Source organism: Lactuca sativa, chromosome 3, assembly GCF_002870075.4.
Source record: "Lactuca sativa cultivar Salinas chromosome 3, Lsat_Salinas_v11, whole genome shotgun sequence".
NCBI lineage: Eukaryota > Viridiplantae > Streptophyta > Magnoliopsida > Asterales > Asteraceae > Lactuca > Lactuca sativa.
In genome coordinates this window covers 227,790,244-227,862,332 of record NC_056625.2, presented here as the reverse complement: position 1 = coordinate 227,862,332, position 72,089 = coordinate 227,790,244, and the positions used below count along the sequence as shown (strand labels likewise).

At 37.2% G+C, this 72,089-nt stretch overlaps 1 protein-coding gene across 7 annotated transcripts; it reads right to left on the bottom strand.

The window, feature by feature from the left end:
- Positions 1–23,284: 23,284 nt before the first annotated feature.
- On the bottom strand, positions 23,285–35,993 carry LOC111894049 (uncharacterized). 7 transcript variants are annotated; one of them, XM_052769496.1, is made up of 23 exons: positions 35,611–35,993; positions 34,529–34,778; positions 34,266–34,462; positions 33,149–33,211; positions 31,768–31,973; positions 31,609–31,702; positions 31,047–31,121; positions 30,864–30,923; positions 30,648–30,752; positions 29,652–29,762; positions 28,258–28,299; positions 27,818–27,904; positions 27,562–27,734; positions 26,883–27,148; positions 26,615–26,730; positions 26,248–26,290; positions 26,081–26,175; positions 25,280–25,328; positions 25,138–25,208; positions 24,598–24,708; positions 24,407–24,504; positions 23,852–23,897; positions 23,285–23,597 (listed from the first exon to the last, which is right to left on the bottom strand). In XM_052769496.1, exons 3-23 carry the CDS (start codon positions 34,422–34,424, stop codon positions 23,553–23,555), a joined length of 2,115 nt encoding a protein of 704 aa, XP_052625456.1. In that variant the 5' UTR covers positions 34,425–34,462; positions 34,529–34,778; positions 35,611–35,993; the 3' UTR covers positions 23,285–23,552. The 7 variants fall into 7 exon arrangements, with proteins under 7 accessions (XP_052625456.1, XP_052625457.1, XP_052625452.1 ...); XM_052769497.1 differs by having other exon boundaries at positions 26,615–26,736; positions 27,583–27,734; positions 35,611–35,992; XM_052769492.1 differs by having other exon boundaries at positions 26,615–26,736; positions 35,611–35,991.
- Positions 35,994–72,089: the final 36,096 nt, after the last annotated feature.

Genomic DNA, 72,089 nt, shown 5'->3' with positions numbered 1-72,089 from the left:
CATAAAGATATACTAACTATAAAGCCAATTGGGATTAAAACACTCTAACCAAGAGTTTATACGTTAAATAATAAAATATTTAAGTAAGTATAGGTGCCTGCATTCATACTAAAATCAGTGTCACTAGGAAAGTACAAAAGAATTACGGTTGTTGGGCAACACAAGTGGGCTTAGAGACATATGGTCAAAACTGGGAAGATATAGCCTGATCACCTATATTATCCGAGGGTTGACTAGCATGTGCTTAAGTTTAATTGTGTGGTTGCAACAAGTCTAAAATCTTACCAACCCTACCACAATGAGAATAGTAGAACATAACATTAAACTTAAAATACTATAGGAGTATTTGGTGTTACTATAAGTACTTTATACTTGAGAACTAAAACGGGATCTTCATTACTAAGTTGATAGTTGCTAAGTGGATACACTAAGGCTATATGTAATTAGGATATTATAGACTTAGAATTTGTGAAAATTTTACTTCACCCCTATTCTGTGTGAATATGGAGTTAAGGTTACGTATTCGAAGGCCTATCCTGTTTCGATTACATATAACTTGTATGCACTTCACAAATAGCATTGTAACTGATGAAGATTTTCTAAATAATTATCTAGATAGTTCATCTAATAATTATTTTCTTACCCCAATTCTCGCATAGATAACATGGCTGGACTCCATCCCCACGGCAACCAGTATCTTCCGAACGAAGTCATAGCTGGTTGGTTTGGAGAAGAACCAGAGAATGATCATCCTATCCCTTTGAATGATTACCATGATGAAGACCTTTCGGACGATGCTAACTCCGAACCCGAGGTTGAGCACCTACCCCAGGCAGCTCCCGTTCCAATTCCTAACCCTTGTCCGGCTTTTCATGGCCCGACGCCTGAGTGGGTGGAATGCTTGGAAACATGGAGCCAAGGACAAGATCAGCCCATGCCATTTAATGATGACCGAAACTTCTACAACTTGAGAAATGGGGGCTCAGCAGACAGAATCTTGCCAATCTTGGTCCGCAGAGTGGCCCGAAATGAGATTCAAGGCAGGACAGCCCTACATCAGATTACCGAAGTTGTCGCCGATGTGAGAATGCATACCCTCCGCACCATTCGTCTAGAAGATGCTCACGAGAGATCTGAGAGAAACCATGAAACCCTGCTGCAAGCACTGACTGAATCACGAGCCGAAGTCATAGAGCTCCGAGTATGCCAGAGGGTGTACGAAAGACACCTACTTGACGTGGAACGTCAACTGGCTGAACTGAGAGTTCAACAGAGGGATGACCGTCGCCAGTAGTAGACGCTTTACTTTATTGTCCTTGTTAGAAGGAATCGTTTTTCTATCTTTGCCCGATGTGGCATTTTCTATGAAATTATCTTGTATTGTAAATACTTTTGGTTAGGTCTTTATGCTGTCAAGAACTATCTTCTCTGGATATGATGCAAGACCTTTTACAAGGTCATTTTCCCGAATCTTTACGTCGTGAATATCAAAGATATTGATAGTCGGCTAACTTCCGTGTCCTTCCTTATTCAAGTACTCTCATCATACTTTCATTGGAGTCTATCTGAAACCTGCTTTAGTCAAGTCATTGGACTATAGTAATTTAGCCCCAGAGACATTTTCAAGTCTCTTTTAGTGGTTGGATCCTGTTATTCACCAACCCACGATACCTCAGCTTGAACGACAAACGTCTTGAGACCATTCTACAAACTCACTTCCATTCCGTACTAGGACTGCATCATAGGGATGTAGGTCAAACCTTCGCGATCATACCTCCAATCCGTACTAGGACTGCATCTTAGGGATGTAGGTCAACCTTCCGAGAACATACTCTTACTCTTTGATTGAGCAATCGAAGTACATCTAGGGTCAACCAGATTCGCTCACAAAATCCTTATCTTTCGTGCTATCAGAATCATGTCGTCATCAAGAAACAATCAGCTTCACACGTACATCTCTTTCTTCGAGATCGCCTTTCTAGCGAAGCCGTCATATCAGAACACCAAAGTACTCATGCATGGAGTACCTCATTGTTCTTTTCTTTCCGAAGAAATCCCCGAAGTACCACTCGTGCAGTACGTCAAGTTCAATCCAAGGATTCATACGATTGACCTATCACTGAGGAATGTATACATAAGAGTGATATATAATCAAGGTTCTACAGGTTTAGAATTGATGATTCCACTTTAACTTCTTTTTCCTCGATGGGATGTGAGCTTAAAGAAGAATCAGTTATTCGACTACCTTTTCAATCTTAATTATATACGACTCGTATGCACGAGATTGTGATTGTGAAACAATGTACGAATTCTAATATGAACTTCAGGACGGAGAACTGCCCAAGCCTGAGAGTAATCGCATCGTCATGTGAACAAACTTAGAACCCAGTACGACTCTTGTAAACCGATCACCCTACAGCCTAAACACCTACGGAGATACAAGAACAGTAACAGGCAACTTAGCGAACCACACAGAAATAGAATTAGAAGACTAGGCTTCTCACCCTAGAGAGCTTCGGTCATATTCTTTCAGAGATCAACGGATTGCACTGTATTTACCTCGGCTATCGAGGGCTCCGTCCAAATTTTTCCGTTAGAAATTGTTGTCTCTGCCTTGCATAGATAAATTGGTTAAGCAAACACAAGCAAAAAATTACTTTCAGAAATGGACCTGAGATCCGAATATCACTAGTTCGAGTGTTAGGGAAGGATGTCCGGAAGACTATCTTCCGAACTCGATGCGGACACTTAGAGTCCGTAGTGATAACCTTCAGATAGGACCAATACACCCATAGTATTCACAAGCTAAATGAGTAGGGTACGTCTTTCTTACTTGGATCAGTTCGTCATTTCTCCATTTAATGACTTACTTATCTACCCTCGTAGTAAGAAGAAACCCCTAGAAACATTACCTTTAGAGGAACTTTCGCGAAGTTCTCTAGGCACAAGTTTTGAAATTGAAGATTCAGGTTCCTATGACACACTGTTAGTGATGTAGGAATTTTTTTAGTACTCTTTCAATTTGTCAAAACCGTTGAAAATTTGTCGACACCAGAGACGCCGGCAGTCACTCGCCAAATTCTAGGTCTTACAGACCTACTATCATAGTCCATCCAGAACCCCTCGCAAATCACAGAAAACCGTACGACCTTGACCCAGCAAGGAGTGGCCCTTGACTGGGAAGTTAAACAAGAAAAGGAAACCTTAGAGATTCTAAGTGAGAGACCAAGTTCTTTAGGAAAACTCACTCTGGGAATGGCTTAATACGCTTCGTAAAGCGTGGAAAGCTAAATCCAAGATAGATAGGACCTCCGAGATTCTTACTAGAATCAGTCCTGTATCTCGTAGACTAGATCTACTCCGCGAACTCAGTAACGTACATTTACTCTTCGCGTCTCGATCGTTAAACCGTACCTTTCCGTTAGGACTCTTGTAAGTCCACTCGTCAAGATCCTCGCCTTCGTATTAGAACCGTAGTGAACCTCGACCGAGAGGTCAAGCGGACGAAGCAACACCGTCGCCCGTTAGTGAAGGTTCGTTGGTATGCCAACCGAGGACCCAATTTCACTTAGGAGAGCGAGAACCAATCGATTAGGAAGTTCCCACCTCAGGACTTGATCATTCATACCTACTTCCTTGCCTAAATTCTAATTTCGGGACGAAATTCCCTTCAACAGGGGGATGATGTGACAACCCGAAACTTCTATTCTGAACAAACCATATCAAGCCAATAGAAGTTAGAACAGTTACAGTGAAATTCCAGACTTTAGGTATAAGTTTGTCAGTTTTTCAGGATTTACACTTAAGGAGATATCAGAAGAGTGGATGCACTAGGGTTTTGTGCAACACGGTTATTCCAAAACTCTAGGATATTAGAGTTCATTCCGGGAATTAAAATATTTTCTGCCAAAAATCCCAGGACTATATATAGAAATCTAAACCATATTCATTCATTAGTTACATTTCCAACTAGAGAAAAGTCAAATTATCTCTCACGGATCTTCGGGATTTTATCCCAAATCGTGAGTACTTCTATCTAGTTATATTATATAGCTTAGATTGTGTTTTATAACATCAAAATCGGATCAAAACCTCAAGATTTGGGAGTTTACCACCCAAGAACACTTGGAGAGTAAACTCCTTTTTAAGGGCCAAAAGAGTGCCCAATGTCCCTCAAAGCCTTGGAACTCAAACTAGAAGCCACCATTACATGTTTTAGACCACAAAACAATTAAGAATCATGGCTAGAAGTGAGTTCATGGCCAGGGAAGTTCTTGGGCCGTGAACTCCATTTTTATGTGCCAAAATGCCTTAAAAACCTTCCTTAAGCCAAGAGACTAATTTAGACATGTACCCTAAAGTGTTTATAGCCTAGAAAACATAAGGAATCACAAGGATAAAGGAGTTTACGGCCAAGACAAGTTCTTGGGCCGTAAACCCCTATAAATGGGACAAATGACACCCTAAATCCTTCCTTATGCCTAGAACCCAACATAGATCATATCCTTGAAGTTTTAGGAACCTCAAAACATCAAATGGTACTCCTTACCATGAGTTTATGGCCGTAAACTCATGGGGGAGTGGTCCCAGGGCCGTGAACATCAAGCAAGGCCATTTTAAGGCCTTAAACCCACCCAAACACTTGTTTAAGCCTTGAAGCACTTCACCACTTGAGTTGTAATAATGTTAGGCTTCATTTAGTGACCCTAAAGAGAGTTTACGGCCAGGAGTTTACACCCCTAGGCCGTAAAATCCAACACATATGGTCTTTTGACCATAAACTCCCATAAGAGGTCTTGCACTCCTTTGTTGCAACCCATTAGCCTCCTAGCACTTGACCAAAAGTGTTTTCCTCGCGTTAGGATGTTTTTACATGTTTAATTAGTGTTATAATCACTAATTGTTTATATACATATGTCTTCATATGTAATTAGGACCATTGTGTGTGTTTAAAATCTTCACTTGACACCTAGCAGTCCTACCTCTTCAGTTCATCCGTATCACCCACAACAGGTGAGTTCATACCCCTTAATCAATGTTTTAACTATTTTTAAATGTTTTATGGGGGATACAAGTAGAATCATGCTACTTATTATATCAAGCACATGTGATTAATAAGCAGCATTCAAATGATTTACTACTAATTAGCCGTTTTACCAAACAGTTTCCTTCAAATGATTTTCATAAACACTTTATATGGTTAAAACTCCTTATTAAACTGTACATTTTACTCTTTATGTTTCATTTCAAACTCATTTACAACTATGTTTCAAACAAATGTTTATTTATACTTAAACTATTTTATCAAACCCATGCTTTCAAACCGTTTTATAGCTTGACATCAAGTCGATCTTTTCTTAGATAATAATTATGTTGAAAGGTTTTACAAAACTTATTTTATGCTTTTATATTATAAATTGCATACCTCTATTTGTATAGTTATATAAGTAATGTTTAAAAGACTTAGGAAGGCTATCCACCTTGTTTCCTTTTCCTCGATTTGGATGTGGTCTGGTGGGATATCGGGTACCCGTCTGAAGGTCGTTTAAATATTAGTTATATATCATGTGTACATATATAGTCATAAAAGGTCTTTCCAGTTCATCCAATGCCCTTGAGTAGCAAGGGTATACATCCATGTTCAAACGTATCAGTTATATTACTAGTAAGCTACCATATGGGTAGTTTAGGAAGATACTAGAACTATTACTAGAACGCGATATCATACAATGAGTCAGTTTATTCATGAGTCAATACTTGCTAGATAGAGAGAATATACATTACAGCTAGTACACACAGTACATTACTATACAATTACACGATTACGTTTACATAGAGATTTTGTTATAAGCATGCCTATATATGTATAGTTATATAAGTAATGTTTAAAAGACTTAGGAAGGCTATCACCCTGTTTCCTTTTCCTCGATTTGGATGTGGTCTGGTGGGATATCGGGTACCCGTCCGAAGGTCGTTTAAACATTAGTTATATATCATGTATACATATATGGACATAATAGTTCCTTTCAGTCAGTTCAGTACCTTTGGGTAGCAAAGGCATACGTTCATATACTTTTACATGATTACGCTTACATGAGTACATATACATAAATACGTTGACAAAATTGTGATCCACTGTATCGGAGCATGCCTTAAATGTCATGGCCCGAGTTGTAGCCAGAGTCTCTTGGAGGGAGAGCGTGAGTTTGCGTATAGATCTATACTGGATTGACTATCCTACACCTTGCTGCTAGCTACAGCTGGACCTACAGGTCTGTGGGTGTCAAACGTCATTTCTTTTTACGACCATACATTTGTCGTTGTTACCAGTCGATAGTATGGTATAATTAATCACATGATACCTTAATATAAATCCGGTTTAAGGTAGTTAGTACAGCAGTAGTTCCTATAATACAACACTACAGTACTACATTAATTTTCCTTTTACATATATTTAGTGATCTTTTCACTTAAACATTAAATGTAAAAACTATATTTTGTTAATGATAGTTACACTTGGAAAATTACACACTTTTACAAGAAACGAACATTCATAGCAGTTAGGTTTTGGTAGAAGACTACATTCAGAGCAGTTAGGTCTTGGTAGAAGACACCCTTATATAATAGTAGGAATCATAGGGATTTCTAGGGTTTTTCAAACATTTACAGTTGATTTACAAAACATTGTTATACTTACAGTTCATATACATTTTAAATACTTACAGTTCATATACATTTTCAATACTTACAGTTCATATACATTTTCAATACTTACAATTCATATACATACAAATTAAGACACTAAAATACTTATGATCTCACCAGCTTCAAAGCTGATACTCGCTTTCAAAATTACTTGTATCCTCGGGTCATCATAGACAGGTACCGATGCAAGGTTTAGGGAAGATGGAGCTCGTTCAAGACTCATCTTTCATTTTGATTTATGTTTTAGTGTTTATCAAAATTTGACAGAACACACTTGTATAATAATTATATTATTAATGCAATGGATGATGTTGTTGCTTGTTTATTACTTTTTATTGTTGTGATACTGTACATGACGTCCTCCGCCCCAGAACGTTTCCGCCGTTCTTGGTTTTGGGGTGTGACATATACTCTCTCTTTTGTAACTGGCATGTCGAGAATTACAAACGAGATGTGAATAACCATGCAAACCCGTCTGACAGCCTCGAGGTCATTTATCTTCTCATGTTTATGTGCTACTTAACCACACATGCTCGATCAACAACAATATTTTTTGAATTATGCCGTTATTTCAACTTTATAGTCCTACACTAATGTGTCGGTTAACCACACACACTCCACTAATGACTCATAAAGAAACGGTGTGCATTTTCATGGATTAGCATACAATTTTACATTTTTCTTAAAGTAACTAGAGTGGAATCTTAAATGAAGGTTCTAGTACTTTATAGATTACATTTTCAATCTGATTGTGTCCTATCGAACTCGTTCAGTTAATGACTCTCCACCATACATGTAACATCCCCCTCTGGCACGTATCACAATATTGTCCGCTTTGGGCCACTCGGCACGAGGACTTCCCAGGGGGTCACCCATCCTGGTACTACTCCCGCCCGAGCACACTTAACTGCAGAGTTCTTATGGGATCTGCTGCCCTCACGGCTTTAAAACGCGTTGTGACAAGGAAGGTATCCACACCCCTTTATAAGGAAATGTTTCGTTCTCCTTCCAAGCCGATGTAGGATCAGGTGCAACCCACCTTCACCCCCCATTATAGGGTTCGACGTCCCTGTCGAACACATCGACTCGTGCCCTAGCTCTGATACCATTTGTAACATCCCCCTCTGGCACGTATCACAATATTGTCCGCTTTGGGCCACTCGGCACGAGGACTTCCCAGGGGGGTCACCCATCCTGGTACTACTCCCGCCCGAGCACACTTAACTGCAGAGTTCTTATGGGATTTGCTGCCCTCACGGCTTTAAAACACGTTGTGACAAGGAAGGTATCCACACCCCTTTATAAGGAAATGTTTCGTTCTCCTTCCAAGCCGATGTAGGATCAGGTGCAACCAACTTGTAACATCCAAAATTTCGAAACAATTAAAACTTTTCAAAATCACCCATTTTATTAACATTGTTACAAAAAGGTTTTCAATACATTATTAAACAGAGTAATTTCCCAGGTTCATATCATAAAACACCAACGCGTGGAACGGTACGATCACGCCTTTGCCTTGCCATAGACTCTTGAGAACCTGAAACATAAAACCACAACTGTAAGCCCGAAAGCTTAGTGAGATACCCCCAGAATACCAACCACATATACGCCTTTCCAGGCCCTGACCTTCCGGTCCATGTGTCTCGGGGGACTTCCGTCCCTGCTGGGTAAACCTTCCGGTCCTACCCACGCCGACCTTCCGGTCCATCACACAATATAATCGCCTTCCGGCCCATAACATATTGCCTTCCGGCCCATAACATATCGCCTTCCGGCCCATAAGCATAAAATGCATATATAACATAACAAATAATCATATAGCAGTTCATAGACAACAATCGATCAACAGATCACATATCATAGCATTACTCTTAAACAAGATATAGGTCTAGCCGGTCACTAGCATAACATTACCCCATGAATCAGTCAACATACTAAATGCATACATACGCCTTTCCAGGCCATGACCTTCCGGTCCACATAGTAATGCCTTCCGGCCTGTAACATATAATGACAACTACCCGGATTTCCATCCGGTAAAAAGGGTCGGCCTTGGTGCCATAAACCCTAGCGATATAGTGAGGATAACTCACCTCGAAACTGCCGACTGAACAGATAGCTCAAGCTGCTCCGATCACTGATACGATCTCCACCTCTGGACAGTCACCAATGCACTGAACTCAAACAATAAACAACAATTACCAAAATACCCCTGGAACCACTGGTCAATCCTTGGTCAAAGACAAGGTCAAAGTCAACCCCTGACTGACCCTACTCGCCGAGTCAACCCTATGACTCGTCGAGTCCCCATACTCAGAACTTCACTTAACCCGCGACCTAACTCGCCGAGTCACCCCAAGACTCGCCGAGTTCAACGACTCTGAGTCCACTCGCCCTTGACTCACCGATTCCTTAAGATTCCCTTTTTACACGTCGAGTATCCCCTTTTTACTCGACGAGTTCCTCCTGGAAGAATCGCGGGGCCACCCCGACTCAACTCGCCGAGTCTGAAGAACGACTCGACGAGTCCCAGTAAATCTTCAAGCTACTCGTCGAGTCTGTTCATCGGACTCGGCGAGTCCATGCCATGCAACCGCTCAAACTGCTTTCTAATGGCAGAACTGCTCCGACCATTCATAGGCCTGGCCTTCCTAGACTGGTCCATCACGTAAGGTCCTCATTTTGGTGCTCATGGTACACCCCAAGACTTATAATTTACATATTGACCTAAGGCATAAGGATTCCAATCCAAAACCTTCATCAATTCCCGAAATGTACAGGCATGGGACATTCTGGACCTCCAAAGGTCCCAATACAGAGTCACAATCGTTTGGGGGACTAGTGTAACATTCAATCTAATCACAAAAGGGTTCCATAAACCCTAATTCCATAAACACATCAACATAGCAGAGTATACTCGAATTCTTACCTGAATAATGTGCTCTCTGTGTCCCCAATCCTCAGAATGTGACCTCCTTGCTGTTCCCTTAGCCAAGCCTTTCTCTTTCTTGCACCACAACTCCTCCAAAATCAACAATGGCCTTTAGCCTTGCTCCAGATGCACACAATCGATTTAGGGTTCTTCTCAGAATGCTAAAATGAACAATGACGGCCAATAAGCCCCTTTTATACGTCCCAAACCTGAACGGTTAGGGTTTTCGCTAAACAGCGTAGACTCGCCGAGTCCATATCTGGACTCGTCGAGTCCAGTCGCGAACCCGCGACCAGGTCTGCGATCCTACTCGGCGAGTCTAGGCTCCAACTCGCCGAGTCCCCTCTTTAAAACACCCCAAAAACATAATTATTACAATACTTGGAATTCCGGGCTGTTACAACTCTCCCCCACTAGGACTAGACTTCGCCCTCGAAGTCTCACTCTGAAAATAGCTCCGGATGCTGCTCCCACATCTCACGCTCCGGCTCACAGGTCATTTCCGATCCCCTCCGGCGCTGCCACTGAACTAACACCAGAGGTATCTCCTTATTCCTCAGAACCTCGATCTTCCGTTCTTTGATGACCACTGGTCTCTCAGCATAATCCAGGCTCGCATCCACCTGAATGTCTTCTAATGGGACTACTGCCGACTCATCGGCTTTACACTTTCTCAATTGCGACACATGAAAAATGTCGTGGATTTGTCTCAAATCCGTGGGCAACTCCAAACGATAGGCTACCCGGCCTATCCTTGCAATCACCCGAAATGGCCCAATGTACCGGGGCCCCAACTTGCCTCTCTTCCTGAAGCGAATCACTCTTTTCCAAGGAGAGGCCTTCAGGAGTACGAGGTCGCCGACCTGAAACTCAAGCTCGGACCGGCGTCTGTCTGCATAACTTTTCCTGTCGGCTCTGGGCGGTCAATAACCTCTGTCTAACCTGCTAAATCTGCTCTGTCGACTGAAGCACGATCTCTATACTGCACATCACTCTCTGTAACCGAAATTTCCCAAGATGCAACTCTGCTCTAAATCTCAACGATCACTCGACCCATAAGGGTTAGGAAACCATGAACCACCGGATCCCCGATCCAAAGCCCACTTTGTCCATTCCGGACCGACTGAGAGATCCATTCTCACTCTCAGAGCAACTCTCACAAGTTCTCCTCTTGCCATCACATACACATGCTGAACTAGCCCCAACACCCGCCGGTTGGAAGACCCGATACACTAATGATATCCTCGAACATCTCCCAAGATGAACCACTACATCCACCCTACACTCTGATCAGAATCACACTGAGAATTTAAGATTCTCTCTCCTCCTGCATCCCTTCTGAGCCTCAACAGACATCCCAAACCGGATGGGTTCCTACTTCGCTGCCGCGAACACGATGCTCGAAGACATACTCGAAATACTCTAACCATAACTCTGCTCTGCAGCTTTCATTCTCGTGAACTTGCACTCCCCTTCGGAGTTACACACCTTTCTCTTTTCCTTCCAAGGGACCCTCTTGGCCATAATGCCACTCCAACCGGTGCCACGGTGCTTGCCCCAAGCGACACCACCCTTTTTGCGTAACCGCTATTCACATACTCTGGTTCTCATTGCAGGGGCTCTCAATCCCATGCACTCTCTCCACTCATCAAAATCACTGCCTCAGCTAAACAAGATCACTAACCCGGGGCCAGACCTTCCAATGCAATCACACTGCAACATACACAATCCGCAATCTCAAACTGATCCAGCAATACCAACAGAGTCTCCAGCATGACTGGACCGACTCTCATAACACATACTAGCCACTCGAGGCTATATCTCTGTGGGTCCGTACACCCAAACTCTGCGAACCCTCAGGTTCTAACTCTGGAAACCTTCCGGTTCCAGCTCTAGAAACACGCACAACATAATCCCGTGGGATTAATGCAGTACAACCCATCACGTACCTCAAACATACAAATACTCTGATCGCATAACCCCGGTTACTTACTCAAGCTTGATCCCGGCCTTCTCTCAGGCCTCCACAATTAAATGCCCTAGGTCTGTATCCCGCCCCGCATACCCGACACTCGCTCTCGTCGGCCTATACTCTGAGCTGACAAACACTGCTGAATCCCAACAGCTAAGCACCCTCACATACTCATCGATCTCCTGGAGAATTCTCCAATTCTCCCCCACTAAAGCACTGACTAACTGCCACCGATCGTCATTAACGACCTTTCAGAACAATCCTGCACAAAGAGAACATTTACACACTGACTGCTTCCCACAAGCATAAGCAACCCTCAGCAAAACACATCTCCTCCCTGATCAATCCACTCAAAAGAATCCGGTTTTTCAATTATCCACTCTACGACTGCAGATGCTACCCGACATTCAACCCAGTGCCGCATCTCCACTAACAACCCTCACGAACGATAACCAACGGAATTCCCAACAATAACCCGTAACCAAACCCACAACCTGCCAAAGGATGAATACCGCATCGAAAACCGCACAAGGCTACCGGCACCAAAACACCAAACTATAACCATACCAAACCATCAAGGAACAACGAATGCCAAAGCGAAAACCTGAAGCACCAATCCATAACCATGCCAAACCCGCGAAACAACGAATACCGCATCGAAATCCACACAAGATACCAGCACAAACAATACGCCACAATCAATGCAAGACAATCAAGACATCAAGAAAGCATCATACCCGCAGCTGCCTCCGGCACTGCTCTGTCTCCCTCTGCCGCAAGCCGGTAAGCACGACCCTGAGCCCTTGGGGCTCTGCTCCATCCTGTCCTCCTCCTGAACTCCTCAAGGTGGCCGGTGCTAGAGCCTGCATCGGTCCTGCAGAAAGCTGTGGACAGTTGACCCTCAAATGTCCAACCTGCCGACACTGATAACAAATCCTCAAATCCCGAATTGGCACTGACTGCCGACAATCCCGTGCACCGTGCCCCTCCTTTCCGCACTTGCGGCATGCACCACCGGACCAACAAGCTCCAGTGTAACCCCTCCCACACTTCCCACAAGTGTGGCCGCTCCGATCCCCCATTCTAACATCTACGGTCCTGGACCGTTTCGGCGCCGACTGCGACTGCATCGGGGCCTGCCTCAGCTCACGCAACTGCAACTCAACCTCTAACTCACGCCACATGGCGGCCTCCTGCAACTCCAACAAGGTCTCACACCTCTGCGCAGACACGAACTGTATGATATCCCTCTTGAGCATACTCAGATATCAGGACATCTGAGCCTGCTCCAAAGCGAACTCAGGGCAAAACATCGACCTCTCAATAAACATCCTGGTGATCTTAGTCACCGACTCCGAATCCTGCTTCAGCTCAAGGAACTCCCGAGAAAATCTCTCCCTCTCATCTCGCGGAACATAGCGAGTACTGAACATCTCTCTAACTGATCCCCTGAAACCGCAGCCCTCTGCGCGTCGGAATATGACCCCATGGTCAATCTCCACCAATAGGTCCAGAGCACACCTCGCCCTCTGATCAACAGGGCATAAACTCGTGGAGAAACACCCCTCCACGTCTGATAACCATCTCATAGCAGCAATCGGGTCCTGAACTCCATCGAATGTGGGAGGCTTCGTATAATAGAAGTCCCGATACTGAAAACCCCGACTAGCTCCTCTCTTTGCCGTTGCTACAGCCGCTGTAACTGCCACGGCAGCCATCTCTGCGAGAGCCGCATATCGCTCATCAAACTACTCAACCATGGCGGTCCTGATCGACCCAAACAATTTCGGCAACTCAGCCCGGAACAATGCAGCAACCCCATCGCGCAGGATCTTGCGAATCCTCGCATCCAACTCGCTTGTGCTCGTCTGATTGATAACCACCGACAGCACCGATCCACCCGGAACTCGCTCTCCAGCTCCCGATCCTGATCCGGATCCACTATCATCATGCCTCGAAATCTCCATACTGAAGGCACCCTACCAATCTCAGACACTTCCCACAATCTTGGGATCCAACTCTCACAACCCTACCCTAGAGACCATGGTTTCCCTGATACGCGTATGGGTCCTGTGCTTTCAGTAGTACGGGCCCATACTACCTTCCACACCTACCCATATTTGTATGAAGTACTACCACAATACCCTAGGGAACATGCATAACAACTATCAACCCTCACCACTAGAGGAACACTGGGAATATCCCATAAGGGACCCTAGGCTACAGGCATCACAAATCAGGCAACATTATCATGAATTCCTGAAGATCCCTAGCCTAACTCTAGCATGCTGTTCTATCAAGCTCAATAAAACAAATATCACGTATGGTATCTTGGGGTTACTTACTGGCTCCGGCTGATCGTACCTCCGCGTCCTCCTTTTACTAAATTTGAAAACCATTTTAATTTCTCTTTTTAAAATCCTCCTCGATTTGAGAGTGGAGTCACACGAATGTTTCCCCAATTCACTCAAACCTGGGCTCTGATACCAACTTGTAACATCCAAAATTTCGAAACAATTAAAACTTTTCAAAATCACCCATTTTATTAACATTGTTACAAAAAGGTTTTCAATACATTATTAAACAGAGTAATTTCCCAAGTTCATATCATAAAACACCAACGCGTGGAACGGTACGATCACGCCTTTGCCTTGCCACAGACTCTTGAGAACCTGAAACATAAAACCACAACTGTAAGCCCGAAAGCTTAGTGAGATACCCCCAGAATACCAACCACATATACGCCTTTCCAGGCCCTGACCTTCCGGTCCATGTGTCTCGGGGGACTTCCGTCCCTGCTGGGTAAACCTTCCGGTCCTACCCACGCCGACCTTCCGGTCCATCACACAATATAATCGCCTTCCGGCCCATAACATATTGCCTTCCGGCCCATAACATATTGCCTTCCGGCCCATAACATATCGCCTTCCGGCCCATAAGCATAAAATGCATATATAACATAACAAATAATCATATAGCAGTTCATAGACAACAATCGATCAACAGATCACATATCATAGCATTACTCTTAAACAAGATATAGGTCTAGCCGGTCACTAGCATAACATTACCCCATGAATCAGTCAACATACTAAATGCATACATACGCCTTTCCAGGCCATGACCTTCCGGTCCACATAGTAATGCCTTCCGGCCTGTAACATATAATGACAACTACCCGGATTTCCATCCGGTAAAAAGGGTCGGCCTTGGTGCCATAAACCCTAGCGATATAGTGAGGATAACTCACCTCGAAACTGCCGACTGAACAGATAGCTCAAGCTGCTCCGATCACTGATACGATCTCCACCTCTGGACAGTCACCAATGCACTGAACTCAAACAATAAACAACAATTACCAAAATACCCCTGGAACCACTGGTCAATCCTTGGTCAAAGACAAGGTCAAAGTCAACCCCTGACTGACCCTACTCGCCGAGTCGACCCTATGACTCGCCGAGTCCCCATACTCAGAACTTCACTTAACCCGCGACCTAACTCGCCGAGTCACCCCAAGACTCGCCGAGTTCAACGACTCTGAGTCCACTCGCCCTTGACTCACCGATTCCTTAAGATTCCCTTTTTACACGTCGAGTATCCCCTTTTTACTCGACGAGTTCCTCCTGGAAGAATCGCGGGGCCACCCCGACTCAACTCGCCGAGTCTGAAGAACGACTCGACGAGTCCCAGTAAATCTTCAAGCTACTCGCCGAGTCTGTTCATCGGACTCGGCGAGTCCATGCCATGCAACCGCTCAAACTGCTTTCTAATGGCAGAACTGCTCCGACCATTCATAGGCCTGGCCTTCCTAGACTGGTCCATCACGTAAGGTCCTCATTTTGGTGCTCATGGTACACCCCAAGACTTATAATTTACATATTGACCTAAGGCATAAGGATTCCAATCCAAAACCTTCATCAATTCCCGAAATGTACAGGCATGGGACATTCTGGACCTCCAAAGGTCCCAATACAGAGTCACAATCGTTTGGGGGACTAGTGTAACATTCAATCTAATCACAAAAGGGTTCCATAAACCCTAATTCCATAAACACATCAACATAGCAGAGTATACTCGAATTCTTACCTGAATAATGTGCTCTCTGTGTCCCCAATCCTCAGAATGTGACCTCCTTGCTGTTCCCTTAGCCAAGCCTTTCTCTTTCTTGCACCACAACTCCTCCAAAATCAACAATGGCCTTTAGCCTTGCTCCAGATGCACACAATCGATTTAGGGTTCTTCTCAGAATGCTAAAATGAACAATGACGGCCAATAAGCCCCTTTTATACGTCCCAAACCTGAACGGTTAGGGTTTTCGCTAAACAGCGTAGACTCGTCGAGTCCAGTCGCGAACCCGCGACCAGGTCTACGATCCTACTCGGCGAGTCTAGGCTCCAACTCGCCGAGTCCCCTCTTTAAAACACCCCAAAAACATAATTATTACAATACTTGGAATTCCGGGCTGTTACAATACAGTAGAGCGGTGGGTGGAAAAGACACTCATTCAACGTTCATTTTATAGACCATTTCCTTAGACCCTCTTTATAGTATGGCTTCGTAAATGAGGCTTAATAGCGATTCGACTGACTTTATCTTATACATATAGTAATTAACTTTTAATAAATATATATAAGATGTATTTTAAAACTTTTCAAAATACTAGGTTTAAATATTAATTATCTAAACTAAGCTTTTAATTAATTAATATTAAACCAATTATGATTTATCTTTATCCTTTAATTAAACAATTAATTAAGTTAATTAAATCATTTAGGAATTAAATGATTACCTTTAATCAAACTGTTAATTAATTAATTAAAATTTTATCCCTACCTTCTAATTTTCGAAACTAGGGTTAAGGGTAACCAATTTTTAATTATTCAAATTTTAAGACAATTAAAATAATAATTAAAAAAACTAGAAACCATAAGACAATTTTTGGAAACAATGAGAATGAGAAACCCTAGCAAAGTCGAAATTTTCATGGGTTGGGGTTTATTTTTGATAAACCCTAATCTTTTGATCCATTCAAGTTATGCGCAATCAGTAGAAAACAATGGCTCTGATACCACTAATGGGTTTTGTAGGTCACTAAAACATGTAAAGCGGAAAATTTGAACTCTTAAGTTCACATGCAACCTACTTTAGATCTATGTTTTCTCTAATTTATAGTAATAAACAATGAACATCAAGAACCCTAATAAACCCTAAATATTTTGAAAATACAAAAAGGATTACGGTTTACATAACTTAGATTTATTATAGCAAATATAAATCTTATTCCTTTTTTTGTTGGTCTTCTGAAAGCAAGCACCAAAATATGGTTGTCTCTAATAGCCCATATCGAAAACCTTAGAAACTAGAAGACAAAAGTGTATAAATACTTATTCCGGAATAGAGCATAATCTGAGATTAATTAAATCTTATCATTATTATTATGGGTTAGATTACTCAATTTCCCTTTTAATTTGGTATTTGTTTAGATAGATGTGTATAAATACTTCTTTTTGAAGTTATTTTTCTTTTAATTAGTTATCATAATGAAAAAATGTAGACAATGTCATTAAACCTTTTTGCATGATAAAAGGAATTCCTTTAATCACAATGTTTTTGCATTTTATAAACTTATAAAATATCACAGAAGTTCACAATCCATACTACTTTTGGAAGCAACTACCCCTCCTAATCAATACTTTGTAAGATTATTTTAATGTTTATTTAATCAATTTCCACTTATTTGGTATGTTAAAAAAATGATACCTAAACATTGAGATCTGAAATAGATACAAAAATTAAATACTTATTTAGTGGTACTCGTGATTTTTTGGAAAAAAAATATTTTAAATATTATTCTTAATTGATTGAGGATACTTTTCATCATCTTATGTGCAGCTTACAATGACAAATTTATAATGTGAACAGCTCAACATATATGATAAATACACCTCCCAAAATAGGTTTAAAAGCCCATTTTAAACTTAATTTTTTAAAGTATTTGTATTGTTATAAACTTGTGAAATGATATACTAACAACTTTATTTTGTTGGTTCTAAAAAGAAGAACAAATTACGCGATTGGTCATTCAGGTTTTGGTTTTTTCCCTAATGTAGTCCCTATGGTACTTTTCCCTCAAATAGTACCTACGGACGATAAGTTGAACGCGTTTAGTGCCCGAGTTGGATGTCCGTCCATTCCAACGTTAAGCTGTCCCACTTGCACATTAGGGTATTTATGTCATTTTACCCTAAAGGACCTTTTCTGAACATTTTATTAACGCCTATATTACTTCTTCTTGTTCTTCCTCCCAATTCAATCGATCACTACTACTGTTAGAGAAAGAAAGTTGCAGAAAATGCCAATATGTGTTTGTAGAAATCGTGATCTAACCATCGTCACTTCTTGGTCAAATCAACCCTGGAAGGCGATTTTGGTCTTGACTTCGTAATGAGAGCAGGTGTGGTTGGATTGGGTGGTTTGATGAGCCCATGTGCCCTAGATCGGTAGAAGTGATACCTAGGTTACTCAAGTCTATGAACAAGCTCCAAGAATCCCTTCAACAAACTATCATGCAAGCTAGAATGTATAAGTTAATCACTCTCTTCATTTGGGGTCTTTTTGCAATTCGTTACTTGAAGCATGGTTAAAGTTGCATCTGAATGTGGTGTCTGAAATGCAGGAAGTATTGTCGTGGTCGTAGGTTAATGTACTGGTGGTCGTATTTTGAGTATGAAGACAGGAAATTGTAGCATGGTTTATGGAGTGTTTGTGTATGTTTTAAGTTTGAATGCAGGAAATTATGGTGCGGTTAATGTTGTCTTAATGTTATAGTCTTTGTGTAATCAAATGGTTTAATTTCAGAACAAGTTTATTGTGTCATGACTTATGTGTGTTGTATTATTTCCATTTTTCCATACACTTTGAATATCCTAAATATTATTTGACAACAACACCAATTTAACAAAAATGCTATTATATATGACAACAGTAGTTCACATTGTTTCATAGTTTACCAATGTGTACAAAGATTCAAGGTCAACATGCATAGCCATACAAAAATAGGAGCCCAAAGTAAGTATTGTTTGTTACATAAACATAGGTGTTAACACAACCATAAAAGTAAGTTGCAAATTACATCAAAAGACCTAACACTTAACAACACCCCCATCCTCACTTCTTTCCTCCTGTGTCTCCAGTTCTTTTTGTCACTAGGGCCACCTTGACCTTTACAAGTTCGTGAATTATGCCCTTTGTTGTTGCACTTTTCACATGTGACAGTGGTCCGCTTCTTGGACAGTTTATGCCCCTGTGTAGCAAGTTCACCATATGCCCTCTTCCTTTTCTTCTTAGGCCTACCCACCTACAAATGTACATAAGATAAAATTGTTGTTCTTCATAAACTGCAGTTATATTGATATATAAAGACATACCTGAACAACATGTTTGGGGGAAGCAACTTGTTTGGGCATGGTGATTTGGGCCACATCAATCTACCATTTATAGATTTAATTTTTTGTTTGTACATTTCTGCCCATGTAAATAGCCAGCAGCATGGGTGGACCCAATGCTCCAACTCAGGAACATTATTTGCTCCTTGTTTAATCTTGTCCCATATTGCACTTATTGCATGTGAGCATAACATGCCTGTAATTTCCCATTGTCTACATGTGCATGTTTTTTCATCCAAATTCACAATAAACTGATCACCTCAATGAGTAGTGACTTGAGTTTTAACCCCATTAAAAATACACTTGTGCTTTTGTGCTTGTCTTTTTATTTGATCAAGAAGATTAGTGGCAATTGGTGTCAGATGACCATGAGATCTATCAATCACTCTTTGGACATTGCAAATTCTCTTCATCAAATACTCTCTAATATACTCCAAACAATAAATGATAGGTTTATCCCTACCTCCTTGTATTTTATCCATTCAAAACCTCATACAGGTTATTCAACAAGATGTTAGTATGTGCCCTACTTGTTTAGTGATATAATACAAAATGAGCACAGAATCTAACATTGACAAGTAAATGTAAACATCATTGTAAGATGAAGTGCTAACCTGAGAAATGAGATCTTGCCCAATGAGCTGGAGGAATCTGTATCAGCTAATGATGAGCTTCAGCATTGAATTTTTTTAGCTCTTCTAATGCTTTCTCAAAATGCCTTACAGTAGTAGCAGTTGCACACGCCCACACCAAATCTTTGAGCTCTTTATCCTTCCACTTTCTTTTCATATTATCATATATATGCCTCAGACAGAACCTATGCTCAACTTGAGGGTAAAGTTTGGCAATTGCAGGAATGATGCCCTAGTTAAATATTTCAATAGTTAGTTGACTAAATAACAACAATATAAAATTAACTTGAAGTATATGTACCTTCTGCCTATCAGAGATGAAAGTGGAGTTTGAATTAGCATAAAGTTCCAGATCATCGCCAAGTTGTTCCAAAAACCATGTCCATGAATATGTGGTTTCATTTTCAACAAGTGCATATGCAAGAGGATATATCCGATTAATTGGAATCTACCCCTACGGCAGTCAAAATTTGACCAGGAGAGGGACCTTTCATGAAAGTACCATCCAACCCTATGAAATCCCTTAGAATACCTTAAATCCTTCCTTCAATGCTCCTAAACAAATGTAAATTGTCCTAAACGTCCTTGTATTAGAATCTAAATTTGGCTCCGTCTGACAATCGATCTTGACATTAGTACCTGGGTTTCTTTCCATCAACTCTAGTCCATAGTCCCTCAAGATAGCATATTGTTTCTAAAAATCCCCAAAAACATGCATCTGAGCCAATGCCTTTGCCTGATGTACCTTCATTCTTGACATGTTCATCTCGAATTTTTGGGTTAGATCTTCTTGAATTGCATTGACTGGAATGGTTGGATTACTCTCAATTTGCTTCACAATATTTGTTGCAATGAATTTGTAGTTGCAAGATTTAATGGTTCTTGATTGCACACACCAATGTTCATTAATTAGGGTGTTCACCACCCAGTCATCTGTCTCTTTAGGTCTAGACACTAGTACAGCCCAAGGACATTTACCCTCTTTCATATTTACTGTTTTGTCCTTGAATCCAGTCCATGACTTTGTCCATGGCCCACCACTCATATATGGGACCACTCCTCTACACTTAGCCCTTATCCTTGTTTTGTCATTTTCTCAAAATGTAAATCCCTTTTGGTTTCTACTGCATGTTTGTTTATATAGTCTTTCACATCTTTCTTTGTTTTGAACTTTTGTCCCAATGTGAAAGCCTTTGGATGAACTACACCCTCAAAACAAGCTTTTGCTTTTCCTATGTTTCTCAACATCCTCTCTCTGTTGTTATCTTCACCTATAATAGGTGAATCAAACGATTTTGGGTCTATAACCTCCAAATCTTCACCTTCAGTAAAGTCAACACCACTACCACTTGCTTCTTTGGTCGTTTTTTGAACCCACTCAACATCCGCATCAACATGTATATGAAAATCTTTCATATCAACATCTGCATCATCTATAATATTTTCTAAATCCACAAAGAAGTCTTCATCCTCACTATCATCATTTGTCCTATTACCCTCACTCCTACTATCCTCACTCTAAGCACCCTCACTAACACTTTCCTTACTTCCACTGTATTCATCCTCAAAAAACTCAACATCATGTAGATTTTTTCCCATCATATTTTGCATCTATATCCCCCATTACCTCATAATCATCCACTGGATTAGCATCCCCTTTTGGTTGGTGATCATCCCATGTGTCAATAGCTCTTTTACCTTGTTTGTCCTCAAATTGTACCTCCTAAAGGGATCACTCTCCCGATCAATTGAGTGTTTTTTATTGATCACAGGTTCATAGGTTACAATCAACTTTGACAAATCAGTGGGCTCATTTAAATCCAACTTTTTACTACATGACCCAACTGATTTCCGTTTCATTCTAACCCTATTCATTTCAGGAGAATGATCCCCTTGAACTTCCTCAATACGAACCTTCAATGGGGACTTAAAGTAAGGGACTACTCTAGCCTTCTCGTGCTCAATGTACAAATTAATTTCCTTATGATTAGGCACATACCTTGCTAGCTGAATGACTTCCTGATCAGTGTCAAGGGGTAACAATCCACTATCCAAGTTTGTCTCTAGGATCATGAAATGGTAAAACATTATACCTCCATCATTGTACCCTAAAACTGTCATCGTATCATCTAACTCGTGGACTGAAAACACATCCATGTCCATAAAATCAAAGTGATCCACAAGCCCATCTATGTACGACCCTCCACATATTGTATTTGTGAACAAACCCCCATGATTTATCTTGAATGTGCAAAAGCTTGAAATAGAACCTGAGGTGAAAATTTAAGAGCAAAATGTTACTGACTGAGGAAAGCAAAATTACATGTGTACAATATTTCGTTAAACCTAGCATTACAAGGTCTGTGCTTACCATATTCTTTATGTAGCTCAAGTGGTTGGGTATAGCGTGGACGTAACGACCACAATGTGAGTACCATTTTCCTCGACACACCCTTGAATCAGTTCAACTATGTTGCCGGACGACGATAGGAACTCACAATTGAATAAGAGGGGATGCTCAAAAGGTTTTCTTTGGGAAAGAGATAAAGTGTCAAAGTCAATGTCTGAAACTAAACCTCGCCACCTTAATGGTTAAAGCTATTAAGTTGAATGTTCAGAAAATGTCCTTTAGGGTAAAATGACATAAATACCCTCATGTGCAAATCACATGGGGGCACGGACATCCAACTCGGGGATCAAACACGTGCAACTTATCGTCCGTAGATACTATTTGAGGGAAAAAAAAAGTACCGTAGGAATTATATTAGAGAAAAAACCAAAACCTAAAGGACCATTCGTGTAATTTGTTCTAAAAAGAATGATTTTTTAATATATAAAATAAAACATTCGTTATGTAGCAAACCAAATTATTTTAAGGCAAGTACATTGCGGTATTTGTCCATTAATCGGGTTTTATTGAATAAGGCGTTATGCAAATATAGGAATGTCATGTGCAAAACAGATCAAACATCATCACATGTTACTGTCACCCCACTTTGTAAATTAAAAAATCTTATCTGCATATCGAATTTTTTCAAATTCCAGATTTTAAAAACATTTTGCCTAAGAATATTGGTTGAAGTATTTGTTTGATTTGTTTGTCAACAGGGTCGAATAACAGCCGTTTTTGACGCACAGACTTTCCCATCCATTCACGAACCAGAACATTGTTGAAAGCTCACATCACTTGTTCCAAAACAATATGGGCATTTGCCTTAGGTTCATTGTTGGCTTCATTTTTGCAGCAAAATGCCATTTGTTCCAAAAAAAAAAGCGATTGGATAGACTTTGTAGCAAAAAACGAGTATACAACATGAATAATGAAATATGTTAAAATTCCTAGACAAATTGAGACGAGAACATGAATATAAAAGCCAAGAACACAAAATATGAAAGACGTAGAAAACAAAACTTACCAAGAACACAACACCAAGAGTATTCTATAGGTCTTGTACAAAAATAAATAAATAAAAGGTGGGGTTAATTGGTCAGGCAACCTGGTCGGGGTCACCAGGTGTGTCTTCTGTCTAGTTATAAAAAGTAATGACCCAAAACCCAAAAGCAGATAATGTAAAGAAAAGAAAAGACATACTATAAGTATATAAAATATAACCCTCCTCATTATTGCATCCCTGGCTTTGAATATGTGTTACTTGGTTGTGGCACGTGAACTGACAAATAAATACAAATTACATCACCCGAATAGACAGACACATTGTTGAAAAAAGCAGCACACATGAACATGAGATCTAAGTAAGAATGCAAAACCAAAACCAAAACCAAAAAGGATCCTACAACTACAACAAAGGGTAGTCGTTTTTGTTTTTGTATGTAACAAAAGACTCCTTTCTCCTCTTCTTGTCTTGTCAAAAAAATAAGCCCTTCTTTTTCACCTTTTTTTTCTCGGCAGCCTACAACAGTTTCAAAGACGTTAGAACCAATCTTTTTGGGACGAAAAATTACATTTGATTATTTGTATTATTATTATTATTATTTTTCCATTCTTGCCACCAACAAAATGAAATTTTATACTGAATGTAATTTTATATTATCAACTCATAAAAATAAATATTTAATGGTTCATGTTTGGTAATAAACTAACTAATAAGTAATAATGACCAAAGCTTTCTGAGATCATTTGCTAAAGGTTCAAGTGAAGCCTTACCCTATTGATAAAGTATCTCAGGGTGAGCACAATGACATCCCTTGAACTGCATAAACCGAGACAATTGATAAATAGAAACAATAACAATAAACATCCAAGATTCTTCCTTGAAACAAACAAAAAACAAAGTATTCGATCATGGCATGTTTGGAAGGAATTTAATTCCATGTTTGATGGAGACTACTCTAAATTTTACAACTTCCACTCCATTAAGTTCTATTCAGATAAATTAGTAACGCGTGTGATCATGTATTACTTCTTTATGAATGAATGATTGGTAGACAAGTGCAATCCTCCCTAAGCAGACAAACATAAATAGCAACGTACTTTCATGTATGTAATTTCATTTTTTTTTAATATCAACACATTGTAGTTTGAACAATCTAGCATTGTAAGTTGAGTTTTCTCTTATCAGGAAGGACATCAATCATTATTAATTATACTAAAAGAAAACGAAAAATCTACCCAACTATATTTGGAAAGCAGAGTGTTGTAAAAGGAAGATATGCTATAATTAACAAATCAAGGAAAGCATGTTGCTGTTTATAACACCACCTTATAGTATCTGATTCTTGCTCCACCCGAAGCCGGTGATCAATACCTCCCAAACCAATAATGGAAAACTCTACAGGATTTCCACACGGAATATAAACCTGAAAATGTCAATTAAATTTAAAAGATTTTTGTAAAAAAAAAAAAAAACTAATTGAATTATCATTTTTGGGGAGAAAAGCATATAATAGTACCCTTGTGTTGGGAGAAAACTTGTCATTGACGGGAGTAGTACCACCTTTTATGTTAATTCCATCTTTTCTGATGACTAATGTAACTGGCTCCCATATCTCAAGGAATCCTGTCTGCACATTAACAAATTAAGGGAAAAAATTACATTATTTCTAATATTAAAAAAGGGTAAATTCAAAAAATAGCAACCTACTTAATTATAGATAGCATTTCAGATTTGATTTTTTTTCCTACTATTAGTGTTTGGGCTGACATTTCTATAATTAGGTAGATTTTTCAAAGTACAATGTCATAGTAGGAAGGAAGAAATTAAAGTAGGATGCTAAAGTGATGAAAGTAGGTTGCCATTTCATGCATACAAGCCTATGTAGCAAAAAAGGTTGAACAGACAAAAAATTGAAGTATATTTTTCCCATCAAGAGCAGTTTGGATAAAAATATTTGAGGAAATGACAGCATTCTAGTCCTTTTTGCAGTAAGTTAAGTCAAAATAAGTAAGCCAACAACAAATTACAAACAGCACTATAGACTATAGAGGCATACCCATAAAGACAATCTGTGTTCAGCATGACCAGTCTGAAGAGCTTTTCTGATATTGTCATGCATATCAGGATCTGTAAGAATACGGAAAATCTCAATTTAGATTAGAAACCTTGTATCAAAAGATGAATTAGAAAAAGCTTACCACAGACGATTTTTCTGTGCTCATTAGCGAAAACCTTTACAAGTTCACCCTGAAAATGGAATTGAAACACAGTCATAACTCATAACTCATAAAAAGGTTATACATTCATTCCACTTTAAAGAAATAAGAATCATTATTATAATATAATATAATAGGGCTTGTTGTTGTTAACAACATGGGGCTAAAAGCAGCACGTACAAGTGTCTAGTCCTTTATGACAAAGGGGGCCATCAAACAGTCTGCCAATTGTTCCTTCCTAATCCTAACTTCATATTTGCTATTTGGATTGTATATATATTTAAGTAAGTTTTCTGTATCTGCATCCATATTTGCAATATAAAGCCATATACATGCCAATACCACTTAATATAATAAGGATGGATATCAATTGTATCGTAAGTCCAGTATGCCTTTTGGATTTAAAACAACTGAATGTCCATCACATACAACTACTACTATACAATAAAGGAGTAAATGTAAAAAATAGCAATGCACTTTCATTTATTTCTACTACCACACTATTAGTTTCCTGAAAAGGCATTGTACTTTGATAAATCTATACCCAATTGTAATTGTTTTCTTATCTCCCTAATTATGGCAGTGAATGTTGTTTCGTACACTGCTTTGCTTTTGTATGATAACATTTCTCAAAGTAAAATATGTTACATGTAATAAACAAATAAAAGCTAAAACAATCTGGGGGTATGATGCATGCGGATGTGAACATGGATATACCACAAATATCAAGAATGAAAAGCAATAATAATAATCAAGTGTTGGTTAAGAGAGAAAATACATTACCTTTCGTTTTCTGTTATCCATGGGCTGGACTTCAATGGCAAGGTATGTATCAACATCATCAGCGGTAACAAGATAATTTGGCTGCTTTGCACCTACTTGATAATTTTCCCCATCAAAATATATATTTTATAAAAAAAATAAATAAATTAGAGCACAAGGAGGAATACCTTCTATATAACTAACAGATCCATCTTCCATATGCCGCACCCACTGCCAAATAAATAAATAAGGCTATAAAGGCATGCTACAAGAAATGCATAACTCAACTTCTTCAAGTAAAACATGCAAGAAATATCAATCTGCTTTTATTTATTTGTGCAGAACAATAGCAATTGATTTGTTTATTATTATTAAAGCATGCTCCTTGATATCATTCTATTTCAAAATACACCAGAAACAAAGCAATTTTCACTGGGTAGATTTGTCAAAAGTATAAAAGCAAGAATGCCTGAAAAAGAAAAATAACGAGACTACAGAAAGAAGTAAATGAGAATACATTTGCATTTAATAATTGGAAATTGAAAGTAAGTTTACCTCAAAATTACAACTTGTAGTTCCATTGACGGAGTATCCACTAGCTTGAAGTTCTCGACCTGGAAAAGCTTCGCCTGAAATTTGGAGGGACTCCACTGCAGGTAATGGATCATCATCTGCAGCTGAACATCATAATATTAATAATTAATTATACTGAAAAAAACAAGGCTACATTTCCATTTCCTTGTGTTAAAATATTATACTTTTCAACAAGACTTTATACCAATTAAATGATTACAACAGGGCTGTGGCTGTGGCTGTGGCTTACCTTCAGAGTATGAAGAATCAGGTTTTTCAGGCACTGGAGTTAAATATGGAGAATATGAGTGGGGCTGGGGATCTTCAAGGGGGGTCTTGGAATTCCAATTGACAAATGCTTCTCCTCCTCCCTCTAAATCATCAACATCATTATTACTGCTAACAGGGTCGCTAAATGTAACTTGTTTGTTGCTGGTTTCCTCATTTTTACTACTTGTCGTTGTAGGATACGAATCACCACCTAATCTCCCTACACCATTATTATTATTATTGTTTCTGCACAAGTCAAACCAATTGGATTCCAATCAGAAACAATCATAATCTGCCATGGCTTTCGTTCAAACTCTTTATATACTTTTGTGAATACATTAAATTATTGAGGCTATTTTTTGTCTTTCAATTAAAAAAAAAAGAGATTTGACGGAATCGAGTTCCATCCATCCGGAAACCAGACACACCATGGGTATGGGTATGATCGAATGGAGCATGTAGCAACAAAAGTGAAGAAAGAGGAAGATCCTATAATTATAGAGGTCATGTTCACCCATCATAACTCTCACCAAGTTGTTAGTGCAAAACATTTGTCTGTCTATTATTGACTTGACTTGAGAGAGTTCTAGTTTGTAAACTTTATCAAATGGGAAATAATACTTTATAACTAATTGTGTAATCTGAGTTGTAATTGTAACCTGTTTAGAAGAGGTGAATACCTCCCTGAATCAGGCTCTGAAGTTTCTGGAACACCAACTGCAACTCCAACTCCAACTCCATCCCACCCTCTTGGAGTTGGATGGTCTGATGAAATTGGTATTTGTCCATCAGAGTAAGCTTGTTGTGTAACCAATTCAAGCCCATTTTTGTTCTATATAAACAATACTATAATTATAAGATTTTTATAACATAATCATGAGTCATGACCAAATTAAATTGATATTATGTACATACCCCCCCAAAGGAATACAATGGTGATTGTGCAAAACTTGAATCAGAACGCCAGGCTGCTAGCTGATATTGAGACTCTTTTAGCTTTGTCTGCAGCCAAACAAGTTTGCAAGTCAAGCATAATAGCTGTATAATTATAGACCATGTACTTTAATAGCAGCACAGTCCCATTAACATACATGATACAAATATGTATGTAAGCTGAAACTCGTGAAATCTTATTTTTTATCCATAATAGAAACAAACTTATACTTCTTTACACATAATAGCAGCGTACTTTACCAATAATAGCCCTCACATTGGTGGCAAAATGTAAGTACATTGCTATTATGGATAGGACATATAAGTGAGTTGCTACAATGAGTAAAAATAAAGTGCATCGATAAAAAAAAATGTAGGTAAACTGTTATTAAGTTTTAACCATATTAACAAGCACAGCATACCTCAATTCCTATGAGCTTCTCCTGCAAATGCCTAAATAGAACCTACCAACAGAAAAATTTCCAACAATCATATATCAAGGAAGAGAATGTTTAAACCAATAAAGATCATTAATCACACTCCTTGGATGTTAATTTAAAATATAAAAAAATAATAATAATAAAAAAATAAAAAACGCAGTTGGATATTACGTCAACAGATATCTGAAAATAATAGGGACAGTTGAAAATCTAGTTACTATCAATCTCTTAAATTAGATATCTCAACTCTTGCGGGTGTATGCTAGTGTTTCCATTTCTTCTATCATCATCTTCACTTTAATGTACTAAACCCTAAGACAGTGGTTGTATGATGAATGAACGCAATGATTCATTCCCTTGGAATGAAAAAAAAAGTTGTTTCCTTTGTCTAATGGAATGAATGTGAGTTCATTCTTGAGTAAATTACACGAATAGTCCCTATGGTTTAGAGTAATTTGCATGTTTGGTCCCTGACTTATTTTTTTAACTCGGAAGGTCCCTACTATTTGTTTTTGTTATGCACTTGGTCCCTGTCTCACCTAAAAAGACATTCACCTTACCTTACCTACCCCACCATTTTTCCGTATTTAAATAATACGTAGTATTTTTAGGTAAGACAGGGACCAAACGCGTAACAAAAACAAACAGTAGGGACCAAGCACGTAACAAAAACAAATAAGTTAGGGATTCGTGTAATTTACTCTTCATTCTTTAGCCAAGGGCTATTTTATTTTTCGTTCCATCATTGAATGGAATAAAAAAAACTCCAATACAACCCACTTACATTTATTTAACTTTTAATGACAAGTCCTTTTTAGAAATTTCTAAGATTTTAAATAAATTGAAACTGTATATTCTAGAAATAAGAAAAGATACAAATTTCAATAAATTCTATTGTAATCTCAGTTTGGTTTTAATGAGATTTTTAATCATCATATTATGTTTATTTTTTTATGTTTGTGTATAATTATTTTTTCATTTAATCAAATCATGAATTGAGTAGAGTTATAACTACACATCATATCTACATATAATATAAAAAAATCATATGAAAAGTTCATTTCATTACTCCAAGAGAGCAAACAAACATGATCATGCAAGGTAGTGACTCATTCCATTAACTTGCTTATTTCATTCCTCCATCCGTTCCATTCTGTCCATCCAAAAAGGCTGTAACCTCAGAATGTGACTTACAAACGCTGTTGATTGGTTGATAAAGGAACTTCGGTTGTGTTCCTATCATTTTCTATTTCTATTTATCTCCCATTCCAACTAAGGACCAATATTGTAGTTACTAAAAGACATAAATAAATATATATATATATATATATATATATATATATATATATATATATATATATATATAAACTTCAAACCTTAACATTACTAACGATGGACTGGGCATCAGCAACTGGTGGCTGAAGAGAATACTCCGCAAGAAGAGGCATCAAAGATGATATAAATGTTGTTCTTTCTTCTTGTGCATCCTGCAAACAACATAATGCAATCTTTTTAGATACATTCTATGTATAACTTTACAAAAATCCAACAGACAGATTTAAACATAATGCTGACATATAATGAGAATATATATATTTTGCATAGGACCAAAACACAATCTTATCTTATGCTTGAATAAATCATAAATAATAATCATTTCAAAAGAGACGCCGCTTCATTCATTGCAAATATACTTGGGAATGAAGTGCACAAGTAAAAATAAAAAAGGGTTAATGCAAGAAATAGCAACCTACTTCCATTGATTTGTTTATTACAGCATCCTAAGTTCATATCTTCCTATTACAACATTATACTTTGAAAAACTCATCCAAAAACAAAGGAATTTCCACACTGCGATTGGATAAGTTTCAAGAAGTATAATAGAAAAAAAAATGGAAAGTACAATAACTAGGGGTGTTTGGGATTTGCTTATTTAAGGTGCTTATTAGCTTATTGCTGTTCGACACCGCTAATAAGCAGTTTTTAGTGTTTGGCTAGATTATAATTAAAAGTGCTTATTGACTTGAATAAAGAGTTTTTGATAAGTTAGTGGGTTCTAAGTTATCTAAAATAGCTTATGACTTATTTAAACCATTTTACCATATTAAGCCTATTGTAACTATATAACTATATATACATATATTCGGCCCTTATCGGTCATTTTACATCTATAAGCAGAAATTGCCAAACATTAAAAAACAACTTATCAGCAGCACATTAGGTTTTGATAGCGGATAAGCATAAGTTGTTTTAAATAAGCAGAGTCCCATACACCCCACAGGTAAAACATTTCAAAATAAAAAAAAAATGTTAAGGTAGAATGTTGTAATAGAGAGAAAGTACAATGGTAGTTGTTGCAAGTAAAGTAATACCTGCAATGCATACGTTAGGCGTATATTTTCTTCAATAATGTCTTGTCTGTAAGAGAGAGCTTTAGATGCTGCATCAACCAGATCCTGCTGCTGCTGATCGAAAGCCTAACCATCATAAAATTTTATTTATTTACTACATACATACATACATACATACATGCTGAAATAACTCATCAGAGGAGAGGAGAGGACCATAAGTGAAAACACATTGCTCACCAGACGCATATAAGCAATTCGTTTCTCAAGAGCAAACTTCTCATTGTGTATTTGGGCTTCCTGTCAACCATTGCATAGCAGATCTATTACTATTACTATTACTCCATGTCATTAAAGTAAAACAAAAAAAAAAAAAAAAAAAGTCACTTCATTCATAACAACATACCACAATCAGCCCATTACCTTAATTGAATAGTCAACAAGATGCTTTCTCAACAGTAAAATCTCTTGCTCCTGATCTCGACTGTCAACAACAGCCTACATGCATAAATTATAAATATATATATCTATGTAATGTGATGTGAATACAGCATATACTTTTAACTCTATTTTATACTTTATTTAGTAAAGTATTTATATTATAATGAAAATTATTTTCAGAAACCAAAACTACAATTTAACTAAAATCTTGAAATTTAAAAAATAACAATAAAGTGAGTCATATTACAATTTTTCATTTCACTCCATAATGGCTAAAGACAAAACAAACATTTTCTTTTTTCCTCCAAGTTTTGCACCAACAGCTATTCTTTATGCCTTTCCATATAACAAAATATGAAGGTTATCACCGGTTAAAAACTAGTTGCATGTTATACAAAAGCGGTATTCACACAAATGCCATAACAAACATAAAGTCATAAACCATGGGTGTAAACATCATATCCAATTGAGGAAATGAATTTTTTGAATTGAAAGACATGCACTTCTGTAATTCAATGATACTACTAAAATATAAAATATATACCTGGTTTATGGAGCTGCCTGCATTCTTTAACTCAGAAATTGGCACCAGTCCAGACACATTGAACTGCGGATCATATTCTCCTTCCAGATGATACCTAACAGCATGTGTGTGTGTGTGAATTTGTTCTTTTCGATTTAGCTAAAGTACAATCCAAAATACCTCAAAGGAGAAAAGCCCCCATTTATGTTTTGAGTCTCCAACTGACTCTCCCCTGAAACTTGAATCATTGGATCTACAGCATTCCCCATGTAATCTTTTTTGAGGACTAGTGTGGATCCATCTGTTGGACTCATGGCTCTATTTTTTGTCGGAGGTGGATACCTATGATCACTCCAATCATCCTCAGCCTTTGTATCACTCGATTTCTGCCACAAAATTAAAAACTCACTCTCCAAAGTATGCAGTATGCCTTGCCAAATAACGACACAAAGAAATGCATTAAAAGTTGAATGGATTCTTTTTATAGTCCCATTATGATGTCTGTCTGGATTTAACTATAAGGTTTCTTCTGTCCTACTCCTAGACTGAATAAATGATCTTTTTAACCCTTACATTCCAACACAATTTTCACAGCATTCATCAACTTTAACTTGACAAGAGTTGAGAGGAAAAAAGAAGGCCAAATAGATAAAGAGCTAGCGTCTTAATACATTAATCCAGGTTCTTTGGCTTAAACCATGAAATTATTCTGTCCAGATTAAGTGAAAAGAAACAGCCCATCAAGTCCAAAAGGAACAGCCCTTTAGTGTAAGGAATCTAGTTGACTGAAATTTGAGCTATCAAATACTTTGTAATGACAAATGATGAGAAAAGAGGCATATTACAATTAAAACTTTGCCAAAAGGAGAATGGTGCATTAAATAGAGAACAATTGTTATATTTATTTATAATTAAAATGAAAATCAGATTACAAATAACAGCCTCCATGTAGGTTAATTGGTTTGTGTGACTCGCTTTCAGGCAATATGTGAAATCAACTTTGGAATCCCCATTCATCTAATATGACCCAAAAATCTTTGCACTGTTCAATTTCCAATTTTGCTGCTCAATCATTAAAGTAGATGGCTAGTATAAAAAAAATGATAGGCCCCTTTAATCCATCAATTCATCTGACTGCTGTCATCCTGGTTTCCTTCAAATTCGATAGGGCATACCCTCTAAACCACGGTGAATTATATTTATGATGCAAAAGAAGTCAATTAGTGACATTTAAATCCTATACGTACTACTAAAACTAAAACTATGGCTGGCATTTAAGCTACCACAACTCCTATTTGCAATTGTAATACATGATTGAAACAGATAGATTACGACATTTAAAACCTGAATACATAGTAAGTAACTATCTGCTGCATAAAGACTAAACTATTGATGCTCCCAATCTACTTAGAGATTAGAAGTACTCAACCAAGAGCAACGTCTGATGGATGATAAATAGTCAAGTGCTATGATATTAAGAAGGTGATTTAACTAAAGACTAGGGACAAGATTTTATGACAACTGGTAAAAATAATGAGAGAGAGAGAGAGAGAACAAATACATAGTTTTCAAGTTCCTGAATCTTCTTTTGTAGCTCAGACCTCAATCTATGATTCTCTTCCACCTGTCAATAGAGAAATTATACAGAAAACCAATATTAGATGTATAATAATATTACAAAAAACATAGTGTTAAAAGGTAATACTTAATGTAATCGACTTTCTTCTCTCTCGTCATTTTAATTCCTTAATCAATATGGATTCTTCTTTTATAATGTTTTCATTCATTCATTACAGAAAGATAAAACCATATATGCAGTATGCAAAAGAAGGTTCAGTCAATATCCCCAACCATTTACAAACTCGGATTAATGATCTTATTATCCCTTCTTTACTTTCAGATTGTATTGCTAGTATCTGCTTTCACAGTTTGTGTCTCCGTAAAGTACTTACATTTTACCCTTGCCTCACTTCACTTTCAGCTTTATTGCTTGTATCTGTTTTTTTATTTGGTCACCCTCACACTCACAATAAGTTTTTCCTTATGTCATCAATGCCCAATCAATAGTTAACATATTTATGATCCTTACAAGAAGAACAATATCATTTTGGTAGTGCATTTGGTAAGAATTGGAATCTCGAATTCCATTATGTGGCTTGTTTGGTTGCCAAAGCCAAACCAACCAAATTGAATGCCATTCTTCATTTTTTTTTCATTACAAGACCAATTCGTTCTTCCTTTAAACATAATTTACATTCTAATATCTTTGAGGGTCCTACAAACCAAGCAGAAAATGACAGATTGAATTCCGTTCACTTGACAGATTAAAGTTCCTTCATATTCCAATTCCTTTGACAGATTCCATTCCTTCCAAAATATTCTGTGGTCAAGAACTAAAACCAATAAGATAAAGAAAGTCACCACAATACGCGATAACCTTTCTCCTCTATTTTAGGTTTTTGTATGCTTATACGTTTGGGTTAGAGCTTAACCCAGATTGTGGAAGACAACAAGCCCTAAAATGACACAAAATCCTCTCATTTTTTAGGGAATGGCAAATAATTGCCAAAGATAAGAGAAAAACTACACTCCCAAAGTATTGGTCAACTAATTCAGATAAATGTAACCATGGATTCAATGCAATAAAGGTGTAGAGATATTGAATCAAAAAAAAATACCTGTTGTTTGATGGTGGCCTCAGCAGCTTCAACGGCTTTCATAACCTGAAACAATCCATCACTCTTGTTCATGCCATTAGTGTTGGTGTAGCCATTAACACTAGAGCCAATAGTCAAGGCAGACAACTGTTGTGTCAAATTGCCTCCTCCATTTTCCATCTTCAGTTTGGTAATTCTATTTCTAACTGATGACTGATCTGCAATGCAATAGCAAGTTCCATTATCTCAAGGTTTTATTTCATTAAAATAATGAAAAATATCACCTTATATACGTATAGAACGGATACGACTAAACAGCTGATGCTTCAAGGGAATAATAAAAAGGTGTCCGCCATTTCTTGAACCAAGAACCAAGCATGACCGTTTACCAACAAATTTTTACCCACAAAAACTGAAAACCGTAGTAGCCTGTAGCCACCCATTCATTAAACACCTCTGCTTTATCCGAGTTTTTATGGCAACTGCCTATCTGTCTATCTATACGGGAGAAAATCCTAGAAATGAAGGCTGCAGCTGGATGATTTGAAGCAGGGTCAAGTTACAAAAATTATAGTCATAAGGCATGTAAACAACATTAATTAATACAAATTAGCAAATAACTTGCAATCAGAATTAAAAAAAACTGCACTTTCCCTACAAGTAAAAAACCCCACTTTAGATACAAATAAGCAAACCTTACAGTATTCAGAGATTCAGATATTCAGAAATCGAATTAGCATTTAATAAAGTAGCAAACTGTACAGTTCCAGATCAGAATATTCCGGTTCAATCAGAATTTGGATTAGCATAAACATTACAATATTTGGTTTTCAGAATCAGAAATAAAAACTTCAGTCTATGAAATATGAGGTGGTGTGTCTTTCGTGTTTAAAGTGTGTATGTCTATGAAATTTAACCAAGCTCAGAAAACTAACGAGATTATGAGGGGGGTGGGGGTGTATTTCCTTCTGATGTATGTTTGGTGGGCTTTCACACTAGGTTTATAATTATACATAAATCTTTGGTGTTTCAAATTCTGGGATATATTGTCTAATACACTATTAAAGTTTGGTTGTTCCCAAAGTGCATTTGTTTTTCAAATAATCGATACAGACTAATTACTCAAGCAAAATGATGCTGGTTAATTCACATCTCTGCATTCAGTTAGTTCAAAGTTTGAGATCTTCTTGCCCTAATTTGATAATCTAATATAAACAAATGAGTAATTTGTTTCAAAAAATCTGATTCAAACCAACTAATAATCAGTGTAGAAAGTATACACAAATGAAGCTTGAACTGTTTCAGAGGAAAAAAGAATAAGATTCTGCATAACAGTATGTCCAGTACGAAATATTTAGAACGGTACCTAAAACTCGATTTCAAAGTATTGACCTGATTTGCCAAAGTTACCCTAGGTTTAGCGTCTGTCTTTGAACTCGATTTTCAGAAGTCTTGGACTCAATTTTGCAGGAAACGCGGTTTGCCAAAGTAACCCAACTTGGAAGTTCAAACTACTCGATGAATATTAGAGGCCGAAGGACATAGAAATCGGATGAAAGTTGTGAAATTTGGGGTTTTAACGGAACCAAATCACCAGATTCCCTTGACTTGGAACTTTGGATTGTAAATCCCTAAACCAAAAACTTGTTAATGATTCCATCCCTCGGATGAATCGCGTACTAAAACCCATGTTTTTAAGGGTAACGATATCTATGAAAATATAGAAACAAAGAAGGAACTAAAAAACATTTGTTTATTTTTATTCATTTGGTTTAACTTTAGATACTGTATATAAACTTAGATAAGTAGTCATGGCACAGACTTGGTTTGACTACGAAATCTCTCAGACTTACTTATAATTTTTTTAATATAACGTTTGGCTTGGCTTTTCAAACCCCAAAAGTCCTTTTTTGGAAAAGTTACAAAAAGTCAGGATTTCCTGACTTTTCCAAAAAGTTCATTTTCCTTATGTAAAAACTTCAAAAGTAGCTTCTAAAAGTAAGTTTGCCAAACATCTTTTGTTTTTTTTTCTTTTTCAAAAAGAACTTTTGGCTTTCAAAAGCTAAGCCAAACACCCCAAGTAGTCATTGTGGTTTCTACAAGTTATATGGTTGGTATGAAATAACTTTAAAAAGTCAAAACCGTAAAAAAAACGGACCATGTAGTATGTATTTTTTTTCGGGTTTTCGTTCAAACCTCGATTTTTATAGTTTCGTGGTCCTTTTAACCATGTTTGTTTGTGATTTGGTCTCTGTGTGTGTGTGTATGTATGTTTGATAAACACCCAAAAACATATTCATATATTCAAGAACGCTCAAGAACATCGTCCGTCACCACCACAGTCTACCATCATTACCTTTTGCCACCTCCATCTCCACCTAAACTTTTTCTAGTCACTTCATCTCCACCAAAAAATTATCCCAGAAACAAAAACTATACACAAAATCTAGGTTTGATCTTCCTATTTGATTAATACACACACGAAATCATATCTGATAAACACAAACACACACACACAAAATCAGATCAGATGAACACACACACAAATCAGATGAACACACACACGCAAAATCAGATCATCACTCAAGCAAAATCGCACCCCCTTATTCTCTTACAATAGATCGATTTCTCTTCTTTGTTCTTTTTTAAAATCCATGTCAAAACAACTGAACTCAAAATCGTTGATAGTTGTAGATGTAAGGTGTAGATGTGGGGTTAGGTTTTCTTACCTTAAACTCTTAAGAATAAGCCTTGAAATCAAATAGGAAATCGAATAGGTATGTTCTTGAGTAGGCATGTTGAAAATACTCAATACCCAATTATCCGACCCGACCCGTTTTGAATTCAGGTAAATCGGGTTTCGGGTTTGAAAATTCGGGTAATCGGGTAACCCGATATCTAAATAGGTCGGGTATTTGATAGGTTTAAAAAAAATTTGGGTATACCCGATTTTAAAAAAAAAAAAAAAAAAAAAAAAAAAAAAAACAAACAAACAAACAAACAAACTAATTAATACACTAGTTATAATAACTATTAAAATTGTATCATTATTTTACATAATTATTGTTTCTTATAGTTTAAATCAAATGTTATATGGCTTCATTATTTGAACGGTATATAGTAAATACAAAAGAAATTATTGAAAATGAAATGAAGTTTTGAACAGAATGTTACAACAAATATAATGAAAATGAATGAGATGTTAGATTCCCCTTCATTTTCTTTGTGCACTACGGATCTATTTCTTTTTTTTCAGCTATTCACACATTTCTTTTTTTGTCATTTCTTCTTTGTGAATTGAAATATAGCTATCTAATTTGGTTAATCCAAATTTGATCAAATACTGATCATGTACTCCCTAAACTGTTTTTTATCAAAATTTGAAATGGAATACAAAAATCACATAACATATTATAATGACTTGTATTGTTATCGTATATGTACTTGTTAATTGTATGGAATATTTTGTTACCAATTTTCTATTAAAGCAACCGAAATGCAAAAAAGAATTAAAAAAATCAATAAGTGGCACTTAAGTAATTTTCGGGTATAACCGAAAATACCCGACCAGACCTAAAACCCAAATACCCAAAACCCGAGAACCCCAATTACAATATAGGTCGGGTATCAGGTATTATTATTTTAAGAAGATACTCGAACTACCCAACTTATTATACCCGAAACCCTTTACCCGATCAAAACCCCTATTCTTGAGCTTTTTTCTCTCTCTTCAGATGAAAATGTTGTTGTGTGTAGGTATGTGAAATTGAATCTGAAAACTTCATAAATGTGTGTGAATTCGAATCTGCAAACCCAAACATGTGTGGGTGTATGTGTGTGTGTGAAGTCGATTCTGGAAAACAAACATATGGGTGTGTATTTCAATAACATTTTTATGTCAAAGTGTTCTTGGGTGGATCTAAACTTTCTTTCTTCGCTTTCCTTTCTTCAAGAACAAAATCAAAATTGAACAGGTGGGATTGTGAATGAAAGGGTTGAATGTATGAACACCATCTTTGGGTTCATGTGATCTAGAAGTGTGTATGTGTGTGTTCATCATATCCATATATGATTTTTTGTTAAAGGGATAGAAGAAGATGAAGAGCACAAACTGATGATAGTGTTTGGTGGTAGCTTCAATGGAGAGAGAGAGAGAGAGAGAGAGAGAGAGAGAGAAAGAGAGGCGGGCCCTCTTTTATTTTTTTAATTATTAAAATAAATAAATAAGTATTACATTTAAAAAAATGAAAGAAAATGAAAAATAAATACACCAAGGGTATTACAGTCATTTCAAAATTCAGAGAGACCAAATACACAACAAAACTAACCCAAAATGATCACGAAGCCAAAAAAGTCGAGGTTTTTATGAAAACCCTGAAAAAAAAATACATACCACATTGACCATTTTTGTAGTTTTGTCTAACTTTTATGCCCTTTTTAATTTCTTTTATCTTTTTTTAAATAAATATAACTTTAAAAATAAATAAGATTAAAGAAAGTAAAAAACACCCTGCCCCTAACCCCCACTCCTCTATCCTCACTATTTTGAAAATCAGACCGGACCGGCCGGTTCAACCGAGAATTGGTAATGGTTCTGGTTCTTAAGCCTCCAAAAACCGCTAGCATATCAAACTGGAAAAAAATCGCCAGTTTTCATTGAACTGTGGTTCAACCAGCTAAAGAACCGGTTTTTTTGGAAAATTCTTATTTCTTTTATTTATTTTTTTAAAAAATTATCGGCAATACCCAATCCCAAATCGCAAACGCTCTAAACGATTAAATCTAATGAAGTCGACTGAGAGTGAGACTCCCTTTCCTTTTGCTTTCCGTCTCCTTCATTAAACCTATGTCTCGGCGCCTTCATCTCCATCGTTCCTTTGCGCGAGTTGTGATTCCATCTCCGATTTTTTTACCACAATACGCACTCTACATAAAGGTGGGCTGAGATTTTGTTTATCATTGTTTTTCTGTCTTTATTTGAAGTATAATGATATCGTAAAAAGATTGGGGGTGTTTCCTTATTAGCATGTAGAATGTAGATGTTCTTTTTTTTCAACAACTTATGCACAATGTTTTAATAGTTTTGAGTTGGCAGTTTACTATATGTTCTATTTTCATGGTGTGTATTTACTTATCTAAAATGGTCACCGTCTCGCTTCGAATTGGACACATAAAGCTTTAGGACTATTTTCAGTTTATATCTTATGAATGTTGATTAAATGATTAGTCGTTACTTGTTAGTTAGTTTTTTTGTGAAAGTTTGTTAGGATTATAAGTGTATCATCCACTTTCGGGATGTTTCTTATTTTGGGATTGTGGACCATAATTTGATCATGTGAAGGCCTTGGGCTTCAAGAAAATAGAGTTTAGACCCTACCTGATGTTAATAATGTTGGTTAAGCAATCTAAGCCTTTGATTTATGTTTTGGAGCCAAGTGTAAAATAGGAAAAGTAATGCTTTAGACTTCTTGCATGAGTTAATGATTTTAGTTCGGTATGGTTTAAGTCAAAAGTAATTAGATATGGTTGTGGAGCTCGTTAATACCTTCCATTGAATTTAAAGATCGCCGAAAACGGAGTTGAAACGAAGAAGTTATGAATGTTTGAAGTTGGAGTGAAATTGGGTGAAAACTCATCATCACGAGGTGACAAGAATGTTGCCACGACGTGAGAGCTGTCACGAGGTAACAAGCAGGTTATCACGAGGTGAAAACTGTGCAGCCCAAGCCCACTGGTTTTTTAGGGTTTTCAAGGTATTTAAAAGGTAAGGATTCATGTTTTAGAGTGTTTACTTAGTCTCCATTATATCTAGAACCCCTTGGGAGAAACCTGTTGAATTAGGTATCTAAGCCCATAACTATAATTAGTATGTACTTAATTTGATAGTAGCATGATCCTTTTGGGTTGCCTTCACCATGGCAACTAGACAGGATGAGTTTTGGAGAAAGAGGTTAATTAATGATTTATTAATATATTATAAGAATAATATATTAATTGAGAAATCATATTATTTAATTAGTATTGATCAGAAATTAACTTTGGAATTAGTTTATTGATCGGAAGAAATTGATTAAAAGTAAGGGTACTGATATTGTAAATCATTGATAGTTGCAAGTAGGGCTGATGGACTCCTAAAGAAGGAATGGACAAAATCTATGGGAAGCCCATAAAGATTTCGTCCAAGGGGCCTTCTAGAAGGTGTTCATGGATTGCTTAAGGCTTATGTAGAGAATCAAGGTTTCCACCTGAAACCCTAGCAACCTCAGCTATATAAAGGACCCTTGGCTTACAGTTTTTGGCCCTATGCATTCTTAAAGAACCCTAGCCAAAATCAAGTAGCCTCCCTCACCTCACTCTTCTTCATTCTTTGCTAAGTGGTGTTTGTGACTCCATTAGAGGTGCAACGCTTGAGGCACCAAGCTATTGAAGGTCAAGTTCAAGCTACTAACAAGAAAGGTATTCTTCTAAAACTTAATGTGATTAGATTTTGTTTTTATTGTATGTTAGATTAGGGTTTTGCTTTGGAAAATTAATTTGCATGTATAACTTGAGAAAAACCTAGATCCAAAGCAAATAGAGTTGCATGTGCACATAGGAATGTTGTAATGCTCAAAACCATCTGTGGTATCAAAGCTTAGGGTGTTTTTCTGTTTTATATGATGCAATTGTAATTTGTTAAAAGCTGAATCAAAATCGTTTTGCTCACTGTCTGCTGAACTCGACGAGTTGGACCAACTCTACGAGTCCATGCCCTGACTCGACGAGTTGGTTCGTCTTTTGGCAGATTTTTCGGATTTCAAGCCCAAATTAGATAAGGATCATTACCTTAAATTGTTTTGACTGTTTAAAAACGAATTTTCTGTTATGATAATGAATATCCTCATCTAATTAAAATTTGATCTAGAAGTTTTTGAAAAGTTTCAAAATTTGCCCTCAAGTTTTGGAATTTAAAATTTGATTAAAAGTTTTAATTTTGAAATATTAAATTTTAAAACCTTAGTGTTTTAGAAGTTTAAAATACAACCCTTATATTATTACAATATTAAAAGATTAATATGTATATATATGTATAAGATGAGTCAGTCTTACCGTTAGTAGACCTCATTCACGAAGCTAGTCTATAAGGGGTGTTTAAGGAAGCGACCTATAAAATGACCGTCATTGGGTATCCACTCTTACCTACCGCACTCTTGACTAGTGGAGGGTTGTTAGCCGAACGGGTATAATAGGACATTAATTCTCTCATTAATAATTATAATGATGATATTAAAGTAACTAAATGTTTTTATAAATTCTCAATCTTAGTTACTTTAGAAAAATGTGAATATGATGTTATTCCATGAAATTGCACTTTGCACATTACCAAGTCGTTAGTGGAGCGTGTGTGGTTAACCGACACACTAACTTGGACTAACAAGGGTGGCAAAGGGTAGCTCGAGAATTAACATAGATCAATGGAGCATGTGTGGTTAAGCGACACATTGATTAGGTGGTAAATGATATTGAGAGTGTCAAGCTAATTTGCATGGTTATTCACACCTTGTATGTGATCCTCGGTATCCCATTCACAAACTTGAAGGTCATAATCGAGATTAAACATGCCATTGAAAAGTTCAATGAATCTCAAAAGAATCTAGGAATTTCATTTCATTTAAAACCTAATTCTTTATTTCGTTTTTCGTAGTGGAATTGGTAAATCGTCATTTACCTACCTTCAAATAATTTTGCAATTGGATTACGACATCCCTCTTCCGAATTGTGAATTATTGTGTTGGGTCCTAGCCTTAATATTTCATTTGGGTGTTATATTAAGGATTCTTTATCTAATCAAAACTTTGTTCCTTTTCTTTTTCAGATGTTTGGCTCAAACAACGCTTATGGATCAGACTCCAACTCCTCAACCTCCTTTTCTCTTTTGAACATTTGTGGGAGGGTCACTTTCGATGGATCCAATTTTAATGATTGGATTTGCAAAATTCGAATGGCCTTACGATACAAGGAGAAAGAATACGTCCTCGAAAAAGAACTCAAAGAGATAGATGAAACCAAAGTTACTGCTAAACAAATAGTTGAGTATAGGGCTCCCGAAAAGGACGCGACAAAGGTGTCGTGTATTATGGTAGCCACTATGACTCCTGAGCTGCAACGGTTCTACGAGGACTACTGGCCTTATGACATGTGCCAAGATTTGATGGAAAAGTAACATCAAAGCGCGCGTCAAGAAAGGTATGAGACTGTCACCTTTCTGATAACAACCAAGATGAAAGATGGAGAGTCCATCATGATCCATTTGCAAAGGATGCAAAGATATGTGGATCGTTTGCTCAAGTTGAATCTCAGCTTTGAAGAAGAGTTGGCGATTGATATAATACTACACTCTTGACCTCCTTGTTATGATCGATTCAAGATGACTTATCATATGAACAAGGAGGAAGTCACCTTAAGCAAGCTTCAAGGTTTGTTGAGAACTGCTGAAAGTGGACTTAAAGGCAAAGCTGTCAAGTCCAACCCTACTGATGTTGCCCCCGTCCTTGCTATAGGACATGGAAAAGGGAAAAAGAGGAAAGCTCCCTCTAAGAGACATAAGGGAAAGTACCGTGATTGATCGTCTTCAAATGGATCCAAAGGTAAAGTCGGTTATGCCACTCCCTCATCCGATCCTAAAGAATCAATATGCTTCTACTGTCACGAGAAGGGGCATTGAAAACGAAGTTGCCCGAAATACTTGCAAGACATCAAGGATGTGAAGATAAAGCCATCCTTCGTATGTATTTATACTATTCTATCTAATAACTCATCACTTGCTAGTTCTTGGGTCCTTGATACAGGACGTGGTTTTCACATTTGTTCTGATTTGCAGGGGCTAAAAAAATAGGGATGTGGAGCATGGGAAGATGAACCTGATAATGGGCAATATGAAGTCGTCGCCTGTCACCAATATCGGGATTTATTCTTTAGTGCTTAGTAGTGGGATAGGATTAGAATTGAATGATTGTTGCTACTCGTCAAAGTTGACGAGGAATATTATTTCTTTTCATGGTTTGTACAAACAAGGTTTTAGATTTTCATTTAACAATGAAGTTGGTTCTATTAATGCTTTCTATAATGGTACTTTTTATTTTGAAGCATTTCCTTGTAATGGTGTATATGAAACTATGATGGTTGTAGATAACTTAGGAAACAATGTGTTGCATATCGATTCATCTAATGGTTTAGACAAGGCATGCTTGTGGCATTGTCGTCTTGGACATGTCAACAAGAAGCGCATAGCCCAACTCCAAAAGGATGGAGTCTTGGAGTTATTTGACCTAAAGTCAGATGACACGTGTGAATCTTGTTTACTTAGAAAGATGACTAAATCAACTTTCACTAGTACTCGTGAAAGAGGTGAGGGATTGTTGGATCTCATACATACAGATGTATGTGGGCCCTTCAGATCCACCATAATGGATGCTAACTGCTTCTATGTAACGTTCACCGATGATTATAGTAGATATGGATATATCTACTTAATCAAGCACAAGTCGGAAACCTTTGAAAAGTTCAAAGAGTTTAAGCAAGAAGTGGAGAATCAATTGGGCAGGAAGATAAAGATGCTCAAATCCGATAGGGATGGTGAGTATCTTAGTATCAAGTTCCACAACTATCTTAAGGAATGTGGAATTATTTCACAATTGACACCGCCTAGAACACCACAACTAAATGGTGTAGCTGAGAGGCACAATCGAGTTAGGATGGCACCGGAGTTTTATGGTTTTCATATTACTACAGAAGGTGATACATTTATCAGTGATAGTTGTCACAACCCAAACTGGAATGACGGAAATGTTTGGGGCAGAGAACGTCATATACAATATCATAACAAATGAATAATAGTAATCAAATTAAACAACAACCATTTTATTGGTAATATAGTGTTTACATTGTATTCAAATCCTAGTTTGATTGACTCCAAAAGTAAATAGCAAAAACTAAGACTATAAGCTAATATGCTCCATCTTCTCGAAGCTTGTGCGTGTACCTGTCTACTTGTTTTCCTGAGAATACAAGTGGTTTTGAAAGTGTATCAACATTAAGTTGGCGAGTTCATAAGTATTTTTTTTATTAGAAAGTATGTTCTTTGTTCCTTGAAAACGTTAGTGTGTTCTTCCAGAAAATCCAATATTTTCTTAGTAAATGAAATATAAGTAAGGTGACCCATACAAATTCCTTCTACAATCACTTAGTGAATATAAGTTATATATAATCTAGATCAAACGGACAGTTGAATGTGTGGTTCTGCCCTAAGCCCATAACCAAACAAGGAACAGGAAGTAGGGCGGAAGTCACGCATTCCACTGCCTATTGGATCTTCATTTTGTATAACCCTAACATACTCACTATGTAGTCAAAGAGTTAACAATAATGGTCCTTTTAGAAATGTAACTTGCATTGTACTAGAAAAGTAGTGTATTGTTGTTGTATTTGTATGCAACCCTTATGTATGTATGCTCCTGGATAAATGTCCCTCCAGAAATGTAAGTTTCTATGTTATAAAATAGTTTACTCCTAGAAAGACCCATAACTTCCTTCTATAATCCCCTAGTGTATACAAGTTATATAAAATAAAGGTTAAATAAACCGTCGAATATAATGGGTCTGTCCTAAGCCCACAACCAAACAAGGAACAAGATTTAAGGCGGACCCACCCATTTCCAAGTTGATCGTGTCTAAATTTTATATAACCCTAACGTATAGACGTAGCAATTATGGACAGAATCTATCAATTCTAGACTAAATGTACTCTTAACTACTCTAAGACCGATATGTGTGAATGTTTGTACTTGAAAATAGTATATTGTAGTAGTACATGAATAAAACTTCTTTATGTGATTGTTAAACCCCGTAAACCATATGTATCGTTATTTCCCTATGTGAGTTATTATAGCCGTGCTAATGACATACATGGACTGTTACGACGTTCTTTAGGCATCGGAATTTTATGACATCTGTCACCCCAGACCAGCCGGTGTAGTTGTTGCATGCAACTCAAGTGCGGGATTGTCAGTCCCAATATAGATCTATACACAAGTATCACGCTCTCCCTACAAGAGACTCTGGTTATAATTACAGGACTTTAACCTGTACCCTAGTGGGTACAATGAAGCAGTGCCTCACAACCTTGGTTTAATGAGTTTACGTGTAGTGTGAATGAAAACCCTTTTTGTAGTGGAAATGAAACCTTTCTTAGTATGTTCGTAGTGTTAATGAACCATAAACTATACCTATTATAGTTTATCATATATGTTTTTAGTGATGAAAAACCCCTTTGTGAATGATTATTTCTTTTTTAATGGAAGTAAAATAGCATGAAATAAAATCAACATGTATTTTTATATTGCTACATGCTTTGCTCAACATGTTACAAAGTGTTAATGAACTTGTAAACAAATTTTCTACTTTTAACTTTTTTGTCATTGCTTTTAGAAAAATTATAGAAAAATCATCGTAAGTCGAAAACAGAATCCGTAAACTCTAAGAGTTTAGAAATGAGTCTAATTTGTTCATAATTTTTATTATGATTTTTAGTGGTATATCAAACCAATGTGAAAATGTTCATCTTCACAGACTGGTTTGAAATCATTTCTGAAATGATAGGCAGTTTTGTAAAAATCGTCATAAATTGTACAAAAATCGTATGAAAGCGTGCGATTAGTCCTTTGAAAGGTATAAACCTTAACTATTTGCATATTGAACAGTCTTCAAAAATATTAAGTTTAAGATGGTCAAAATAGTTCGTGAACAAACCATAACTTTTCTGTTGAAAGCTAATGTGTGAGTTTAGAATATGTTTTGGTGTTGTAAATTGTATTCCCCCCCTTAAAACTTTAACAAAAACTGAAAATGTAGGGGTGTTAACTAACCTTTTGTGATTTCTTGTGGGGGGAAGGTTGGAGATGAGGAGTTTCAAGTCAAAAAAAACTTGAAAGATGTTTGAAGATTTGAAGATCCTAAGAACAAATATGTAGATATTTGTGTAAATGATTCACGATTTGTATGAAGATGTGAAGATCGTGTTGGTGTTGAAAGAAAATACTTACCAAAAATGGAGGAAATACTTAAGAACAGCCCTTGCAAAAATTGTGACTGAGAAAGAGAGAGAGAAGTTTGCTTTTGGTAAGGGAAAGTGAAATCTTGGAGAAGAAGATTGAAGATTTCTTGGATGGATTTGTTTAAAGTAACATGATGGAGTGTTGGGAGAAGTATTAAAAGGACAATTTTTTGACTAGGTAGAGTGTGAATAGTGACAAAAAGTAGATGTAAACGTGGCTTGTGTCATAACTTTATGGGAAAAATCAAAGAGTACCTTTATGTCCTCTAGATATTATTCTAAACAAAAATAAGATTTATATTTAATAAATCTTCAAGATGTGGATAATATATGAGTTTAAAGGGTCTAATATGTCAAAAATATTAATTGTGTTAAAATCCTACGTCAAAATCATCAAAAACGGACTCGAAATGCGAAACTGTTCAAAAACCGGACTTGAGAAGCGAGGATACGAAGGGAAGGTTCGCAACGAAGGCTACTGGCATGGAGGCGGGTACTCTCGGTGCGAGAGTGAGTTTCGGTGCGAGAGGGTAGAAGCTGTGAAGGTCGAAATAGATGCAAACTTGGTCGAGGATGTGAAAGTCCTCGGTTCGCAGGTGAGAGGTTTCGCATCCGAGAGGTTTTGCATCAGGAGGTTTCGCATCCGATAGGTTTCACTTCCTGAGAGGGTTTCGCTTCTTGAGAGGGTTTTGTTTCTAGAGAGGGTTTCGCTCCTTGAGAGTGTTTCGCTTCTAAAGTGCTGTTTTTCGTATTATCTTTCTGTTTCGAGTAATTTTCAACCAATTGAAGGGTTGGGATGGCATGAATGTTTGTGAAAAAATTGAAAGAGATTTTGAGAGAGATTTGGGAGAGAGAGAGAGAGAGATAGAGTGAGAGAAATTAAGAGAGACTTTGATTGTAGCCTTTGTTAGTGTTTTTCCCCGTAGTGCTAGGTTTGTAGACTCCACTATGCCATGTTATGAGTGTTATACATCCTTACGGGATACATAGTTGTGTTTTATCGAGTTGTTTCATTACTCACCCTATTTTGGGTTTAGATTTTCTGAACATTTGAAACTTCCAAGTGATACTTTGTAGTAAAATAGAGAGTTGTACATTAGTAAACATAGAGTAAGTCCTAACAAACAAGCACTAGTTGAGTTGTCCGGTTTGACTCATTAACTTTGTTTGACTTCGCTTGACAAAAATTGACGGTTGTCACAATAATAAACTAGTAAATTTGGATGAGCCTGCTAAATACAAGGAAGCCATAGCGGGCCCTAAGTCTGCAAAATGGAAAGAGACAATGGACAACGAGATCTAGTCTATGTATGACAATTAAGTTTGGAACTTGGTTGACAATGTACCAGGGCGAAAGACCGTCGGGTGAAAATGGATCCTCAAGATGAAGACCAACATGGATGGAAAGGTGGATACGTTCAAGGCACGGCTCGTTGCGAAAGGCTTTATGCAAACCCCAGGGGTTGTCTATGACGAGACCTTCTCACCAGTGGCCAAAATCAAGTTTATTAGGGTTATGTTAGTCATCGCTGCGTTTCATGATTATGAAATCTGGCCGATAGATGTCAAAACCGCTTTCCTTAATGGGAAGTTGGCTGAAGATGTTTACATGTGTCATCCAAGTTAGAAAATTTCATGTAAAAAATAAACTTAAAGATGTTTCGTCTAAATAATATGTTACTATGATTTTTATTAACAAATCTACAATAATTAATTAGTATACATTAAAAGACAGTGCAAGCTAGAAAATTTCATATATAAAAAAACATTAAAATTGGTAATTTGCCAGTAAAAACATCAAAATTTGAAATGAAATGAATCTTTGGATTGTTTGTCAAAAAAACAAAAAACTTCAATAGAATTTTTATAATTTGGATGATTTGTGAATAACAAAGAAAAATAAAGGGTCCATTTTTGTAATTTGAATTCAAATTCAATAAAGTGGCGTATGATTCAAATATAAGACATGTTAGTAATAGTCGTTCACTTATAATAAAAAAAAGAAAAAAAACAAAAAGAAACGTACATGAAAGCAATCGTTGTTACGCTAATAGCCGGAATTGAACATGCGTCAATAGATAAAGAGAGGCGACTACATAAAATATTTCTAACCAACTCAGCTACCACATCTTTTGTACTTTTTTAACAAAATCGTGTGTGTGTGTGTGTATATATATATATATATATATATATATATATATATATATATATTATTAAACAAAATTAATTTTGGGACCCCAAATCATAGTGTGGCCCGAGGCCGTTGCCCACTGTCACACCCCAAAACCAAGAACGGCGGAAATGTTCTGGGGCAGAGGACGTCATGTACAGTATCACAACAATGAAAAGTAGTAAACAAGCAACAACATCATCCATTGCATTAATAATATAATTATTATACAAGTGTGTTCTGTCAAATTTTGATAAACACTACAGCATAAATCAAAATGAAAGATGAGTCTTGAACGAGATCCATTTTCCCTAAACCTTGCATCGGTACCCGTCTATGATGACCTGAGGATACAAGTAATTTTGAAAGCGAGTATCAGCTTTGAAGCTGGTGAGATCATAAGTATTTTAGTGTCTTAATTTGTATGTAAGAATTTGTATGTATATGAATTGTAAGTATTGAAAATGTATACAAACTGTAAGTATGGAAAATGTATATGAACGGTAAGTGTAAAAATGTTTGTAAAACAACTGTAAACGTTTGAAAAACCCTAGAAATCCCTATGATTCCTACTATTATATAAAGGGTGTCTTCTATCAAGACCTAACTGTTCTCAATGTAGTCTTCTACCAAGACTTAACTGTTCTAAATGTTCGTTTCTTGTAAAAGTGTGTAATTTTCCCAAGTGTAACTATCATTAACAAAATATAGTTTTTAAATTTAATGTTTAAGTGAAATGATCACTAAATATATGAAAAGGGGAAATTAATGTAGTACTGTAGTGTTGTATTATAGAAACTACTGCTATACTAACTACCTTAAACCGAATTTATATTAAGGTATCATGTGATTAATTGTACCATACTATCGACTGGTAACAACGACAAAAGTTAGGTCGTAAAAAGAAATGATGTTTGGCACCCGCAGACCTGCAGGTCCAGCTGTAGCTAGCAGCAAGGTGTAGGATAGTCAATCCAGTATAGATCTATCCGCAAAATCACGTTCTCCCTCCAAGAGACTCTGGCTACAACTCGGGCCATGACATTGAAGGCATGCTCCGATACAGTGGATCACAATTGTGTTAACGTATTCATGTATATGTAATGTATTGTTACTCGTTCTAGTATCGTTGTATATTTTCTCTTTCTAGTATAGTTGTATATGTTCTCTTTCTAGTATAGTTGTATATGTTCTTCTTCTAGTATAGTTGTATACGTTCTCTTTCTAGATGTATCTACGTAAATGTAATCATGTAAACATATCTATGTAATAGTATAGTAATGTACTATAATGTTCTACGTGTGCTAGCTGTAATGTGTGTTCTCTCTCTATCTAGCATGTATTGACTCATGAATGAACTGACTCATTGTATGATATCGCGTTCTATTAACAGTTCTAGTATCTTCCTAAGCTACCCATATGGTAGCTTACTAGTAATTTAACTGGTACGTATGAACATGGATGTATACCCTTGCTACCCAAGGGCATTGAATGAACTAGAAGGATCTTTATGACTATATATGTACATAGGATATATAACTAATATTTAAACAACCTTCGGACGGATACCCAATGTCCCACCAGACCACATCTCAAGCGCGAAAAGGAAATAGGGTGGATAGCCTTCCTAAGTCTTTTAAACATTTCTTATATAACTATACATATAGAGGCATGCAATTAAATATATAAAAGCATGAAATAAGTTTTGTAAAACCGTTGAACATAATTATTATCTAAGAAAAGATCGACTTGATGTCAATCTATAAAACGGTTTGAAAGCATGGGTTTGATAAAACAGTTTAAGTATAAGGAAACATTTGTTTGAAACACATTTTTAAATAAGTTTGAAATGTAACATACGGAGTAAAATGAACAGTTTAATAAGGAGTTTTAAACATATAAAATGTTTATGAAAACATTTGAAGGAAACTATTTGGTAAAACGGCTAATGAGTAGCCAATCATTTGAATGCTGCTTATTAATCACATGTGATTGATATAATAATTAGCATAATTCTACTTGTATCCCCCCATAAAACATTTAAAAATAGTTAACACATTGATTAAGGGGTATGAACTCACCTGTAGTAAGTGGATCGGAAGGAAGTGTCGGATAAGTGCTTGGTGTCAAGTGAAGACTTAGACATGCACAAAGATCCTAATAACATATAAGGATATATGTATATACACAATTAGTCTTTAAACAACTAATAAACAAATTTAAGACACTCTAGGACATGCTAAACACTTTATACAAGTGTTATAAGTCTCAAGGGTTGCATCTAAGTGTTGTAGAGAAAGGCTAGTGTGTTTGGGGTTCAAGGGTAAACTCCCTTGGAGTTTACGGTTTTCATGACCATTACCCAAGGAGTTTACGGCAGTAAACTCAAGGGTTTACGGTCGTAAAATCTACAGTTTATGACCATTTGTTGTTTTGAAGACTACTAAGCTATTCCAAGCATTCCTACTTCATGATTAAGCCTTAGGAAGTGTTGTGTGGCATCAAAACACTCCTAAATGGAGTTTACGGTCTAAGGACCATTTCTCCATGAGTTTACTACCTTAAACTCATGAGTTTACTACCTTAAACTCATGCGTTTACTACCTTAAACTCCTAAGTTTGGTATTTGGCGGTTTTCAAGTCCTTAGCTCAAACATGGCAATAGTCTAGGTTAGATTCTAGGCATAAGGAACAACCATGGGCCATTTATGGGACATTTACACAACATTTGAGGTGTTTACAGTTTTGGGAGCTCCCCAAACCGTAAACACATAAAAATATATGATTTTGGTGCTTTTTGTGTGATACACTCATCAAGGATGGATCTAGACAAGTCCCTAAGGCACTGTGAAGCATTTAGACACCCTAAAGCACCCTAAGGCACTATATTTGGTGTTTACGGTTTTGGGAGCCTCCCAAAACCGTGAACACCTTGTTCTTGGTGTTCTTGGGACTTTTCCTTGGTATAAACATGTATAGCTAGCTTAAAATGACTCTAGGATAGAAGTACTTACATTGTGGAAGCTTGAAATGAACTTTAAGTCCAAGAACACTAGTGTGTGTTCTTGGTGTTCTTGGTGTTTTGGAAAAACTAATCAAAACAAAAAAATGGATGGATTGAAGGATGTAAAATCACTAGATTAAGTGATATACTAACTTGAAAGGCTAGAAACACTTACTAGATTGAAGATTTTGAATAAAAACTTGGATGATACTTAAGAGGATATTTTGGAGTTTACTCTTTTGGTGTTTGGGGAGTAAACTCAATAACGACTAGTCTTGGGGAGTAAACTCATACATAGGTATGAGTTCACGATTTTTGGGTGATTTTTCAACCCAAACCTAAAAGTTTGGTCGGGAATTTCTAAGACGCGAGGTGTTTGCGGTTTTTAAAATTCAAAACCCGAGACGACACTTTCTTTCACCCGTTCGTTTAAAAATAATATTAAAATAATCAAATGAACTTTATATTTATTAAAAATAAGAAATAATGACATTGACTTTTGATACGAAGTGGTTGACTTTTAGGGTTTGACCGAATGGAAATTTCGGGTTGTCACATCATCCCCCTGTTAAAGGGAATTTCGTCCCGAAATTAGAATTTAGATAATGAAGTAGGTATGAATGATCGAGTCGAGAGGAGGAAACTTCCTAATCGATTGGTTCTAGCGCTCCTAAGTGAAATTGGGTCCTCAGCTGGTATCCCAACGAACCTTCACTAACGGCGACCGCGTTGCTTCGTCCGCTTGACCTCTCGGTCGAGGGTCACTACGGTTCTAATACGAAGGCGAGGATCTCGAGGAGTGGACTTACAAGAGTCCTAATGGAAAGGTACGATTTCAAGGTCGAGACGCGAAGAGTAAAAATGTACGTTACTGAGTTCGCGGAGTAAGTTTAGTCTGTGAGATACAAGACCGATTCTGGCAAGGATCTCGGAGGTCCTGACTATCTTGGATTTAGCTTTCCGCGCGTTGCGAAGCGCATTAAGCATTTCCATAGTGAGTTTTCCTGAAGGACTTGGCCTCTCACTTGGAATCTCCAAGGTTTCTTTTTCTTGTTTATCTTCCCAGTCAAGGGCCACCCCCTATTGGGTCAAAGTCGTACGGGTTTCTGTGATTTGCGAGGAGTTATGGATGAACTATGACAGTAGGTCTGTAAGACCTAGAATTTGGCGAATGTCTGTCGGCGTCTCTAATATCGACAAATTCTCAACGGTTTTGACAAATTGAAAGAGTACTAAAAAATTCTCACATCATTTACAGTGTGTCATAGGAACCTGACTCTTCAATTTCAAAACTTGTGCTTAGAGAATTTCGCAAAAGTTCCTCTGAAGGTAATGTTTCCATGGGTTCCTTCTTACCACGAGGGTAGATAAGTAAGTCATTACATGGAGAAATGACGAACTGATCCAAGTAAGAAAGACGTACCCTACTCATTTAGCTCACAAATACTATGGGCGTATTGGTCCTATCCGAAGGGTATCATTACGGACTCGAAGTGTCCGCATCGAGTTCGGAAGGTAGTCTTCCGGACATCCTTCTCTAACACTCGAACTGGTGATATTCGGATCTTAGATCCATTTTGAATGTAATTCTTTCCTTGCGTTTGCTCAACCAATTCATCTATGCGAGGCAGAGATAACGATTTATAATGGAAATATTGACGGAGTCCTCGATAGCCGAGGTACATATGATGTATTCCGTCGACCTCTGGAAGAATAAGACCGGGGCTCTCCAGGGTGAGAAGCCTAGTCTTCCAATTCTATTTCTGTGTAGTTTGCTAAGTTGTCCGGGTTGTTCTTGTATCTCCGTAGGTGTTTAGACTGAAGGGAAATCTGTTTACAGAAGTCTTACTGGGTTCTAAGTTTGTTCACATGAGGATGCGATTACTCATAGTCTTGGGCAGTTCTCCGTCCTGAAGTTCATTTTAGAATTCATATAGGGTTTCACAATCACAATCTCATGTATACGAGTCATATATAATTAAGATTGAAAAGGTAGTCGAATAACTGATTCTTCTTTAAGCTCACATCCCATCGAGGAAAAAGAAGTTAAAGTGAAATCATCAATTCTAAACCTGTAGAACCTTGATTATATATCACTCTTATGTATACATTTCTCAGTGATAGATCAACCATGTGAATCCTTGGGTTGAACTTGACGTACAGCACGAGTGGTACTCTGGGGATTTCTTCGGAAAAGAGAAGAACTATGAGATACTCCACGCATGAGTGCTTCGGTGTTCTGAAATGACGGCTTCGCTAGAAAGGCGATTTTGAAGAAAGAGATGTACGTATGAAGCTGGTATGGTGTGGATCAAATTGAATCTAGTTGTATGATAATGTCGGAATCATACGGAAACTTAAAGACATTAGATTTGAACATAAGACGTTTACATACAAAACACAACCGTGCAACCATGAACAGAGTTACAGTACTTTAGATTTACTACAAGACTATTGCTGCGAATAAGGTATACTACAAAAGACAAGTATACGCAGCACGAGCATCCCTATACAGACAGGATCTTGCAAAAGGTAGGACTCTAGTTGCACTAGATTTGGATGGGTTATAAGTCTGTTACAACGAAACGCCTAAATTACATTAACGAGGGTCCGACATAGTTTCTCCTGCAGCTGTGATCCTGAGAACCTTCCCATCAGCATCCGAGTTCTTCGCTATTGGGCAATCCTTATTGAGGTGTCCAATTTCACCGCATTGGTGACATATCTGGACAGCACCAACATTAGTGGTGGAAGTGAGGTGTTTAGCCAGTGTTATGTGGACACGAGTGCCTTCTTCATTACTCCACCTTGGAAATTGCTTCCCAAGCGTTCGACTTTATCACTACTTTTGTGTGTAGGGTTGGTCCCAATGATAGGGACTTGAGTGATGGGTCGTGCCAGTGCTCCACAGATGCGAGCATGGTGCCCTATTTTTAGGCAATTGCAACATTGCATCTCATGGCAAGCCCCATGATGATGGAAACTACACTTATCACACTTCGGGAGTTTTCCCTCGTATGGCCTGCTCGGTATGGGGATGGCAGGGGTTTCCACTTGTTGTTGTTGCATGGCAAGTTTTTGGGATTTCTTGCGTTCTTTCCGGGCTTGGCGCTTTCGTTTCTTGTTCTCTGATTTTCGGCTTTGTGAGCCTGCGACTGTTACTGTTTGATGACTTCCTGGATTGATACTACGATCGGATTCTTCAATCCCATCATCAATATTGATTGTGATGATAGCGCTACGGTGCGCAAGGACAACTGTCACGACATCCATCACGACAGTTGTGACTACGGTTTGAAAGGTAGCGGCGTCCAGAGGAAAGGTAGAGGTTTCGTTGTTTAACTGATTGCTTCTGGATGACGACATGATTCTGTAACACGAAAGATATGGATTTTGTGAGCGATTCTAGCTAATCCTAGATGTACTTCGATTACTCAAAAAAAGAGTAATACTATGCTCTCGAAAGGTTGACCTACATCCCTATGATGCAGTCCTAGTACGGATTGGAGGTATGATCGTGAAGGTTTGACCTACATCCCTATGATGCAGTCCTAGTACGGAATGGAAATGAGTTTGTAGAATGGCCTCAAGACGTTTTTCGTTCAAGCCAAGGTATCGTGGGTTGGTGAATAACAGGATCCAACCACTAAAAGAGACTTGGAAATGTCTCCGGAGCTAAATTACTATAGTCCAATGACTTGACTAAAGCAGGTTTCAAATAGATTCCAATGAAAGTATGATGAGAGTACTTGAATAAAGGAAATGACACAGAAGTTATCCGACTATCAATATCTTTGATATTCATGACATAAAAGTTCGGGAAAATGACCTTGTAAAGGTCTTACATCATATCCAGAGAAGATAGTTCTTGACAGCATAAAGACCTAACCTAAAGTACTTAAAGTACAAGATAATTTCATAAAAAATGCCACATCGGGCAAAGACAGAAAAACGATTCCTTCTAACAAGGACAATAAAGTAAAACATCTACTACTGGCGACGGTCATCCCTCTGGTAAACTCTCAGTTCAGCCAATTGACGTTCCATATCAAGTAGGTGCCTTTCGTACACCCTCTGGCGTACGCGGAGTTCCATGACTTCAGCTCGTGATTCGGCCAGTGCTTGCAGCAGGGTTTCATGGTTTCTCTCAGATCTCTCACGAGCATCTTCTAGACGAATGGTGCGGAGGGTACGTATTCTCGCATCGGCGACAACTTCGGTGATCTGATGTAGGGCTGTCCTGCCTTGAACCTCATTTCGGGCCACTCTGCGGACCAAGATTGGCAAGATTTTGTCTATTGAGCCCCCATTACTCAGGTCATAGAAGCTTCGGTCACCATTAAATGGCATGGGCTGATCTTGTCCTTGGCTCCATGTTTCCAAGCATTCCACCCACTCAGGCGTCGGGCCATGAAAAGCCGGACGAGGGTTAGGAATTGGAACGGGAGCTGCCTGGGGTAGGTTCTCAACCTCGCGTTCGGAGTTAGTATTGTCCGAAAGGTCTTCATCATGGTGATCATTCAAAGGGATAGGATGATCATTCTCTGGTTCTTCTCCAAACCAACCAGCTATGACTTCGTTCGGAAGATACTGGTTGTCGTGGGGATGGAGTCCAGCCATGTTATCTACGCGAGAATTTCGGGTAAGAAAATAATTATTAGACGAACTATCTTAGATAATTATTTAGAAAATCTTCATTAGTTACATCGCTATTTGTGAAGTGCATACCAGTTATATGTAATCAAAACAGGATAGGCCTTCGAATATGTGACCTTAACTCCAAATTCACACATAATAGGGGTAAAGTAAAATTTTCACAGATTCTAAGTCTATAACATCCTAATTACATATAGCCTTAGTGTATCCACTTAGCAACTATCAACTTAGTAATAAAGATCTCGTTTTAGTTCTCAAGTATAACGTACTTATAGTAACACCAAATACTCCTATAGTATTTTAAGTTTAATGTTATGTTCTACTGTTCTCATTGTGGTAGGGTTGGTAAGATTTTAGACTTGTTGCAACCACACAATTAAACTTAGGCACATGCTAGTCAACCCCCGGATAATATAGGTGATCAGGCTATATCTTCCCGGTTTTAACCATATGTCTCTAAGCCCACCTTTGTTGCCCAACAATCGTAATTCTTTTGTACTGTCCTAGTGACACTGATTTTAGTATGAATGCAGGCACGTATACTTTATTAAATATTTTATTATTTAAAGTATAAACTCTTGGTCAAACTACTTTTAATCCCTTATGTATTTATAGTTAGTATATCTTTTATGGGTTGATATACTTAATTCACTATAAACAATGCTCTGATACCAATCTGTCACACCCCAAAACCAAGAACGGCGGAAACGTTCTGGGGCGGAGGACGTCATGTACAGTATCACAACAATGAAAAGTAGTAAACAAGCAACAACATCATCCATTGCATTAATAATATAATTATTATACAAGTGTGTTCTGTCAAATTTTGATAAACACTAAAGCATAAATAAAAATGACAGATGAGTATTGAATGAGCTCCATCTTCCCTAAACCTTGCATCGGTACCCGTCTATGATGACCTGAGGATACAAGTAATTTTGAAAGCGAGTATCAGCTTTGAAGCTGGTGAGATCATAAGTATTTTAGTGTCTTAATTTGTATGTAAGAATTTGTATGTATATGAATTGTAAGTATTGAAAATGTATACAAACTGTAAGTATGGAAAATGTTTATGAACGGTAAGTGTAAAAATGTTTGTAAAACAATTGTAAACGTTTGAAAAACCCTAGAAATCCCTATGATTCCTACTATTATATAAAGGGTGTCTTCTATCAAGACCTAACTGTTCTCAATGTAGTCTTCTACCAAGACTTAACTGTTCTAAATGTTCGTTTCTTGTAAAAGTGTGTAATTTTCCCAAGTGTAACTATCATTAACAAAATATAGTTTTTAAATTTAATGTTTAAGTGAAATGATCACTAAATATATGAAAAGGGGAAATTAATGTAGTACTGTAGTGTTGTATTATAGAAACTACTGCTATACTAACTACCTTAAACCGAATTTATATTAAGGTATCATGTGATTAATTGTACCATACTATCGACTAGTAACAACGACAAAAGTTAGGTCGTAAAAAGAAATGACGTTTGACACCCGCAGACCTGCAGGTCCAGCTGTAGCTAGCAGCAAGGTGTAGGATAGTCAATCCAGTATAGATCTATCCGCAAAATCACGCTCTCCCTCCAAGAGACTCTGGCTACAACTCGGGCCATGACATTGAAGGCATGCTCCGATACAGTGGATCACATTTATGTTAACGTATTCATGTATATGTAATGTATTGTTACTCGTTCTAGTATCGTTGTATATTTTCTCTTTCTAGTATAGTTGTATATGTTCTCTTTCTAGTATAGTTGTATATGTTCTTCTTCTAGTATAGTTGTATACGTTCTCTTTCTAGATGTATCTACGTAAATGTAATCATGTAAACATATCTATGTAATAGTATAGTAATGTAGTATACTATTCTACGTGTGCTAGCTGTAATGTGTGTTCTCTCTCTATCTAGCATGTATTGACTCATGAATGAACTGACTTATTGTATGATATCGCGTTCTATTAATAGTTCTAGTATCTTCCTAAACTACCCATATGGTAGCTTACTAGTAATTTAACTGGTACGTATGAACATGGATGTATACCCTTGCTACCCAAGGGCATTGAATGAACTAGAAGGACCTTTATGACTATATATGTACATAGGATATATAACTAATATTTAAACAACCTTCGGACGGATACCCAATGTCCCACCAGACCACATCTCAAGCGCGAAAAGGAAATAGGGTGGATAGCCTTCCTAAGTCTTTTAAACATTTCTTATATAACTATACATATAGAGGCATGCAATTAAATATATAAAAGCATGAAATAAGTTTTGTAAAACCGTTGAACATAATTATTATCTAAGAAAAGATCGACTTGATGTCAATCTATAAAACGGTTTGAAAGCATGGGTTTGATAAAACAGTTTAAGTATAAGGAAACATTTGTTTGAAACACATTTTTAAATAAGTTTGAAATGTAACATACGGAGTAAAATGAACAGTTTAATAAGGAGTTTTAAACATATAAAATGTTTATGAAAACATTTGAAGGAAACTATTTGGTAAAACGGCTAATGAGTAGCCAATCATTTGAATGCTGCTTATTAATCACATGTGATTGATATAATAATTAGCATAATTCTACTTGTATCCCCCCATAAAACATTTAAAAATAGTTAACACATTGATTAAGGGGTATGAACTCACCTGTAGTAAGTGGATCGGAAGGAAGTGTCGGATAAGTGCTTGGTGTCAAGTGAAGACTTAGACATGCACAAAGATCCTAATAACATATAAGGATATATGTATATACACAATTAGTCTTTAAACAACTAATAAACAAATTTAAGACACTCTAGGACATGCTAAACACTTTATACAAGTGTTATAAGTCTCAAGGGTTGCATCTAAGTGTTGTAGAGAAAGGCTAGTGTGTTTGGGGTTCAAGGGTAAACTCCCTTGGAGTTTACGGTTTTCATGACCATTACCCAAGGAGTTTACGGCAGTAAACTCAAGGGTTTACGGTCGTAAAATCTACAGTTTATGACCATTTGTTGTTTTGAAGACTACTAAGCTATTCCAAGCATTCCTACTTCATGATTAAGCCTTAGGAAGTGTTGTGTGGCATCAAAACACTCCTAAATGGAGTTTACGGTCTAAGGACCATTTCTCCATGAGTTTACTACCTTAAACTCATGAGTTTACTACCTTAAACTCCTAAGTTTGGTATTTGGCGGTTTTCAAGTCCTTAGCTCAAACATGGCACTAGTCTAGGTTAGATTCTAGGCATAAGGAACAACCATGGGCCATTTATGGGACATTTACACAACATTTGAGGTGTTTACGGTTTTGGGAGCTCCCCAAACCGTAAAAACATAAAAATATATGATGTTGGTGCTTTTTGTTTGATACACTCATCAAGGATGGATCTAGACAAGTCCCTAAGGCATTGTGAAGCATTTAGACACCCTAAAGCACCCTAAGGCACTATATTTGGTGTTTACGGTTTTGAGAGCCTCCCAAAACCGTGAACACCTTGTTCTTGGTGTTCTTGGGACTTTTCCTTGGTATAAACATGTATAGCTAGCTTAAAATGACTCTAGGATAGAAGTACTTACATTGTGGAAGCTTGAAATGAACTTAAGTCCAAGAACACTAGTGTATGTTCTTGGTGTTTTGGAAAAACTAATCAAAACACAAAAATGGATGGATTAAAGGATGTAAAATCACTAGATTAAGTGATATACTAACTTGAAAGGCTAGAAACACTTACTAGATTGAAGATTTTGAATAAAAACTTGGATGATACTTGAGAGGATATTTTGGAGTTTACTCTTTTGGTGTTTGGGGAGTAAACTCAATAATGACTAGTCTTGGTGAGTAAACTCATACATAGGTATGAGTTCATGATTTTTGGGTGATTTTTCAACCCAAACCTAAATGTTTGGTCGGGAATTTCTAAGACGCGAGGTGTTTGCGGTTTTTAACATTCAAAACCCGAGACGACACTTTCTTTCACCCGTTCGTTTAAAAATAATATTAAAATAATCAAATGAACTTTATATTTATTAAAAATAAGAAATAATGACATTGACTTATGATACAAAGTGGTTGACTTTTAAGGTTTGACCAAATGGAAATTTCGGGTTGTCACACCCACCCTATTGGGTTGGGCCTGTCTGTACATCTTATAGTTGATTCTTATAAACATTACTAGGTAGAAAATGGCTATACAATTATGGTTGATGGGTGGCAAGATACAAGATAAAGACACTTATCCATATTATGGTGTATTGTGCAAAAGGGATTTCCTTCGTCAAATTAGTTGATGCATAAAATATTGAGAGTAATGCCCAAATGTTATGCAACTTATTTAGTGAGATTATTGGTCATCATAATGTAGTTCATTTAGTCACTGATAATGCTACAAACTATAAGGTTGCAGGAAGATTGTTTATGAGAAATGTTTGTCTATCGTGTGGCTTCTTTGTGCAGCTCACTGTACAAACTTGATTATGAAGGACATGTCGGATATGCCTTAAGTCACTAATTTGGTTACACTTGCATCAAGGGCTACATGTTAAAGGCTATATGTAGGGTGGATCGGATTTATGCTGAAGGCCAAAGGGCGGACCATTCACTAAGCCATTATGTGTATGCATTGTATATTTGTTGTGGTATGGAATATTGTGAGGCAATTCACTAAGCCTCGGCTTTCAATTGTTGAATAACTGCTTTACATGTGGTTCATTAGACCGTGGAAAGGCTCACACATGACTGTATCTGCATCGAAGCATCAGTAAAGTTTTATAGACTTCTGCCGAAACACTCTTTTATAATTAATTGTGTAGTAATTATTTGTACTATTTTGTAAGATATATATTTTAAAATAAATAAAAATGTAAAATTTGCCTTTAAAAACTGGGATGTTACAAGTTGGTATCAGAGCCTTGGTTTGAGCGAATTCGATGAACACTCGTGTGATTCCAGACTCAAACTAAGGATCTGAATATATTAAACAAGACTTTTTATAAAAGAAATGATATAAAGAGGAAAAGGATGCGATGCATATAGTCAGGCAAAGCTCAGAAGGAAAGTGATTCCCAAAATAACCATATTGTTATATTTGTTGATATATGATTTGTTGGAGATGCATGCTAGTATATAGGCTAGGGATCTTTTCAAGAAGTATAAAATTTGAATTGTCTGATACATAAGATTCCTTATAGCCTAGGGACTTGCTCGTTAAATGCTGCTTAGAACCTATAGTAATGCTAATTAGCTATTTGATAAAATATGTTAGGTTGCATGCCTTAGAATTTGATAGTTTTAGACTGCCTGATTTGGCGCTATTGTGCAACTCTTGTCTAAGTCCAACCTTTGTAGTGTCAGACCTTCCAGTCCACAGACGATTTGATCCTACGGCATGTAATTGGATTTCGTTCGATAATTAGTTAGTATTAGTAGAAGTTCTTCCTCAGATAGTAGAAAAAGTTAGTGAAAGAGATCCTAGGAGATATATCTAGGAAAAAGAGTAGTTAGGCTAATTCTTGGATCTAGTATGGATAGGTGTGGAAAAGGCGGTTAAATAAGGGAGTGTAGTGACTTAGAAAAGTTAGGATAATTCTTGGATCTAGTATGGATAGGTGTGGAAGGTAGTATGGGCCCATACTACTTGAAGCACAGGATCCATATGCGAGTCAGGAAGAGTCACAAAGTTTCTAAGGAATTGGAAAGGTTTGAGTGTTATCTCTAGATAACTTGAATAAATTCATATTAAACCATTCTTGTTTCCACATTCAGCATGGCAATGATCACGTGAGCAAGTGGTTCTGGTTATGGATCGAAAGGGTGAGGTTCGAGCGAGACTGACATACGTGATTGGATAGAGATAGTGGTAGCATTGGATGTGGCTGTAAGAGAGATGATCCCATAATTGTTCTGAACTATCAAAACCGATCTAATCGCTTTGTGTGACGAATGGTATGCTATCGTTTCCAATATGATTGTGGCCGCTGCCACTGACACTGTTGATGATATAGCCTCGTCTGGAGATAAAGACATGCCTTATCAAGAGTTCAATAACACCAAGCCCCTAGAGTCTGTCAGTGTCAAAGATCAAATTGTTGGAATGAGATGGATCTCAGATGTAGAAGGATGCTTCTATAGTTGCGTTTGCCAGGATAACCTAAAGTTTAGGTATGCACAATTTTCCTCCGTCATGGGGTGACCAGGGAACAGTTTGTAGAAAAGTTTAGGGAATAGTTTGTTTCACTAGTGGAAAGGGAGTGACTAGCTCATGAATACTTGCCACTCAAGCAAAAAACTAAAAAGGCGATGGAGATCACCAAGATGTTCATGTGTACATGAATACTTGCCACTCAAGCAAAAAACTAAAAAGGTGATGGAGATCACCAAGATGTTCATGTGTAATGCCAATTTTCATTTAATGATTTCAAAATAGTGTTGATAATAAGAACGAGTAGTTATATAATCAAAGACTAAATTTTATAAGTTTGACAAGTGAATAAAGTAAATAAAAAGTATTATATAGATGTAAAGGGGTTAAATTGATGATGATGATGATGATGATGATGATGATGATGATAATAATAATAATAATAATAACTAAAATTATTAAATAAATCCGTTTAAGTTATATAAGTAGGATACACATAAGTTCAATGTGTAATTAGAAATTTCTGGAAATTAGTTATAAGGGAATTCGGTATTAGGGTGGGTTCTGTCAACATGAAGAACTTTAGGGACCGACTGTGCCATTTTTCAGAAGCATTGATTTGTTTCTTCTCTTCAACAATACAACAACAAAGCGTGCATTATTTTCTTCTGTTGAACTTAAAAATCAAAGTAGCATATAAAGTTATTTAATATTTACCCTAAAATACAACCTCATCGTTCATTTGAAAGAAGACCTCATCTTCATTGTTGTTAAAATCGATTGAAACCTAACGATCGAGAGAGAGAGAGAGAGGGGGAGAGAGAGATAAAGAGAAAGAAAGATAATGAGATCGAGTGAGAGACAATACGTGGTGCAGCAACTAATAGAGGACAATGGAAACGACGACGTTGCCATTGCTGGGGACAGTAGCGGTCAAAGAAGGAGGAGTCTTCGATTACCTATAAATCGGTTCCAATAAATATGTTTCTCAGCTTGCTTCTCTAACAACAAGTCGATGTCTCAAGTCAAAATTAGCTTCAAATCACAAGGTTTAGCATGAGGTTCTAAACAAGAGATACAAAGGAAAGACTGAGAAAAGAGGAAACAACAGAGTTTCAAAACAAGAGTTGTTGGTGACCTCGGTTGAATCTGTTGGATTAAATGTCTAAGTCCATAACTATAATTGGTATGTACTTGATTTGATAGTAGGATGGTCCTTTTGGGTTGCCTTCACACTGGCAACTAGACAGGATCATTATTGGAGAGAAAGGTTGATTTTATTATTGAGAATAATAAATTGGTGCATAAATATGATCTATTAATATATTATAAGAATAATATATTAATTAGAAATCATATTGTTAATAAGTATTTACTCAAAAATTAATTTGGAATTAATTTTGGGATTAAAAGAACAGACTGAAAGTGCAGGGGCTGTTTTGTAAATATTTGATAGTTGAGGTTTTGGGCCATTGGATCACCCTTATTAGGGAGGGACGAGAATCCCTAGAAGGTTCTAGAGATTTTTGTCCAAGCCCTAAGGAAGGGGTCCATGGACTTGCATAGGCCCTAAGCTAAGGAATTAAGGTTTCCACCCTAAAGCTCTAGCTAGTCTCAAGTATAAATAGAGCCCCTTGGCTCTTGAATTCGGCCACCCCTTGGGAAACCCTAGAAGAGCCAATTTTTTGAGCAAGTCACTCCTCTCTCCTCTCTCTCATATTCATTCTCTTGCCTTAGTGTGTTTGTGAGCCATTAGAGGTACTGTGATTTAATCTTTCTAGTTTCGAATTATTATATGCATATTAGGGTTTTCCTTTGTGTGTTAAATGCTTGTATGTCTAATAAAGAAAACATAGATCCAATATAGGGTTGCATGCACACATAGGATTGTTTGTATAAAACCCATCAGTACTATCAGAGCTTTTGGTTTTGTTTTCAATTAGATTTGATACAATAGATTGAACTTGACAAATTAGGGTGTATGGCAATTAAACCCTAGGGCTTGGATTTTTTGAAATTAGGGTTTCTAAACCCTAGTTTCGAAAATTGATTAGGGTTTTTGAACCCGTTCCATTGGCTCCAATTTTCCGATTTCTAGGGTTTGCTAACCCTAGAATTTTCGAAAAATGCCTTCCGCAAGATTAGATTTCAAAAATCTAGGGTTTTGGGTAGCAGTATCTTTTAAGTTGTTTAAATGGATAATCATATGAGAATTAATAATTTAAATTAATTGTTTAATTTTGGATAATTGTTAAATCAAGGTTTTAATATTTAAGATTTTAAATTAAAAGTTATTAATTTCAAATTTTTTAAATTAGATTAAAAGCCCCAGTATTTTGAATTGTTTAAAATACACCCTTATACTATATATATAATTAAATGTTTAATATTATATATGTATAAGAAAAGTGAGTCTTACCGTTAGTAAGCCTCATTCACGAAGCTGGTCTATTAGGGGTGTTTAAGGAAGCGACCTATAAAATGATCGTTATTGGGTATCTATTCTTACCCACCGCACTCTTGACTAGTGGAGGGTCGTTAGCCGAACAGGTAGGATATGACATTAATTCGCTTATTAATAAGTATAATGATAAAGATAAAGTAACTACATGTTTTTATAAATTCTCAATCTTAGTTACTTTAGGAAAATGTGAATTTGATGCTAATCCATGAAATTGCACATTGTACATTGTCAAATCGTTAGTGGAGCGTGTGTGGTTAACCGACACACTAAATTGGACTAACAGAGAGTAGCAATGGGTAACTCGTAAATTATCATTGATCAATGGAGCGTGTGTGGTTAACCGACACATTGATTAGGTGGTAAATGACATCGAGAGTACCAAGCTAATTTGCATGGTTATTCACACCTTGTTTGTGATCCTCGGAATCCCAGTCACAAACTTGAAGGGCATAATTGAGATTAAACATACCATTGATTAATTCAATGAATCTCAAAGAATCTGGGAATTTCATTTCATTTAAAACCTAATTCTTTTAATTTTGTTTTTCATGGTGGAATTGGTAAATCGTCATTTACCTACCTTGAAATAATTTACAATTGGATTACGGAATCCCTATTCCGAATTGTGAATTATTGTGTTGGGTCCTAGCCTTAATATTTCATTTTTGGTGTTATATTAAGGATTCCTTATCTAATCAAAACTTTGTCCTTCTTGTTTTGCATATGTCTACCTCAAACAACTCTTTCGGTTCCTCCAACAACTCCTTCTCGCTCTTGAACGTTTATTCGAGGATCACGTTCGATGGTTCCAATTTCAACGATTAGATCCGGAACATTCGAATGGCCTTGTGTTACGAGGACAAAGAATATGTCCTCGACAAACCGTTGAACGAGATTGATGAGTCCAAATCTACTCCCGAAGAAATAGTTGTGTATGGGCTTACAACAAGGATACTACTAAGGTGTCCTGTATTATGGTAGCCACCATGAATCCTGAGCTACAACGGTTCTACGAGGACTATTGGCCTTACGAGATGTGCAAGGACTTGATGGAAAAGTACCATCAAAGAGCGCATAAAGAGAGGTATGAAATAGTCACCTCGTTCATCACCAGCAAGATGAGGGATGTAGAGTCCATCACGACCCACCTGCAACGCATGCAGAGATATGTGGATCGTCTCTTGAAGTTGAATGTGAACTTGGATGAAGAGTTGGCTATTGACATAGTTCTACACGCTTTTCTTCCTTGCTATCATTAGTTCAAGATGACTTGTCATATGAAATGAGGAAGTCACGTTGAGTAAAAGGCCTACTAAGAACTGTTGAAAGTGGATTAAAAAGGAAAAGTGTCGAATCCACTCCTACTCCTACCGCTGCCCTAGTCCTGGCTATTAGACTTGGAAAGGGAAAAAAGAGGAAATATCCCTTAAAGAACTGGAAGGGAAAGTCTTATGATGGATCTTCTTCTAGTGGGTCTGAAGCTAAAACCGATTCTGCTCCTTCCTCCTCCGATCCGAAAGAAGCACCGTGCCTCTACTGCCACAAAAAAGGGTATTGGAGGAGAAGCTGCCCGAATTACTTGCAGGACATCAAGGATGGCAAGATAAAGCCCACCTTTGCAGGTATTTATACTATTCTATCTAAAAACTCATCACATGCTAGTTCTTGGGTTCTTGATACATGATGTGGTTTTCACATTTGTTCTGATTTGTAGGGGCTAAGAAGAAGTAGGGATGTGGAGCATGGGAAGATGAACTTGATAATGGGCAATAGGAAGTCGTCTTCTGTTACCAAGATTAGAGTTTACTCTTTAGTGCTTAATAGTGGGTTAGGTTTATATTTGAATGATTGTTGCTACTTATCAGAGATGACGAGGAATATTATTTCCTTCATGGTTTTGTACAGACAAGGCTTTAGATTTTCATTTAATAATGAAATTGGTTCTATTAATGCTTATTATAATGGTTTATTTTATTTTGAAGCATTGCCTAGTAATGGTGTATATGAAACTGTGATGGTTGTAGATAACTTAGGAAATTATGTGTTTCATATTGATTCGTCAAATGGTTTAGACAAAGCATGCTTGTGGCATTGTCGTCTTGGACATATCAACAAGAAGTCCAACTCCAAAAGGACGGAGTGGTGGAGTCATTTGACCACAGGTCAGATGACACGTGTGAGACTTGTTTACTTGGGAAGATGACTAAATCACATTTCACTGGTACTTGTGAAAGAGGTGAGAGATTGTTGGATCTCATACACACAGATGTGTGTGGGCCCTTCAGATCCACCACAAGGGATTCAAATCGCTTCTATCTGAATTTTGCTGATCATTATAGCAGATATGGTGAGTATCTTAGTATCGAGTTCCAGGACTATCTTAAGGAATGTGGATTTGTTTCACAATTAACGCCTCCTAGGACACCACAGCTTAATGGTGTGGCTGAAAGGCGTAATTGAACCTTGTTGGACATGGTTCGTTCCATGATGAGTCGAGCTTCCCTACCAATCTCATTCTGGGGGTATGCCTTCAAGACTGTCGCCCATATCCTTAATCTAGTCCTAAAAATGAAGGTTGCCAAAACACCTCACGAGATATGGACAAGGAAGGTTCCCTCGTTGACAAATAGCAAGGTTTGAGGTTGTAAAGCTTCCGTAAGATGAGAGACTCACGACAAGCTTGAACCTCGAAGTGAGCGGTGTATTTTCATCGGCTACCCATACAAATCCTTTGGATATATATATATATATATATATATATATATATATATATATATATATATATATATATATTCTACAGACCTAGTGATAACGTGGTCTTCGTAGCAAGAAGATGAGTTTTACACGAGAGGGAACTAATATGCCAGGGGGACAGTGGGAGGACAATTGATCTTGAAGAGATTCAAGAATCAAGTGGTGAAGGAACCTCTAACACTAGCGCTCAACCTAAGGAAAATATTCCTATTGAAAACATTATCGAGTCATTACCTCTTAGACGGTCCACTTGAGTTAGAATGGCACCGGAGTCTTATGGTTTTCATATTGCTACGGATGGTGCTACGTTTATCAATGATAGTACAATGGTAAATTTGGATGAGCCTTCTAGCTACAAGGAAGCCATAACGGGCCCTGAGTCTGCCAAATGGAAAGAGGCAATGGACAGCGAGATCCATTCCATGTATGACAATCAAGTTTGGAACTTGGTTGACAATGTACCAGGTTGAAAGACAGTTGGGTGTAAATGATTCTTCAAAAAGAAGACCGAATGGATGGAAAGGCGCACACGTTCAAGGCACAACTGGTTGCGAAGGGATTTAATCAAACCCCGGGGGTTGACTATGATGAGACCTTCTCACCAGTGGCCAAGATCAAATATATTAGGGTTATGTTAGACATCGTTGCGTTTCATGATTATGAAATTTGGCAGATAGATGTCAATCCCGCTTTCCTTAATGGGAAGTTGGCTGAAGATGTTTGCATGTGTCATACAGAAGGTTTTGTGGATGCTAAATACCCCAATAGTGTGTGAAAGCTTGAGAAATCCATTTATGGATTGAAGCAAGCATGTCGAAGATGGAATCTTTGCTTCGATGAGAAAGTCAAAGAGTTTGGTTTCTCTAGGAGTGAGGATGAGTCCTGTGTATATGGCAAAGCTAGTGGGAGTATAGTTAGCTTTCTAGTATTGTATGTCAACGACATACTACTCATAGGAAACGACATTCCAAGCTTGCAGGAGGTTAATTCTTAGCTTGGAAAGTGTTTCACTATGAAGGATTTAGGAGAGGGTGCTTATATTATGGGGATAAGGATCTTAAGAAACATGATTAAAAGACTAATTGGCCTTAGTCAAAGTACTTACTTGGACAAGGTGCTGAAACGTTTTAGCATGTAGAATTCCAAGAAAGGGGAGTTACCTATCCAGAGCAATACCAAAATGAGTAAGACTCAGAGTCTGAGTACTAATGCATAGATAGCGGAGTTGAGTCGAGTGCCATATGCTTCCGTTGTTGGCTCGATCATGTACACCATGACATGTACTCCCCCTGATGTGGCTTCTGTTGGATTAGTGTCTAAGGCTGTAACTATATTTGGTAAGTACTTGACCCGATTATGCATGGTCCTTTTGGGTTGCCTTCACCATAGCAACTTGACAGGGTGATTTAGAGAGAATAGATATTATTATTAATGTATTATAAGAATAATATGTTAAAGGAATAATAATATTATTTGATTAATATGAGTCATAAATTAATTAGGAATTAATTTGGTGACTTAAAGAGATTAATTGAATAAAGGGGCATAAACTGTCAAATGTGTGAAAGTTGTATTTTGAGCTGATAACCCTTATGGATATGGGTTGGACGATTTTAGGGATGTGGATCACCTAGAAATTGTCCAAGGCTTTATCTATAAGAGATATTGGATTGCCTTGAGGCTAAGTTATCCAATTAGGGTTTTAGGGTGAGACCCTTGGAGCTCACAAGTATAAATAGACCCTTGGGGTTGTGGAAATCGGTACCCTTATTATTGGAGTAACCCTAGAGCCAATTTCTCTCTTCTTCACCTCTCTCAAATCATCTTCTTGCTAGTTGGTGTTTGTAAGCCATTAGAGGAGTGACAATTGTGACTCTAAGCTCCAAGAAAAAGAAGTTTTTCAAGCAAGTAACTCAAGGTATTATTCTAGATCTGTTTTTCATATGTTTTGATTGTTAGTTTACATTAGATCTAGCCATGAAAGTCTTGGATATATTGCATGTTCAATTAGAGAAACATAGATGTAAGCTATAGGGTTGTATGTGCACATAGGGAAAGTTCTTATGTCCAAAACCCATCAGTGATATCAGAGCCATGATTGGTTTCAACTGAATGAGATGCTTAACTGTTTTGCTTGCTAGAAATCATTTTTTCTTCACCTCTGTTCGACCCAACTCGGCGAGTCAGTGTCTGGACTCGACGAGTTGGCCCTACTCGACGAGTCCAAAGCTTGACTCGGCGAGTCCGAGCGTCAGACAGAGGATAATTTGGGATTTTATTGTTGTTTTGTCTTGGATTGATACCTAAATCGTTTTATTATGTAAAAATCCGAATTTTAACTTAATTTAATGATTATCCTTGATATAAATATAGATAATTTCAAATCTTTTAAATATTGATTATTTATGTGATAAATATGGACTATTTAAGATTATTTGGTAATTATCTAATGACTAAAATTGGATTAGGTCAAATATAGATAATTACGAAATTAATTGTTTAATTTGAATTATTTGTTATTTGATCCCTATTCTTTTGAAAAAGTTCAATATCTATCCCGAAGTTTTGAAATTTGAATTTTGTGATTAATAGTTTAATTTAGAAGAATTTAAATTTCAACCCCTAGAGTTTTACAAGTTTAAAATTCAACCCTATACTATTATATTATTAAAAGCTTAACATATATAAGTAAAATTAAAATGCTAGTCTTACTGTTAGTAGGCCTCATTCACGAAGCCGGTCTATAAGGTGGGTATAAGGTTGCTGCCTATAAAATGGCGCTTAATGGGTGTACTCACACCCACCGCTTGCTTGACCGGTGGAGGGTCGTTAGCCGAATGGGTAGGATAGGGCAATTCTCTCTCCTCGTTAATAAGTATAATAAATCTGTAAAGTAACTAAACTATTTTATAAAGTTCCCAATCTTAGTTATTTTAGGAAAAGTGAATTGATGCAATCCCATGAAATTACACTTTGCACCCTTGCTAAGAAGTTAGTGGAGCGTGTGTGGTTTACCGGCACACTAATTGGCTATAAGCAAAGGTGGCAAAGGGTGTTTCATTGTTTATCATAGTTCGATGGAGCGTGTGTGGTTACCAGCACATCGAATAGATGATTGTAACAATGAAGGCACCATGTAGATTTGCATGGTTATTCACACCCGCTTTGTGATCCTCGGTATCCCATTCACAAACTAGATGGGCATATCGAGATTTAAACATGCCATTGAAAGGTTCAATGAATCTCAAAGAAAATCTAGGAATTCTCAGTAAAAACTTAAGGTTATGTTTTCAAGGTGAAGAATTAGTGAATCGTCATTCACTTACCTCCAAATTATTTGCATGTTGGATTACGACATCCCTTTTCTAATATGTAAATAATGTTGTTGGGTCCTAGCCCTAATTTTTCATTTTGGATGTTTAATTAGGGATCCAATCCTAATCAAACTTTGTCCTTTCTATTTGTAGATGTCAAATGCAAACAACGCTGTTGCTAACTCATTCACGTTAATGAGTCTTTTCCAAAAGGTGACCTTCGATGGTACGAACTTTAGCGAATGGATAAGATACATTCGCACCATTACACGCTACGAGGACAAAGAGTATGTCCTCGATGAAAAGCTCGAGAAGGTCAACCCGAAAATCGCTACTCCCGAAGAGATGGCTGTCTTTGAGACACACGAACGTGATGCAACGAAAGTCCATTGCATCATGATAGCCACTATGAACCAAGAATTCCAAAAGTCCTATGAGGACATGTATCCCTATGAAATGCATCAAGAATTGATGGAGAGGTACCACCAAAGCACGAGGCAAGAGCGATACGAGATCATCACCAACATGATCACCGCCAAGATGGGAAATGGAGAATCGTTAAGCGTGCACTTGCAAAAGATGCAAAAATATGTCGATCGTCTTCGCAAGTTAAATGTTAACTTTGGGGAGGATTTGGCCATCGAAATTGTTCTTCACTCCTTTCCTTCATGCTACAACTAATTTAGGATGACCTACTACATGAACAAGGAAGAGGTCACCCTAAGCAAACTCCAACGACTCCTAAGTGTTGGATTAATGTCTAAGTCCATAACTATATTTGGTATGTACTTGACCCGAGGATGAATGCATATAAGTTTAAAATCTAACAGATTTCAGTAAATGGCATGAATTTGGAATTCTTACATTTGCAGTAAGGGTTTGGGACTGTTAAAAGATGATCATTGGAGTTATGCTCAATTGATCTATTTCACAAAGTAAAGATCATACACAAACATAGTATGCATACTTTGTGTATGGCATGACTAGTGTTTAGAAAACATAGTGTATATGCTTGGAGCATCTATTCTTGTGTTTCACTTTGCATGTTTTGACTTCTAGAATAAACTAGGTTATTCTTCCGGAATGACTAATTTATTCAAACCATCCACAGTCGGTCATATGTTGGAAGTAGATATGAATCAAGACTGTCATGGGTTGGCTTGTAGAGGTCTAAGATGTTGGAAAAAGGGCTACAACACTCATGAGTGCTCATAAGTTCTGAGTATTGGATTAAACCCGCGCTCATTGGAATCACTTCATGGA

What these genes read in the sequence shown, in the direction of transcription:
- LOC111894049 (XM_052769492.1), bottom strand. Translation starts at nt 34,424, where the DNA reads ATGGAAAATGGAGGAGGCAATTTGACACAACAGTTGTCTGCCTTGACT. An exon ending in GGGGGCTTTTCTCCTTTGAG is followed by an intron (nt 31,703 to 31,767) that starts GTATTTTGGATT and finishes ACATGCTGTTAG; the next exon opens with GTATCATCTGGAAGGAGAAT. An exon ending in TGATTCTTCATACTCTGAAG is followed by an intron (nt 26,737 to 26,882) that starts GTAAGCCACAGC and finishes TATGATGTTCAG; the next exon opens with CTGCAGATGATGATCCATTA.